We start from the raw sequence: 71,168 nt of genomic DNA on the forward strand, positions 1-71,168 counted from the left end.
TGGGGACTAGGTTGGAGGATGGTCGTCCTCGAGTGTGGGAGGTGGTAACGGAGAAGCAATACGTAGTTCGACGTGAGGGTTAGCTTCGACGTTACCTAGATCGAGGTCCCGAAGCTTACGAAGTAGCTAGGGAGCTCTGGGAGGTTTGGGGAAGAGTAGCTCACCAAGCGGGTAGGCGTTGGGGAGCTTTAGTAATGTTCGAGGGAGCTCGGGGGCTCACTCGGAAGGCTTAGACTTGAAGTAAAAGCGTATATTCGATCGTACAGACGATCAGAGAGACAATAGACAGAAGTAGAGAGAAACAGAGGTAGAGAAACAAAGAGTAAAGAGAAATCCGTATGGTTAGCAGGTACAAAGGGACAGGGACTGGACCTATGCAAAAGGGTGTGTGTTCAAAATATACCAAGCTGGGGATCCTTAGGATGTACGAGTACTTATATAGACAGGAGGAAAGGATCAGGGGAACATTGTGTGAAGTGGACATCTAAAGGGGATGATCTAAGATATATGAGAATAGGCTGATGGGTGCGTGGACGAGTTCCCGGGTCTGTCAAGCGGTGGCGGTTGTGGAGGTATCGGGTTCTCGGATACGGTTTGAGGAGGTTTCGAGATGGCGTCTAGGGAGGGAGGGGAGGTTTCCATGAGGCAAGAGGGAGGTTCGGGGTGTTACTGGGGATACGAAGGGAGGAGTACTGCGTTGTGGCTTGGAGCCAGCGCATGACAGAAATGTACCGTCTTCTTTGCTCAATCCATCTTCATTCCCTCCCTTGCTCTTGGCCGACTCTACAACCCAAAAGTCTCAGTATAGGAATTATAATGTTCAGCCAATGTACTAACTTTTTTCCTCTCATGCAGTTCTTCCAGTTTCTTCTGCAAAATGGCCCGCTGACCTTGTAACTCTTGTCGTTTTTGGTGTTTCGTTGCGAGCAGTACACCGTAGTTTGGTTCAGATCTTGTCTGGGTAGGCTTCCAGGTGAGCTTGGAATCCTCCAATCTTTTGATTGAGGCCACGAGCTTTTGGTCTTCATTCCCGATAAGCTTGAGAGCATTACTAATTTTTGAAATTTCTGCGATATATATTCAGTCCTGCACATTGGAATGACATAGATTTACGGACACGAAACAATGTCCTGAGTAGATATATCCTCCATATTCAAAGCCAGAATCTGGGATATGTTTGCTGGGATCAACATTGAAAGAAAAAAGAGTAGGCAGGTTACTAGGTGTATGTCGATGCTTGGTCAGTTTTTCTCGGTGCAATGTTAAATAATATTTCACATTTATGTCCTGATTTAGGACCAGACCTCCGATCTCTTCTGAGTTCCTTGCGGCCGCTTTCCGGACTCATTGCTCATAGCTTAGATCAGATTATTTGAACCGTCCTTCTTTCTTGTGATCCCGCTTTTCAGCTACATGACCGAGTCCTACTAAAGACCAAACATCGCAAAAACGAGTACAAACGGAAGGGAGAAAAGCGTGCCGCTAAATTTTTCCCTCGCTATGACAGACCGTACACCATTACTGATGTCCATCCACAGTTTTCAGCTTACACGTTGGATTTGCCTCCCTCACTCAACATCTTCCCCACCTTCCATGCGGACGAACTCAAGCTCTACACTGACAATGACCCCGACCTCTTCCCGAACCGCAAATTCCCCAAACCCGGACCCATCGTCACTGCTGACGGTCTATTAGAACTCCAGGTCGACAGAATCCTCGACGAACGTAAAGTGGGCCGCGGTCGTCGTTACCTCGTCCGTTGGAAAGGATACGGACCTGAATTCGACTCCTGGGAACCAGGCCGTTCGCTGCAAGAATGCGAAGCTCTCGACATATGGGAAGGACTGGTGGATGGCTAGTGTCAAGTCCATGCCGTGGGCCTCCATTCCGCCGCTCGGTAGTCCGAAGATCTGCTCTTATTGTAATCTCTTCCTATTGTTCTTTCTCGCTACACATATCCTTTCGTTCTAGTCTCTCATTATTGTCTTTTACTCTTTCGTTCTAGTCTCTCCTTATTGTCTTTTACTCTACCCTGCAGGTACTACTCGTATAGCTCCTAGTAGTTAGTCTGGCGCTCCGCACCGATGCGCCGTTCCGTAGATATAAATACTACCTGTACGCTACTGTAGTTCCTCAGTTTAATTATCAACTTAGATCTCCCTTCTCAACTTGACTCTTCTCTAAGTCTTCAGGCTCAATGCCTTGGAGTACTCCCCATTATAACCTTAGGACTTAGACGTCCTCTGGTTCACTCCTCGTCACCGGCGATACCGCCGCTCCGACCTGGCTGCTACTTAGCTTCTCTCTCTCTACTCTTGCTCTCCGGGGACTAACGGCGTAACGGCGGTGTTGTTAATAACTTCACTACTGTCCCACTCGTCTTCCGCACTTAGACACCTTGTGGCTCTGGCACGGTTACATGGTGTACATGATCTTAACAGCTAGGCCTGGTCTATTTCACCTTCTCACTCTTACGCGCGGCGTCCAAGGGACAAGGCACTGGTTTCTACTTATTCTACCTACACAAAATTTTCTGGTTGGGTGGTTTCTTGTCTCTATGCCTCCCGCTCCACTTCTTCCATGAGCGGGGAGAGTGGAAGCACAACCACGTGCTTCCTACCGTTACCACTACCATGCACGTCCTACGTCATGGGTCTCATCTAGAGTATATATAGTGATACTATACATCCTCAGTACTCACTCTGGTACCACCACCATCATCAATTACTCGTATCCTCCTCATCTTCTCAATCCAAGATCTTCGCCTGTTTACTCGTCGGTCTTAGTGAGTCCTCCTCTTAGTGTTGCTTGCCAGTGTACCTGGCAGGAGAGCTTCGCATTCTTGCAGCGAACGGCCTGGTTCCCAGGAGTCGAATTCAGGTCCGTATCCTTTCCAACGGACGAGGTAACGACGACCGCGGCCCACTTTACGTTCGTCGAGGATTCTGTCGACCTGGAGTTCTAATAGACCGTCAGCAGTGACGATGGGTCCGGGTTTGGGGAATTTGCGGTTCGGGAAGAGGTCGGGGTCATTGTCAGTGTAGAGCTTGAGTTCGTCCGCATGGAAGGTGGGGAAGATGTTGAGTGAGGGAGGCAAATCCAACGTGTAAGCTGAAAACTGTGGATGGACATCAGTAATGGTGTACGGTCCGTCATAGCGAGGGAAAAATTTAGCGGCACGCTTTTCTCCCTTCCGTTTGTACTCGTTTTTGCGATGTTTGGTCTCTAGTAGGACTCGGTCATGTAGCTGAAAAGCGGGATCAGCAGATGGGACGTTCTTCTAAAGTCTCCTCTCGGGACTCTCAAGGTCAGGAACTCACAAAACATCAGGTGTACTATCGAAAGTATGTGCGTCTCTCAAATACAAGTGCATGACCTCATATCTCTAGGAATGCTGATAAACGCAAACGGGAGGCAAGGGAGTGGTACCAAAAACACCGCAGCGCTACTGACAGCGTCGCATCTAATAGGTACTTCCTTGTGTTCTGGGGTTTTTGCTGATCCTAATTTGGTTGCTCGCAGCACCTCTGCACAGCCTACTCAGGCAGCAATGTCAAATACACCAAAAGTTGGCGACGGTCAACACAGTAGACCTGAGGATCAGACTCTTGACAGGTATTACTTTCCTCAGTCTATCCGTACAGGAAATTGAAAAGTTCCAGTTCTACCATGCTGACACCTGGTCAAGGTCTATCACAGGATGGTAACATTACTCCTCATACATCCGATGTTCATGAAAGAGCAAGAGTACAGTAGGAGCTATTTCTATTATTGATGGCATAATTAACGTTACTCCACTCCTTAGCTTTCTGCAAATCCCACAAGACGCATCGAAGTACAAGATTGTATACGCAGGATGCTTGCTCAGACGCACTCCCCTGAATACACTCATTTGTATGAAGAGTTTGCAACTATATGGGAGCATTATCATACTTGGGTGCATAAGTATGGGGGACTTCGTTTCTGGCATAAATTAGATTCAGAGAATCCGCAGGGGCAACAACAGTACGATATGCACTTGGCAGCAGGGGAGAAAATGGCGAATGACCTGACTTACTTCTTTCTCCCACAACTTCCTGAGAAGCAAAGCCATTTTCAGCTCATGTATACTGAAGCTTGTATAATGCTCAAGCATATCGGTGAAAGAGTGACTCGCATGTCCCTCCGGCCAAAGTAGCTACCTTGGTTTATGGGTTTACATTACAGTATATACTCCATTGACTCTCCAATGACAACTGTTGTGATTTTTAGACTTTGGGTGACCTCTTGGCTCCTGTTGGGTGATTTTGTATGGGAGACATTGGCGACCTGTCGTTGGCGACCCATTGGCGACCCATTGGCGACCCATTGGCGACCCATTGGCGACCCATTGGGGACCCGTTGGTGACCCATTGGCGATGTTACTCTTCTTCTTTAGACAGTAGACCACCTTGCTGAACTGTACTTGACCTGTTTGTCTCTTTAATAGGAATGTGTGATTATTTAGCCTTCAGTTAGTATACAAAATGGTCACCAAAGATCACCTGCAACCTACTCAGATGCACAAGGGCCGCGATTTTGCAACCAACCCATAACACCAAAGATTTCTGACATACTTTCCATTTTTACCAAGTCTGCAACATGTTTAATTCTTTACTCACTCTATAGAGTAGGCCTTACACTATTGTAATAGTTTCGAGCTGGTGATTGGATTATCATCCTCAATTGTAGGAGTTGTGGCACTCATTCCCAATGCAGGAGCAGGGGATTTCTCATTTGGCCTGTAGATTTTTTATGAGCGTGCATGTATGCGTACCCTATGATATCACATTCCTAAGTCCTTATATGTAGGCACTTTTTTATTGATGGAAGTGCCTCTGAAGTAACACAAACCAGCAGAAGGCAGAGTCTCACTGGGTGGCAAAATAACAGCCTACATATATGCCATCCTGGCGAGACTGAAAACAACATCTAAGTAATCATTTCTTACTCTCAAACTTACCTATACAGCTGATGGAGCAACGCATATCTAAACTCACCACTGAACAGCTGCCATCTTGGAACCATCAACCGTCAACATTCATTCCATCCACAGCTTAACCAGGTATGCCATTCCTTGGCAATTCTTTGATGCTCCCCCCTTCCCCTCCCAAAACAAGTACATTATACATTTAATTTACTGCTTTTACAGCTGAAATGAAGCCTATTATTCCAACCTCCTGCCCCCTAACAAATGGTGTCTGAACCAATCAAGCCCAAGCATTCTCCTTGGTCCAAACTCAAGCCCAAGCATTCCCCTTGGCTCAATCTTGATCCAGATACGTAGCCTTAGCCAAGTTACAGATCCCCATTGCCCATTGCCCATTTTATAAATTTGTCCAGTCTTCATTATCCTTTGACGATTGCCGTTCCTCTAGGCTCTGATTCAGCATCCTTTGATTCTAAATGCACTTTATCCTCTCCTGCCGCTAATGTGAGCCCTCTTAGTTGCCCCTGGGCCCCCCGAGCCCACACCTCTCACCCTTGGAGGCACCCCCCATCTGAACTCTCAGACCGCAATTGACCGCGATTGCAACATAATCTCAGATTAGATTAGATAATCTCTGGAACCACAATCTTCAGTTGAAAATAATGTCATCGCCCTGATTTGGCTTATCTTGACTCATTTTGGTTTATCAATTCAATCTGTCATCACACTGGAGTTGGTGATGTCTTTATTTCTTCCCCTCATATCGCTCAGAAGTTGACCTTGTGTTGTGACAAAACATTACAAAAGGTATATATTACTAGATTAATTTGGTGATTCAATGTTCACAGTGCGAACTTTCCCAAGCAGCTTTTTCGGATTCCAATTCATTAATCCGATTTTGAGCTAGCAACAACCTGTCTGTAAGTTCAGCAGCCTCCTGGCGATGAGATGTGAGAAGGGAGGTGAAAAGACAATCGGCACTACCATGGAGTTCATCCAGAACAGATGGTCCTTCCAGTCTCAAACGTTGCGATGCAAAGTGTAGAAATGGAATTCTGGCATTTGGGTGCTGGCCTGCAATATATACCCAACAGTTGCTCTCTGATGCCATACGTTCACACTAGTACCCAAATTTATCATTTTTAATCCAGCAATAACCTTGATATGAATGACTTACCGCGGCAATGATATCTGCCATGAGACGACAAAAGCGTTGACCTTGCTCATCAGTTGTTCGGCGTGGTGGTGGCAGGCTCCGTGGTCGCACAAGTTCTACAGATTTATTGAGTCAAAATAATGAAATTAACATCGGAAAATGCCTTGCCAAGAGGAAACTGGCCGTGACCTGCACCCTGCACCCAACCGTGAGTAACATTGTTCTTGGTTATGCGCACTCGAGATTTGTGAGACAGCGGCGAACTCGCCCCTGGCGATGACATGGGTGTAACACTGCTGCTGCGGAGAGCAGAACTGGCAGGGTGATTAAGCACAGTATCGGATTGAAGAGTACTGCGACTAGCAGATCGAAGAACAGGATCCAGCGGAAAGTCAACTTCCTATCAATCAATCAATTCATCGATCACAAAAATTAAAATTTAAACATTCAACCTACACCGAATGGAGCCAGATAAGGATTGGAATGTGACGTGGGCAGTGTAAGAGGAGCTAACGGAGGAGACACCGGGTGCACAGAAGTTGGTTGAGGAAGTCCAAAAATATGATCCGGCTTGTATGGGTTAATAGATGAGAAAGGAATAAATAATGTCTTTAGAAGTGGGAGACCTACCTCAGTAGGGCAGTTATGAGCTGGCGTATGTGGAGATGCTGGCAAAAGAAATCCAAGAATGTTGTCGGAGTGAGTCTAGTAAACAGTGAAAGGCAAGTTGGTGAAATATATAAATAACATACCATAGGAGAATGGCCAACTGGCGGGTTGTTACCAGTAACATCTTGATTGCAGCTGGGGTTCTGCAAGGACTCAATAAAGCTTGGATGGTGAAAGTATAAAGCACGTACTGCTTTGCGCCAAAGAGCACTATGCTTGCACTCTATGGAAGCCTTCAGCGGACGGCCTGGACATATTTTGCAGTAGCGAGGACCTCCTTTGGGCTTCTGAGGAGGAATAGTGATGTCTTTTGCAGTGGTGCCGCCTTTGCTTTTTCGTGGTGAGTGCCGTTTTTTTTTTCCTGAGTCATGTGTCATGGTCAAAGGAGAAAGACGATTGGGCCTGGTTATGTCAGCATTTTCTGAAGATCTGGAAGAGCTCGAGCAGCACTCACATCCCGCCAATTTCCGCCCTAGTTCTAATTTCATGCCCATTTCAAATGAACCCCTGCGTCCTTTACGTCGGAACGCGGACCCGACAGTAAAAGGGAGTGCATATCCCTTCCGTATTGCTCATACTGATGCTGGACTAAGCACAAGTCCAGTAAAGAGAGGAAAGACACGCCGAAGTAAGACCACGCTGAATGGGCGCCAAGGACGAACCACGCTGAATGGCTGCCAGGGACAAAATTCAACCAGAGAAGACTTGCAACCACAGACTGAGGTACCTATAGCTGGTCAAGAATCAGGTCAAGTGGGAATAGAGACTACCAGATATGATCCTGATATTCCAATGTTCGATCCTCCGGAAATCGATCTGGGAGAATGGGATGGTTTTGTGGACACAGACAATCCAGTTGCAAATGATGATGTGGACGAAGAGTACTGCAATGCCGTTGAGTGGAATGTTGTGGGCTTCTTGCCAATAGGTGGAAGTTTGTACATAGTGCAGGGATGGTCAGCGAAAAAAAAAGAAGGAACTGTAAGCATTCAGAAGTCTTATTTTTGCACAATGTACTAAGCTTCTAAAAGCGACACTGGTTCCATTTCGAAGCAGCTCGGCGAGGACAGGAGATAATTGCTGTCTGTATGTGTGGCCAGGGCGATTTCAGCTGTATCCACCAAAGATATTTTCGTAAATGTATCTCACCAAATCAGGAAGGCGAGGAAAATGTGCCAGGTATGTGATTCTGTATACAGCTGGGACACCAGATATAATGAGCATTGAGCAGAACGACTGGCCAGGATAGTTCTTTTTCACCGGGAGTCTGTGAGCAGCGGACAAGTCATACATCGTTTCTCCGTTTCGAAAAATGGAGGCACCACAAGTTTACATGGTCGAGCGATTGTAATTCATGAAGGTCGTGATGATGGTGATGGTCTTTGGCGGTGTTTGAGGGATAGCACACAGTGCATCCATATTGCAGCTGCCAGACGCTACCTGAAGAACGGAATACAGGAGATTGAAAGCGATGAAGAATTAGAGGATATGATGGAAGAGATTGAGGGCATAAACCTAAGTAAGTAATTGGCGTCAAACTAAATACTAGAAATCTCACTATCCCATAGCAGATCAGGCTTCGAGAAAGCAAGATTGCGCTATATCATTTCAGCTTGTATTGCCACCAAAATGGTGCGAGCTTAAGACGGATCAGCTCTTATACCCCCGTCCTCCACCACTCCGACAGGTTCCAGAGACTCTGGGTATGGACAGAGAAGGTGCCTGTGCTTGTCGAGATGGGAGCCGAAGACTGTACGATAAAAACCTTCCAACATTCCTACGGAAGTGTACAGTGTACACACTAAGTAGAGCGGCACATACCAGTATTGAGCTTCAGAGGTGTACATCCTGCAAAAGGCAGTACGTTGGGCCTGAAACACGACATCTCGGATTATTTAATCTCAACAACTCTCTGCTTTTCACTCATGAGCTACTGGACGAGTACACAAGTGCATTCACCTCCTCGGAGACGCCATTCAATGCCTGGGTGCAACAAGTCAGTAGAAGATATCAAGCTGAGGATAACTCCATACCTTTTGTGGGCGTTGATACCTTCCGTGCTGCTTGGTTCGCATATGCTCGATTGATAAACTTTGAAGGAGATAAGCAGTGCCAGCGTTGCGGAGAAGAACCTGAGAATGTCGTATGGGATGGGGTGACTCTTGCCTACGCCAGGAAACAGCTTAGGGCCGGACTTAGACCCCCTACAACAGTGGACAGTGATTCACCTGTCCGTCCACGTACTGTTGCGAAGCGAAAGGAGTGGCTAGAGGACAGTGTTGCTCGTAAACGATTACACCACTGGATTGCCAAAGGTGGTATGAGCTGGGGTAATGATGAGAAGGAACGAGGGCCTGCAGAGGAGAGACAGAGGGAATATCCTGGCATTGTGGAATCTCTGCAGTGCGTGAACAAGCACTTGGCGTTTCTCTTTGAAGAGTATTTAGGAAACAAAGCAATGGAGAGAAATGGAAAGTGGAAACCTCAGAGAGAATACAAAGCTTTTTTTGAGATGGTACGTTCTTTCAAAAGTATAAGAATAGCGGAGCTCACTCTAACCACAATTACAGATTAGCGCAGAGGAATCTGCACTGCAGACTGTGAATGTAACATCACTGAAGGCACTACATGCATTCACAGAGTGTCCGGATAATGACACGATATCAGCATTGCGTTGCATCCCAAGCGTATTCCACATCATCAACAAGAAGCAGGGAAGGTCTGGAAATTCCTGGATTTCGATTATCGGGACCTGTAGATGGATGTATGAGCGTGGATACGAGGTGTTAAAGAGAGTGTTGAATGGTGTAACCAGTCCTATACCGCTACTAGAAACAGCAACAGGAGGTGGTGAAAGTTGGGAAGAGGTACGCACATTATGATGTATCACTCGCCTGAACACTCAATGGAGTATAGTCAGGGTGTTGTTATGGGATGTCCCAAATCCGCAGATGGCCCAAGTACCCAGGGATCCAGAAGGATGGCCAGGCAGATGCAAATGCGGAACGCGGCGGTGCTTGCTCTAAGTATTATGACACATATGGGAAAAAACGGCTGACAGGAGGAATCATGGTGTGCTGGTGTACGCACAGCATAGCCTACGGATTCCATTGTATCCCCGAAAGCGAGGGAAGGAATGATGTGTTTTCTGCGATGATCACCAGGTGGAAGCAAGCACCAAAACGTGTAATATATGACTTCGCCTGTGCACTCGGCCCATACTGTATGACCCGAGAACCTGAGTTCTTCGCGGACACAAAATTCACAATTGATGGGTTTCATGCATACAGGCATTCGCGGTGTTCAACATCCTCTTTTCTGAAAAGCTATATGGAGGTTGATTCCACTCTAGCTAGGATCAACTCCAGTGCTGCAGAATGTGGTAATAGTGGACTAGGAAGAATTTGGAAATCGGTCAGCTACATGGCGCAAGTAAATGCAATTATTTACACTCGGGTTTTCTTGTCAGTTTGGAACTGACTGAAGATTCGAAAGATGAAGGACAGCGAGCAGTTGTAAGGAGAAAGAGGTAGAGGAATTTAGATATGAGAGTAGATGACAATAAATCGTTTATGACAACCACAAACTGATGGTCTGGTGATCTGGCTAAATCTGTCTAAATATGGTAAATCTCCGGTAACTCCGGCATCTCTGCTACTCGTTAAAGAAATCTTGTAAAGTGCGTGAACATGGAGGTATATGGCTGAAGAGAGAAAATTTCTCTGCATGAAAATGTACACAGGTTTGCCGCTGGAGAGAAGTAGAAAAATAGTATTTAACATCGTCTGCATGATATTGTGCCCAGTCTTCATCATTCTTTTCATCGAGCCAGTAATTGAAGTGAATGTCACGAAGGGAATGCTTTTCACCAAGGAACCTACTAAGAGCTTTCTGTCATAAAGTACGCAGCCCCTATCATTTTCCTTTTCTCACCGTCTCGACGCCTTTACTTGTACGATACATCATCCCATCACTGTCAAACCCCCATCGATTACTGATCCATCGATTACTGATCCACCTGACCCATCTTCTCCTTCTATCGGCTTCCGCCACCTTCCTTGTTCCTAAACTGTACAGTATTACATCGTTGTTTCTCGCAGACCGGATTATGTATATATAGCCAACCCTCCACAGCCTGATCCCTTATCTTGACCTCTCTGTCATTATCTGGGACCAGGTATGTGCTTACTTATTATTACCTATGACTACGATACTCAATATATCTCTGTCATTATCTGGGACCAGCCTGCCGCCGTTCTGCTTAGTCGCTCCGCCTTGTTGCCTTGTCCAGTTGCTCCGCCTCACCGTTCTGCTTAGTCGCTCCGCTTTCCCGCTCCGTTAGTCACTCCGCCTCTGCCGCTTCGTGACATTAGGTCAAGATCCATTACTGCACTGACAGCCTACCGATAAGGTTGTCCTTGCAGGGTCTATAGACACCACGTCTTCCCCAGTTCCGCCCGACTCTGAAACACCTGTTGCCAGTATAGACTGCTCCGCACTCCCGCACGCACTTGACCCCAGAGACCAAGCTCACGCCCATAACAACGACGATACTTGGCGTGATTGCCAGTCTCAACCTTGCCCCAACGCCCTTTCGAACTCAATCCGAGAGCCACTCACTGTGAGCAATATAACCTTCCTGCCGATTCCCCAGCCCCGATTGCCTACTCCCATCATGTCGACTCCTATCCCGCCTGCCCCAAACACCTCTGCGGAGGATCTCATGGCTCAGCTCATCAGACAAGTAGCTAACCTTGCTACAGCTATGGAGGAACGCTCATCCTCTAAGTCAAGCATGAACAAACCCGAGGTTTTCAAGGGTAAAGATGGCGCTGAAGCCCGTCGCTTCATGGCTCAGTTCCAGAATTGGGCGTCAGAACAACCGGATCTCGCCAAAAGCCAAGTAAAACTCATCAAGTCCGCCTTGGGCTTCTTCACAGAAAGTGCCGGAGATTGGGCAACTCCCCATCTGCTACATTTCAATGCGGAAAATCCCCCTTTCGGAGGAAATTGGGAGGCGTTTCTGAAGGAATTTAGCCAACGGTTTGAACCAATGGACCCAGGTATGGAAGCCCGTAGCGAGATCAAGAATCTCAGGCAAAGTAAAGGACAGACAGTTGCGGAATTCGCTCAGAAGTTCAAGGATATCGGAGATCGGACTGAAATGTCTGATATTGACTTGCGGGAACGTTTCTTCACTGCATTACTCCCAGAGATCCGACAACACCTCATCACCGTAAACATTGCCCAAGGAATTGCTCCGACTCTGAAGGAGGCAATCAAACGGGCCATATCGGTGGATGTCTACCTGCACGATCCCACCATGACTGGCCGGAACTCTGGATACCCTCCCACGCATACCGCTCATACTACCCCTGCTGACCCCCACGCTATGGACATTGATGCAACCCACACCAGTAATGGGAATACTAGGGAAGCATTCCTAGCTCGCATGCGAGGACGATGCTTCGGCTGCGGTGCCCAAGGTCATGTCAAGCAAAACTGCCCACACCGAGAAACCACCTGCCGCTACTGTGGACGTCGAGGACATCTGGAAGCAGTCTGCCAAGACAAATTCATGGGACTCGGACGAGACCGAGGCCGACGCCAGCAACCTCGACGCCAACAGATATCCGCTACGGGACCCGCGCCATTCTCCCTATTCCCAAACGAATCCGTCCAAATCGCGTCCTCGACCCCAACATCTGCTCCTGCACCCGTAACTGCTACTCCGAGCCCCCCTAACCAGGACTTTTCCAATCAGATTGGTCAAATAAGGGAATTACTTGATCGTGCTAACGCTATGTCCTCCTCGTCCTCTGGCTTTCAACAGGGTTTTTAAAGAGGGTACCCGCTTCGGCTGCACCGAGAGTACCCCGTAATCAGTTTGTTATGTTCGCTACTTCCTCGTATGACTCGCACCCATCATGTACAATATCGTCGATCCGGGAATTAAACTCTACTTCCCCACATTTCCGAATTCATGCGAGACTAAGAGGAAGGAATCACAGTATAACAACTGCAGCCATGGTAGACTGTGGAGCTACCGCCCTGTTTTTAAACCAAGACTTTGTCACCCGGAACCATGTAAGATGTGCACCCCTCCATAAACCAATCGACGTTTTTAATATCGATGGAACACCTAACCGAGCTGGACGGATAACCCATTTTGCACGTCTAGCACTCACAGTGGATAATCAAGAGCGATGGATGGACTTTCTGATCACCAACCTAGGAGGTGAAGACATCATCCTTGGACTCCCCTGGCTACGGAAGGTAAATCCGGAGATTGATTGGGAGAAAGGACGACTTTCAGTAAAGCCTCCTCGAGTAACGATAGAAGAAGTCCCAGACGAGGAGATCTTGTACTCTCATCTAGCCGCCACTCACACAGAAACCCCGATCCTCGAACTCCCGGAACTGGAACCTCCCGCAGAAAACCCCCACATTGAGGTGCCACTAGAAGCGACCCTTGAACCGAGTGAATCAGCAGCGGTGGAAGAACCACCAATACACCGAATTCGAGCCAATCATAAAACTCGCCGGGCATGGGTAAAAGCAGGAATTCTAGAGGAACAGACGGAGGAAGTCTGGTGCGCCGCAGGATTCACTTACTCCCAGCAGCTAGCAGAGGAAGCCAACCGAGACAAACCCGTTAAAACCTTCGAAGAAATGGTCCCTGAGCAGTATCGTGATTTCAAGAAGGTTTTCTCAGAATCCGCCTCCGAACGATTACCTGCCCACCAACCTTGGGACCATGCGATTGATCTCGTACCTGGAGCACCGGCAACCATGCGTACCAAGATTTATCCCATGTCCCTAAACGAGCAGGAGGAGTTGGATCGCTTCCTAGAAGAAAACCTACGGAAAGGCTATATCGTTCCCTCAAAATCACCAATCTCATCACCGGTCTTCTTCGTAAAGAAGAAGGATGGGAAGCTCCGTTTCGTACAAGACTACCGGAAACTGAACGAGTACACTGTGAAGAACCGATACCCTCTCCCATTAGTTGCTGACATCATTAGCCGACTTCAGGGAGCCAAATACTTCACGAAGTTTGATGTCCGCTGGGGTTACAATAACATACGGATTAAGAAGGGGCATGAATGGAAAGGCGCGTTCGCAACAACCCGAGGCTTGTTTGAGCCTAAGGTCATGTTCTTTGGTCTCACAAATTCCCCTGCCACGTTCCAAGCACTTATGAATGCTATATTTGCTGATCTCATTGCAGCCGGCAAGGTGGCAGTCTACCTAGATGACATCCTTATCTTCAGTAACGATCTCGAGGAACACCGACGAATGGTACGGGAAGTATTAACCCGGTTAGAAAAGCACGACCTCTACCTACGACCAGAAAAATGCGAATTTGAACAACAACAGATTGAATACCTCGGACTCATCATCTCAGAAGGGGAGGTGAGAATGGATCCGGTAAAAGTAGCGGCTGTTCGCGACTGGCCAGTCCCTACTAATCTTCGGGAACTACGAGGGTTCTTGGGATTTGCAAACTTCTACCGACGCTTTATCCGGAATTTTGCCAAAATAGCACGACCTCTGAACGACCTGACGAAGAAAGACACCAGCTTTACCTGGACCGACACTCGACAGAAAGCATTTGATACCCTTCGAGAAGCCTTCATCTCCGCACCGATCCTTGCTCTATGGACACCAGACAGGCCTACTCGAATCGAGGTAGACGCATCAGGCTTTGCCACGGGAGGCGCCCTTATGCAGAAGCAAGACGATGGCCAATGGCATCCGGTAGCCTTCAGATCGGCATCCATGCAGCCAGCGGAACGGAACTACGAAATCTACGATCGAGAAATGCTTGCTATCATTGAAGCACTGAAGGATTGGAGGAACTTTCTAGAAGGACTCCCTCAACCATTCGACATCATTACGGACCATTCGAACCTTGAATTCTGGCGCACTGCACAAGATCTCACCCGCCGACAAGCCCGATGGGCCCTCTATCTGTCACGGTTTGACTTTCATATGATCCACCGCCCTGGCAGAGTAAACACCCAAGCTGATGCTCTCTCCCGCATGGCAGTTCATCATGTATCGGACAGCGATGACAACCGACAACAGACAGTCCTTAAACCTGGCCACTTCGTAAAAATTGCAGCTTCGATCCTACAGAACCCCTTAGAGGATCGTATCCGGAAAGCCTCAGAACGGGAGGCACAGGTATTGGAGGGTCTCAAAACAGTCAAAGAGCACGGACTACAGCGCTTGGCCAATGGGATAGCCGAATGGGAAGAAGACAATGGGTTGGTCTACTACCGAGGTCGAGTATACGTACCAGCAAACGACGACCTACGCACTGAGGTACTCCGTCAATGCCACGACCATCCAACTGCAGGACACCCCGGACTACACGGGACGCTTGACTTGGTCAGTACCCATTTCTGGTGGCCTACGTTGCGCTCTTTTGTGGAAAAATATGTTGAGGGATGCGAGGTTTGTGCCCGTAAGAAGATCCAGCGACACCCACGGGCCGTAACTCAACCATTAGATGTACCATCCGGTCTATGGGAAGAGGTAGGGGTTGACCTGATAACACAGCTACCTAACTCCCAAGGCTACGATGCTGTCTTGGTTTGCACAGACCTGTATGGAAAACAAATTCACGCCATTCCTTGCACCAGCTCCATCACAGCCGAAGGCGTTGCCGATATTTACTACCGAGAGATCTTCCGTCTCCATGGTCTTCCTCTTCACTTTAAATCCGACCGCGGACCCCAGTTTGCAGCTAAACTCATGCGATCCCTTCTCGCTAGGCTAGGAATTAAATCAGATCTAACCTCCGGATACCGTCCTCAGTCTAATGGCCAAACCGAACGAGCGAATCAGGAAGTAGAGAAATACATCCGCCTCTATGTAGGACGACGACAAGATGACTGGGCAGAGCACCTTCCCATGGCGGAGTTTGTGATTAACTCACGGACTCATTCTGCGCTAGGCATGTCCCCGTTCGAGCTAACCTACGGCTATCTTCCCCTGTTCAATATCCCAGTGGGCCAACGCAGTGGTATTCCAGCTGTGGATGACCGTATACGGATTCTCCGAGAAGCGCGACAAGATGCCGGAGCTGCCTTACACCTAGGAAAGAAACAACAGAAGGAGGGATACGAACGCGGGAAGCGGAAAGCTCATCAATTTAAAGTTGGAGACCTAGTCTGGCTCAGTGCGGAGGACATTAACCTTCAACTTTCCAGTGAAAAGTTAGGAGATCGACAGCTTGGCCCTTATCGCATTCTGGAGAAAATTGGCCCTTTAGACTACCGCCTCGACCTTCCCCTATCCCTAGATCGCCTCCATCCCGTCTTCCATGTCGATAAACTATACCCCTGGAAAGGTAACTCCATTAATGGCGAAATACCAACACCACCAGAGCCGGTATACTTAGAGGATGAAGACGAACCGGAATACGAAGTAGAGGAGATCTTAGACAGCCGGGTTCGATGGAAGAAGTTGGAATATTTGGTTAAGTGGAAAGGTTACGACGCAGGGCACAACTCTTGGGAACCCGCAGCCAACCTCAGTCGAGCACCAAAAATTGTTCGGGCCTTTCATAAAAAACACCCAACAGCGGCAAAGCCTTGACCATCGAGGGCAATGGTCATAAGGAGGGGGGTAATGTCATAAAGTACGCAGCCCCTATCATTTTCCTTTTCTCACCGTCTCGACGCCTTTACTTGTACGATACATCATCCCATCACTGTCAAACCCCCATCGATTACTGATCCATCGATTACTGATCCACCTGACCCATCTTCTCCTTCTATCGGCTTCCGCCACCTTCCTTGTTCCTAAACTGTACAGTATTACATCGTTGTTTCTCGCAGACCGGATTATGTATATATAGCCAACCCTCCACAGCCTGATCCCTTATCTTGACCTCTCTGTCATTATCTGGGACCAGGTATGTGCTTACTTATTATTACCTATGACTACGATACTCAATATATCTCTGTCATTATCTGGGACCAGCCTGCCGCCGTTCTGCTTAGTCGCTCCGCCTTGTTGCCTTGTCCAGTTGCTCCGCCTCACCGTTCTGCTTAGTCGCTCCGCTTTCCCGCTCCGTTAGTCACTCCGCCTCTGCCGCTTCGTGACACTTTCCACTCAAAAACCTCGTGGCTCTCCAGATCATCATCCAGGGTAGTAGGACCATTATAGAAAAGGTCAAGGGAGAGATGGTGGATCTAATTACATTGCATACTTTGCAATGCATTCAGCAGAGCCTGCGAGGCATATACAACTTCTTTGCGCTTGTTATAAAAAGAAACATCACCATGGTACCCGAATTCGTGGAGGCCAGGGATAGGAGGAAATTGTATGATGTCCAGAGAAGTAGGTCGTTCTGAGTGACAAAAGTTTGGCATAGTTAGTTCATTGCAAGATTTGATGATATATGTACCGTACCGTGGGCATTGATGATGAGCTTTTGAAGGTGCACCATACCACTGAGTATGAGGGCAACATCATGGTCTCCCCACCATTTTGTAATCTCAACAATGAAGGTACACAGTTTTTGAACATCGACCCGGCCAGAAATTACAACTCAGGGAATGTGAGGATAAGTGGCCTGCAAAGATCGTGCGTGTGGCAAAAGCAGCTTCTTTACCAACACAGGGGCGCAGCCCGAAGGAAGTGTCACATCAGGGAGAGCTTGTATGCTATCGTGGTGGATCATAGATCCGTGCACAGCAATACCATCAATACACTTTCCCGGGGAAAGCAAAGCAAGCTGGGGTAGCGAGTGAGCAAGTGGATACCAGGGGACGTGAGCCTGGATGATGTTGACCTGTGGAAATGAAAATTCTGGGCGAAGGAACAGAGCAAGTGTGGTGGGGTGAGATATTTCTAGAATCAGGTGGGTGACATGCTGGCAAATAGAGGGAATTGACAGGATATCGCAGATAAATGCATTGTACTGTGCACGGACTCCGACAATGTGGAAGGCGGAGATATGGAGAATTCGGGGGGAAGAAGTGAGATGGCCCAAACGGGCATACGCCTGCCACTGTCGAAGCTGTTGCTTGCTTTGGGTGATGTCGTCTGTGAGCTTCAAGGTGCGGAAAATGATTTTATCTGCAGCAATCTGCGCATTGGGTGAAACCTTCAAGAATTTCTTGACATCCCCAGGCTCACAAAACTCGAGGATAACATCGAAGATATCAACAGGGAGGTCTTGTATCTTGTCCACCTAACTGCAAGGAGATTGAGTAACACTAGGAAGACAATTGAACTCAGAGGTGGCACCTTGTGAGCTGTAGGATAGAAAACGTATTGTTGAAATATCGAGGACAGTGATAGTCGCAAAGAAATTTGTATTTTTGTTAGAGATAATCGATGGTGCACTGGCTGGTGGCCCGCGCGCAGACAAATGAATACAAATAAAAATGCTTGCAGCAACAAAATACAGTCCCCTGTAACCATACATGTTGGTCATTAGCTGTGGTCATATCCTCGACTGAACATTTGTGTTATTGGGATGAATATCCCCCGAACTTGGATATTGTTTGGCTCAAATATGGCTTATCATAGCACTACCCATGAACAAGAATATAGTGCAGGTGAACCGTAGCCCACCTGAGTGTGGATATCACACACCACTTTTGCTTCCATCTTGCTCGCCTGAACAACAGCTCTTGATCTGAATGTGGTTGAGAGATACCATGTTTGCATTCTGGAAGTAGAATAGTGTTGATCAGGGGAACTGTTGTCTCACTATATAAAACTGGGTTTTATCCTTGAGAAAGAATGCGGCTCACCTGGAAAATGGACGTTAGCTGTAGTTTGTGACAGATCCTCAAGTGAAATCACAGTTCATCCAAACCACATTCACATCCTTGCAAGAGAAAATCCAGATGTAGTACTTAAAAACTGCACTTGTATGTTCACAAATGCAGTAGGCAACAACCATATACACATCCTCAAGAGTGATCATGGTTCAGGAGAACCACGACTGAAAAAAAAATTGAAGGTGGTAGCTGACAACCACATATGCATCCCGAGAGAGACTATGGTGAATGATAACCACCAATCCAAACCTGGTAGCCACAAACTACATCCTTGAGATGTTGTAGGTGGGTACCACAATCAGGTTCTCGAGAGACTGCAGTTCAGGTTAACCATAATTCTCCCAAGCCATACACTTCAAAGAAGGTGGTAGGTGATAACCATTATCACATCCTCGAGAGAATATGGATTAGGTGCACCATAAATGGCCCAAACCACCTTGAGAATTGTGGTAGGTGAGAACGACATATGCTTCCATGGAAAAGACTACGGTTCTGGTGAACAATAACTCTCAGTCTGAATGTGGTAGCCACTGACTACGTATGCATCCACTGGGAGAGACTATGGATAGACTACGATAACTGTCAATCTAAATATGGTAGCCACAAACCACTTACGCATTCTTGAGAAATGTGAACACCACAATCACATAATCAAAAAAAAAAGACTACGGTTCAGGTGAACCATGATACTCCACCCAAAAGTGGTAAATCAACAACCATATGCGCATCCACTATGGTTCTGGTGAAAAATAATTCTCGATCTGAATGTGGTAGTCACGACCCACATTTGCTCACTTAGCGGCCTCAATAAATGTGGTAGGTTACAACCACATCTGGTTAATTCACTGTGGTTTAGACAGAGCACATCGCACTACCGAAATGTAGTCCATATAAACCACAACCAAAGAAAAGGAGCGATGTTACACCTACCAGTACAAAGTTGGCCAGCAGTGACCCACATAGTTGCTGCTTGGATCCTGGTACTTGCTAACCCATTGTAGGGTATTCATCACGGTCGTAGAGTAGGTAGACCAAAATAGTTCATATTGACCATGGGGAAATGAAGATCATTACATAAGCTATATACAGCAGGCTGTATCTATTACTGCAGCAGGCTGTATCCTCATATACAGCCCGCCTTCCAATGCCTACCCCGCACAATTTGTGCTTTGATTGTATTGATATGGGTATATCCAGAATTGGGGGTTTGAATCAAAGTAAATTAAAACTGAAACACCCAGATCCCTATGGAGGGCTAGAACTATGTGCTGGCACAACCACACAGCGTGATTTGCCCTTAAGACCAACAACTGATCCTAAGTTCGAAGAATACCCAACAACTGGATATACTTCTCGCAGTCACAAGGAGCAGAACATGACGTTCCTATACTCACAAGTGCCGGGCCCGAATGGCTGCTAGCGAAGAGGCTTCAGTCTGGCGGGAGTGTGTCTTTCCTTTTTACGAATTAGCACTGCAACGTCGTCCCAAAATCACTTGTATTCCAGATACATCGGATTGCTATTTATACATACAGAATATAGAATCGCACAGTACAATCAATTCAATACAATAAATGTTCGGAACCGCAAGGAAACTTCTACAATTGGTCAGATTCCATTTAATTTGAATCTACATGTCCTTATTTGGTTCATAATGGTTCCAAGATTCTAGTATACCTCCAAACATAGGTAGGTACTCTGATGTTCATTTAATTTAATTGTTTTGGAGAATGACTCGAATTGTGTTCAGCTGTCATTGCTGTTCAACACTTACTTCGATCATTTGTCACCTCATCCGGAGGCAAATCAGCTCTCCTCAATTCTAATCCTATCAATCTGATTTATCTGGATTAAACTAATTGCTTCTCTCTTTCAATAGACACCCATTGTGCCTATATTCTATCAAGGGAGTTATGCATAGTATTCATTTAATTGCATTCTTCAATATTTTCTACATTAGGACTCTTTGACATTCATTTGATATGTCTTCGGAGCCTCACAGTACTTCAATTGTTCTTCTAGTCATTTTCCTCAACCATGCAACCTGATTGGTCTATTAGACTAAATCGCAGTCTTTTAGGTTAATGCATGATCTCGTTCTAGAAGGAGTATTTGATAATTCCTGAGTTCTAGAAAGTCATTTCGAGTCAATCCTTGGTTCATGGTCACTTGAGTAAGTTCTTCCAAACTCCTGCCAGTGTAAGGTCCAATAAGAATATCCTGGGTATGTCATACGTGAATAGTCATCCTTCGGATGTAGTCCGAGTCTGGTATAATCCTGTTTGACAAACAGGTAGACTGCTATCTGAAGGTAGTATTGGGGATGGGTAAACTAACCAACTTGTGGTAGTATGGGTATATGGTCCCTTCAACTTATTAGACTGATTCAGTATTGACTTTGACTGTCAACCTGGGTCTCAATTACAGTCCTCTCGATACAAATCTATACATGAAAATGTCACAATTCACAGCATAGACGTCTAGCCAAAATTTAGGCATGTCATCGGTGCGGAGCGCCAGACTAACTACTAGGAGCTATATGTGTAGTACCTGCAGGGTAGAGAAAAAGACAATAAGGAGAGACTAGAATGAAAGGGTATGTGTAGCGAGAAAGAACAATAAGAATGAGATTACAATAAATGGTAAATCTCGGAATACTGAGTGGTGGAATGGGGCACCGAGGCATGGACTTGACATGGGAGAAGAGACTCAGAGGGGGCCAAACCAAGGAAGAATGTTGGCAGTTTATGAAAAGGCAGTACCTTCTTTTGGAACATCCTTTGTGACAGGAGCTCAGACAAACTGACCCAGCATGGTTGTTGACTCAGCACACTCTCAGGAATTGGCAATAATGATCCAACAGCAGGCTCAAGTCATTGAGACGCTCCAGGAGCAACTCCGTGAGGTAAGGAAAGGGTTCATAACGGAGGGGATACCAACTGGTGGACCATTTTCCAAAACAGGAAACATGGTGGGATTATTCGGGCAAGTGCCCATGGTAATGATAAATGACATAAGGGGGGGTCCCCCTCTGGTAGTTCCCCAGCCAAGAAGCTGGCAAGCTACGGAGCCAATATCCTTTACTAGACATACTCCTATGGGAGTTAGGGAAGGGAACCCCCAGGAAGGACAAACAGTCCCACTACCTGCCACCCCAAGTGCGGATAGGTGCAGGAATGGGGAGCTTGCATGCAAAGAGCAGAGCTAGGGGAGTACGTGAGACCAGAGGGAGGAAGGTACATGTTAGAGGATGGTGGAGTAGTCGCGAGTGGAGGAGGCAAAGGGGGGTTTAATCTCCCTGATAGAGAGCCTCCCCCACACCTCTCAAGTCACTCGAGAGATTGAGAAAGACCTCTGACCCAGGGAGGATGGGGTCAAAGGGGACAGGAAGGAAGGGGCGGGGGAGAGGCCCCCCCTCCACCTCCTCCTCCACCGCCACCCTCAGGGGGACCGGGTGATAACGATTCCAAAAGTTCCAACAAAGGGGAACACACCCAGTCACCCGGGGTAGAAGCAGTGGCAGGGACAATGAGGATAGAGGGGAGCTTCCCACTGGAGCTCCTGAAGTACCTCCAACCTGCTATGACCCTGACCAACCCTGGTACTATGATCCAAGACAAGGTTGGCACTGTAAAGCAGCTCCTAGACCCTCCAATGAAGGACAGAATACATGTGAGAGCAACAAGGAAAAAAATTGAATCACCATCGAGTTGAAACTCAATGTTGGTAAGATCGAGAGCTTTGCAGGTGACAATTGTTCTGCATGGAAGACGTGGGTCCTCAGTTTGGAGAGGATGTTTGGGGTACGTCCTACTATCTATGCTTGAGAAAAGGACAAATGCGCTTTGGCAGCCAGTCACCTCACTGGCGCAGCACTCTGCCACTTCAATACGTTGAATCGGCAACAACTGAGGGGGGAGTATACCTGTCTTGAGGACTGGACAGAATTCAAATGGGAGTTCAGTTCCAAATTCAGACACATTGATGAAGCAGACGAGGCAAGGAGAAGGCTAGCTTGGATGAAGCAGATGCCTGAGGAGAGCTTCATGAATTTTTTCATCCGCTTCAATGAATATGCTCCTCTGACTGGGTTTAATGACAAGGCCCTGGTGACATACCTCAAGAAAGGGGTAGCTCCCTGGCTTCCTTTACAGGTTGTTACTGAAAAGGAAGAACCTCAATCCTACGATGAATGGACTCAAGTGTTCACGAAGCTGGACGGAGCTGTACGTGCGCAAGCGGAGAGTTTGAGGAACCTGTCACAAAGCGGCAGCAGCGGAGTGACTAAGCAGAACAGGGAGGTGGAGCGACTGAGCAGAGTGGTGATGCAGAGCGACTAAGCAGAGTGGAGATGGACTGGTCCCAAGATAATGACAGAGATATATTGAGTATTGTAGTCATAGGTAATAATAAGTAACACATACCTGGTCCCAAGATAATGACAGAGAGGTCAAGATAAGAAACCAGGCTGTGGGGGTTTGGCTATTTATACATAATCTGATCTGCGAGAAATGACAATGTAATACTGTACAGTTTAGGAACAAGGAAGGTGGCGGAAGCCAGTAGAAGGAGAAGGGTAACAGGTAGATCAGTAATCAATGGGATTTGATAGTGATGTAATTGTACAAGTAAAGGTGTCGAAACGGTGGGAACAGGAAAATGATAGGGGCTATGTACTTCATGACAGAACCTCCATGGTGAAAAAACACTGCAAGGATGGCTGAGTCGCTTTCCCAGGTTGGAGCTAGCACCCGAAGCCCCTTATAAGTCCCCCTTGCATATGGAACGGGATACAGCTGACGTCTTGACCTCCAATCCAAAACCAGCTATGACAGGGAGGTTCCAAAACAGGTCCAACTGGAAAGAGGGACAACAAAGGGCTTCTACAGCTTGGGGGGATGAGGAAAACTACGAGAACTAAAATCTAGGAGAAGAGGAAGACTGCTGCCACTGCAGGGATGGAGAATGGAGGAGGAAATGGTCTCCCAAAGAAAGAGCAGAGAAGTGGAGAAGACAAAGACAAGAGCTCTGTATGTGTTGTGGACGAAAGGAGCACTGAGCAAAGGACTGTCCTAACCCAGAATCACTGGAATGTCCAGTGGAGGATCAAGGAAGCTCAGAGAGAGCTTCCAAGGCCGATTCAACTCGAGGAAGAGGGACAGCCAACCAAGGGGGAGGTCGTAAGGATGATTCAACTAGTCCTCTAGAACGAATTTGTGCCGGAATCATAGTGGAGGAAAGGGAGGGAATGGACGACATCTGGAACATTCACATCCTGGACTCACCAAAAGAAGGTGAGCAAGAACTGTTGGACGAGGCGGGAAATGGGAAGGGGGCTTCGAGATATGCATTCACCTACACGCTTTCCATTCTCCGACCCCGACGAAGACAAAGAGTATGCCATACTAGTGGATAGTGGAGCAACTAGATGCTTCATAGACAAAACCGTCGCTATGTGACACCTTGAAAACTTGTTTTACTTAGCGAACAGCATTCCTTTGGAGCTGTTCAATAGGCAATCTACCTCCGCAGATTGAGAACTCAGGTTTACACTGACCAGATCAGCTTTGCGGACGGAACAGTAACTCCCTGAAGCTTCTCTTAAAGCTCCAAGGATGAAGGCAAAGATAGAGGAAGTAAAGGACGAGGAGTACTGTCATGAAGTACGTAGCCCCTATCATTTTCCTTTTCTCACCGTTTTGACTCCTTTACTTGTACGATTACATCACTATCAAATCCCATCAATTACTGATCCACCTATTACCCTTCTCCTTCTACTAAACTGTACAGTATTACATCGTCATTTCTCGCAGATCAGATTATGTATAAATAGCCCAACCCCCACAGCCTGGTCCCTTATCTTGACCTCTCTGTCATTATCTTGGGACCAGTCCGTCTCTGCTCTGCTTAGTTGCTCCGCATTATCACTTCTGCTCAGTCACTCTGCATTACCGCTCTGCCTCCCTGCTTTAGTCACTCTACCGCTGCCACTTTGTGACAGCAGGCTCCCTTGGGCTCCTGCAAAGTTGGCACGAGAACCATCCAAGGAAGTGGCAGCCGTCGCAGAAGCATTGGGCTTCTCTTGAAAGGGATGCACGGGAGGATGAGGAGGAGGTTTTGAAGGACAGACGGGGGGAATAGGCAATGAAAGACACGGAGTGACAGGGAGGAGAGGGAGGGAAGAACGGAAGAGCAGGAGCTAATGATATAATGGCAAACCTATGAAACATGATGAGCACTACAACACTACAGCCTTACGATTTCTTCCTCAAATTCTCCTGATTTTCAGCATTTTTTTTTCTTATTTTTACATTTCCACAAGAGTTCAGACTTAGCGGAAGTGACGGAATCCAAAACAAATATATTACAGCAAAGAGACAACAAAGATAGGGGGCTACACTACGTCGGACTCTGTAATCTCCTGCTTAACTGTCGCTGCCCCACCTGTCCGAGCAAGAAACTCTTCCTGCAACTCGTACAGGTCCTCGGCATCATCTATAGTTAGATCAACGACTTTGTGAGAGATGTCAAGAACACAAGGGGAGGAAGGGATGGGGGAAGGAGAATGAGGAGAGGTGGGCAACAAGGATCCTGGTAAGAACAAGGGGGTCCTCCGTGGCACAGGGATACTTGCACCTAGCATGGAACGAGCATCATCTGTGACCAAGGAGGTAATTGCCGGCAGGAGAGCATTGGAACTGGGAGTTTCTACCAGGGGCGGGACATGATCTGGGGAAGCAGGGTAACCTAAAACCTCACAAATATAGGCCTCAATCATACCCTCCCACATCAACATTACAGAGTCCATCATGGGAACAGCGGGGATATGACCGGAAGTGGGACTTTGAGGAAGGGGTATGGGATGGCCAAAGGAAAAGGGTCAACAGTGTAAGGAAGGTTCTAGGGAACCAGAACGAGCATCAACATAACCTGCGTGTTGGGAAGCAGTAAGCAACACCTTGTTGGAGGAAAAGCGAGAGTGGGCAAACATGTCCTGATACAGCCCATCAACATGATCAGCAGCATTGGAATAGTAATACAACAAGCTACTAATCAACTGGAGGTGTAACTCGCCATGGGTAAGTTGACCTTGGGACAAGTACTTCAGAGCCAGTTCAACAACAGGTCTCATCTGCTCCGGAGGATGGGGAGACTACGCGACAGGAGTGTGATGACCAACTCAATGAGACCTCCCACGTACACATTGTTATGGTGAAGGAGGTTAGCAGGGTCAGCGGAATGCAACCAATGAGCAAAGATGGCCATATGACGCAACATTGCCGTGGAAGCAGTCAACTTATCCTGCAAGGAGGAAAGCAAAGGTAGGTCCACCTCATACAACCCCTCATCCTCAGGGTACTTCCGGATAAGCTCCTCTGCGACATGAGCCTGTGTCCAATAACGATGGACAGATTCTTCGAGCTCCTCCAGACAGTCCCATAGACGTATAGCATGCGCATTAGCAGCGTCCAACTCCTCGTGGGCCTCATAAGACCACTTCTGTTCCTTGTCAACCTGCTTGCAAAGTTCTGAAAGTTCCTGCTTCTGCCTTATGGCCACTCCCCTACAGGAGTCTACCTCTGACACTGCAAGGTGAAATTGTGTAAGCACATCCTGAAGTCAAGGAATTACAAGTCAGTAGGAAAGAAAAGGGGAGGAGAAAAACAACAACCACCTCCAAGGGAACTTTTGGCAATTCAGCCTCAATAGCCCTAAACTGAGCTAGAACACGGCTATACTCCAAACAATCTGCAGCGACGACTCGCCTCTAGGTCCTTGTTACGATTGTCTAAAGAAGGAGGGAGGTGGGTGTCAAAGTGTTGGTATGAAAAGCCTCCAGAAGCTTGCGGAGGTCTGCTACTTCAGCCTGTAGAGCTTTGTTTTCAGCTTTTAAAGCAGCAGTTGTAAGACCTGGGTCAGAATAGGTCTTAGGGTAGGTTTTGGTATATGGAGTTTATGTTGTAGTGTGCTAGGAGCAGGCTGGAGCTCGAAGGGAGCTACAGGAACCGCGACCGAGGACAGGAATGACCTAGTAGTGGATGGGACAGAGAGATGTGACCCTTGAGGAGGTCCCTATACAGTCCAGAGAGGTCCAGAGAGGTCCCTAAGGCATAGGTAGGGAAGGTAGAAGTATGGTACCTAGTAGTATTGCGTAGTAGGAGTTGTACTTGCTAGAACATCAATGTAGGATCAAATAGGTTGTATCGGAAGTGGGTCTTGAGTGTCTAAGCTCCTGAGAAGATATATGCCCGGGAGGGGAGGTCCCGGGAACTGGGGCTTGGAGGCGGACATCCTCGAGTGTTGGAGGTTGTAACGGAGAAGCAGCACATAGTTTGACGTAGGGGGTAGCTTCAACGTTACCTAGATTGAGGTCCCAGAGCTTGTGGAGCAATTGGGGAGCTCGAGGAGGTTTTGGGGAGGTTAGCTCACCACGGCATTAGGCGTTCAAAGGGACAGGGACTGGACTTATGCAAAAGGGTGTGTGTTCAAAATATACCAAGCTGGGAATCTTTAGGACATAAGGGTACTTATATAGACAACATGAAAGGGTCAGGGGAGCATTGTGTGAAGTGAGCATTTAATGGGGATGATCTAGAATACATGAGGACAGTCTGATGGATGTGTGGGCGAGTTCCTGGGTCTGTCAGGTGGTAGGTGGTTGAGGAGGTATTGAGTTCAGGTGGCGGTTTTGAGGATAGAGGTGGCGTCAGGATGTTCTCAAGAGGGGAAGGGGAGGTTTCCAAGAGAGGAAGGAGGTTCGGGGATGTTGCTTGAGTGAAAAGAAGGGAGTTACCGCGTCGTGGTTTAGTGCCAGTGCATGACAGCAGTGGCTTGAGCTCGAGGGTAGGAGTGGAGAACCTCTCGGGAACGCTGGGATACAGGCATAAGACACAGGTTCAGATCAGGAAACAAGAACAAAGGGGACTCACCTGAGAAAGAGGAGGGGTTTTTATGGTCACTGCTGACCAATGTTCCGGCACCACTGGTGGAACAAACTGATTAGACAAACCAGGCAAATTAGACCGCTTGCAGGTCAGGAGATTCAAGGAATGACCCTGAGATGATGGAAGAGGAACTCAATTGCTTCCTGATTCCTCTGACAGAGGAGGAGAATACACAATCTCATTGATGGGACCACCAAACAAAGCGGCCAGATCAGGAGTATCCATGAGGGGGGGCGAAGAACCAACACCACTCTACGATAATCTGGGACCTCAGCATCCCGACTTCCCCATATAGGATGTTTATGCTTGTGGTCATGGACCTCTGGAACTACATCAAGCTCTGAAACTTCTCCAACGGGACACTTACACCAAGAGGAACCTCCCTCCTCCTGCCGGACACCCCTTTTTCTCTTCTTCACCAGCACGCAAGGAGTTGCCATGACAGAAGGACTTGGGGGAGGCAAGGAACTGGTGGCTGGAGGTCCGGGGAGCTGGGGCTGCTTTCAAAGGAAGTCACCAAGCTCCAAACGATCCAGTTCCTGTTGATCTTGCTCATCCAACGCATTCAGTGCAATGTTCCTCCACTGCTCGGAAGGAAGAGTGAAATGGGTACACTGACCCGGATTGCCATGCACCTCCAAAAACCTACGAGCAAACACTAAGTCGCGGGAACACTTACGCGAAAAATATCGAAAGTGCGCAAACTGACCCAGGACGCAGGGTTTTTTATTGTCACAATTACTGCAACAAGCAAGATAGGGAACAACGGAACAATTGGCCTCCTTCTTGCCTCTAACATAAAAAGAACAAGGAAGCTCAGCAGCCGCGAGTAATGGCCAGAGGGGATCATTGATGATGTATCTAGCCAACGAAACACCTATGCCAAAAACAGAGTGGAACAAGGCTAGTTGACCTAGAGGGGGCTCTTCAATGGTGCTAGCCAGTTCATTAATAGCCACATTGATTGTCATTTCAGCGGAATTGGGATGGGGCAGAGGAAACACTGGTGGTGAAACGGGGATAGGAGCTCTGGTAATGGTACTGGGAGGGGTGTGTGAGGCCCTAGCATAGAGGGCCTGCTCTGGTCTTACCCAGACTGGGCCTAAGTAAATGCTGTAGCCACCTAGGCCGTACAAGGAAGTATGGGAAGTGCCGGTACTGGTGAGGGGAGCCTAACCAGAGGTAGATGTAGGAGGTTGAGAGGTGTTCGGAGAGTTGAGACAGAGAAGGGAAACAGATAAAGAGGAAATATATGACAGGTGAGACATGTCAGGCCCTGTTAGCAAGTACTAGTAAACTGTACTAACAGGGACCATATATGATACATGTGACAGCCATGTGGCATATTACATAGTGGTTGTCGAGCTCCATGTGCCTCTGCGCACAGAACTCGACAAGTCCTATGCGAAAAGCAGCGCGTCGGACTGAGGACAGGGCGTACAGAACAGCCTCAGCGGTAATCCCTCAAAAAGGGTACCGTTGGTTTGTTTTGAGGGTGCTTTCATTTTGTTTCAGCATAAATTTTAACTACATGTACACTGTATCTTCTCCTACTTAGGGAGGAGGTTGACCAAAGGAATAGACAGATTTTTATCCCCCATCTTTCTGAGTCTAAGAACTCAGTCTACCTCCCGTAACCCTGAAATTTGAGCAGTCCTTCAGAGCAAAGTGAACCTCCCGTCGTACTCGAGACGAATCCGATTCGTGTGACGGATTAGATCTCGTTTCATATGGTGAAAGCAGACAAGGGGAGCTCTGGGTATACAGTGGGGAGATATAGGAAGGTAATGAGGAGTAATATGATAGGTAAGGAAGCAAAATCAGGCAAGGCATGACAGGGTGAAGCTAATAGTAATTGAGTTTAACTCAGATAATGATGGCAAGGATCTGGAAAAACACCAGAAAACGAACTTATGAATGGGAAAAGGTTGAGTCACGTGGAAAGCACATGACAGCAAAAAGGACCCTCCTTGGAGGCTTGGAGGAGTAGACAGGGGGGTAATGTCATGCCTCACCCCAAATCGCATAGCCCACAAGCTCCTTAACATAGTTCCCAACCTCCCCAGTCTCCTTTTCTGGACCCCCAATATCCCTCCCAACATCCCTTTAGACCTCCTTACTGCTAGAACAACCTCCACAATCAATAACTTCCCTCAATTCAACTGAACAATGTTACTACAGAGCTCTAGAACCATGTACATACATCCATCATTCCATCCTCATGTGCTTAGAAACTGTCAAGTCCATGCCTCGGGCCTCCATCCCGCCGCTCGGTATTCCGAAGATCTGTCCTTTATTGTAATCTCTTCTTATTGTTCTTTCTCGCTACACATACCCTTTCGTTCTAGTCTCTCCTTATTGTCTTTTACTTTACCCTGCAGGTACTACTCGTATAGCTCCTAGTAGTTAGTCTGGCGCTCTGCACCAATGCGCCGATCCGTAGATATAAATACTGCCTATATGCTACTGTAGTTCCTCAGTTTAATTATCAACTTAGATCAACTTAGATTCCCTCCTTAACTCTGTGCTCCTCTAAGTCTTCAGGCTCATCGCCTTGAAGTACTCTCTACTATAACCTTAGGACTTAGACGTCCTTCGGTTCGCTCCTCGTCATTGGCGATACTGCCGCTCCGACTTGGCTGCTACTTAGCTCCTCTCTCTATACTCTCGATCTCGGGGGACTAATGGCGTAACAGCGGTGTTGTTAATAACTTCACTACTGTCCCACTTGTCTTCCGCACTTAGACACCTTGTGGCCCTGGCACGGTTTCACCGTGTACATGATCTTAACAGAAACCCCATTAAGTGCCTGTTTCATACTATGTCCCTTTGTTAACTTCCCTATATGTATTCAAACAGTCCCGTAGCATCCAGAAGCCCAGCTTGGTATATTTTGAACACACGCCCTTTTGCATAGGTCCAGTCCCTGTCCCTTTGTACCTGCTAACTATACGGATTTCTCTTACTCCCTGTTTCACTATCTCTGTTTCCCTACTTCTATCTTCATCTCTATGATCATCTAAACGATCCAATACACGCTTTTACCTCACGTCTAAGCAACCTGAGTGAGTCTTCAACCTCCCTTGACCAATACTAAAGCTCCCCAATGTCTATCGTTTTGGTGAGCCAACCTCCCCAAGTGCTCCACAAGCTCAGGGACTTTGATCTCAGTAACGTCAAACTATGTACCGCTTCTCCACTACTTCCCCCATTGCTTGAGGATGTCCGCTGTTACCTCCACTTCCCAGGACCTCCCTCCCAGGCTTACATTCCATCGGGAGCTCTCATGTTTGGAACTCCGCCGTTACGCCATTAGTCCCTGGAGATTATAGAAGGGAGGAGCTTAGTAGCAGCCAAGTCGGAGCGGCGATATCGCCAATGACGAGGAGCGAACCAAAGAACGTTTAAGTCCTAAGGTAGACTAGAACGTACTTCAAGGCGTTGAGCCTGAAAACTTAGAGAAGGGCTAAGTTGGGAAGGGAGATCTAAATTAATAATTAAACTGAGGAACTACAGTAGCGTACAGGCAGTATTTATATCTACGGATTGGCGCATCGGTGCAAAGCGCCAGACTAACTACTAGGAGCTATACAAGTAGTACCTGCAGGGTAAAGTAAAGGACAATAAGGAGTGACTAGAATGAAAGGGTATGTGTAGCGAGAAAGAACAATAAGGATGAGATTACAATAAAGGTGGATCTTCGGAATACCGAGCGGCGGAATGGGGCCCCGAGGCATGGACTTGACATCCACCATCTAAGGTTTTCTTGAGTGTGACACCTGGTAACACCTGTTACTAGAAGCAGTTGCTGACAGTGTCCGTCAGGGTACGTGTTTGAATATGAATGGTTTCTTGTTGAACTGAATGAGTTGTGCAGCGGAGAATTGTGCTCAATCCAAAATTCAACAACTTGAAGCAATTCAGGATGAACTCGAATCTTTGAAACAGCAATATAATGAACTCAATGATGAGTTTACTGAGCTAACTCTGCGGTCTCTAATGGAGCCTCGAGACCAGCACTGGCCCTAAGAGGTTGTACAGGAAGTTATCAAGAAAATAGTATTTGACCCAAACCAATACTGCGAGGATAGGATACGAGAAAGAGACCCAAAGTGTTATGACAGAAGGAAGAAAATTACAGAGATGATGGAGAGTGGGTCGATGCCAGGACTTCAATTTCCCAGAGTGTTTTGGACCTGGCTCTGACTCCAATAGCAGCAAAGCCTATATGTAAAGAAAATCTAATTGTTATTCATTATCCTTAGAATCTGTGGTGTTGTTGTTGTCATCATCATCACCGATGTCTCCATTCCCAGCATCTTTATCTTTATTGGTGACTACCCAGGACTTCAGGACTGGTGGAAACCAAACATCTCCCCACTTTGGCTGAGGTCCCTGATTGATACCCTTCTTCTTATTTTTGTCCCACACCCCACAATCTTCCTTCCATTGAACCTTGTTAGCTTTATTCTGCTTGTCTCAATCTTGTTGTAGCTTCTCCCAGGTTACTTTCATTGCAGCTCTGTCCTCCTTATTTGCCTGTTTCTCATTTGCAGCTGATTATTTTTCTAGTGCCACTTTTGTAAACTCCTCAACATGCTGGACAAACTCTCATGAAATTAAGAGTCGAGGTTGTCCATCTCCCATGAGTTTGCCTTTCGCGGTACGTTTCCAACTCTCCTCTTGTGCTGCTAGCTGTTCCCTGAGCCTATTGCAATATGCAGTATTCAAAACCATGCTTGATTGCATGATGATTGTCTGCTCCTTTAGGATTGAATATTTCTTCGTGAGTATATGCAATGCTTTCTGGAGCTTTTCCTCGAAGATGGTGGATGGTGGCTGGGATAAAAGGTAATTCAATGCTGATGGAATGCTTCCTTTTTTAGGAGAAAATACAAAGCTGCTGTACTCTGGCAGCAGTGCTGCGTCTGCCATAATAGGGGATGAATGTACAATGAAGGAGGTAGAGGTGTTCTGTAGTTCCATAATGCCTTTGCGCAAGGGAGTTTCATACAAATCATATAACTTGTTCAAACCAGGAGTGGCTGAAGGAGGAACCAAGGAGTTTGAATTGGTATGCCAATGATGTGAGGGAGCGCAGTGAGGTCACAAAAGGCTTGCTCTGTGATGGCAATACAATGGTGTCCTAAGTGTGGGTGAGGCAAAATACCAACACCACTGGAACCAGTGTACCTAGAGGATGAAGATGAACTGGAATATGAAGTGGAGGATATCCTGGACAGCTGAGTACGGTGGAAGAAGCTGGAATACTTAGTGAAGTGGAAGGGTTATGACACAGGGCACAATTCTTGGGAACCTGCACCCAACCTCAGCCGAGCTGTCATGCCCTGGCTACAACCAGGCCAGTCCCAGTACCAGCCACACGCTCCCACACTTCCTATCTATTCCTGTACCTCCTCTGTCAGCGACTGGTTCTAGTAACAGGTGTCACCAGGTGTCACACCCAAGAAAACCTTAGGTGGTGGAATGATAAAGGAGGCAACTGAGCAATCGGAATCTCAATCCGTTTAAGGGTTCGAGGCCTGGGCTTGTTAGGATACTTCTTGTGGAAGTCCTGAACAGCTTCTTTGGCATTCATCATATTAGCTGCAGACTCCCACATCATTTCATGTGGTCTGTAACCTTTCCATCTCACCTTGTACTGGATGCCATTCCAATACTTGCGTGTGTCCACAACCTCTTCTACTTCATACTCTTCTTCTTCTCCAACTACTTCTGGAGGTGGCTTGGTATTTTGGGGTTGTGTTGGGAACTGGGGTCCATGGTATGGGGATAAATGTGTTTTATTGAAGACATTATGGATTCTTTTCCATGTGCGAGGGATGTCTAGTTTGTATGAGCTGGGTCCAATCTTTTCAAGAACTTTAAACAGTCCAAATTGTTTATCACCTAATTTCTTCATTGGGCAATCTGTTGTCATGTTGGTTCCTTCAAGCCAAACTTTATCTCCAGCCTTATACTCTATTGCCTCATTCCGGTGTTTGTCATATTGGCGCTTCATGTCCTCAGTGGCCTTTCTCAGTGCCAACCCTACTTCTTCCCTGATCTGTTTCATACTATTGGCAAACTCCTGGTCTGTTGGGGTTTGTGACGTCATCTTTGGCGTGGTTCCTTTGTATGGGTGTCTGCCATTGTCTGTGTAGAAGGGTGAGACTTTTGTAGCTGAATGCACCTGATCATTGTATGCAAACTCCATCATAGGAAGCCACTTGTGCCAATTGCTCTGATGATGATTCACAAAAAGGCGGATGTAATGTTCAATCTCTTGATTTATCCATTCCGTCTGGCCATTGGTTTGAGGATGGTATGCAGTTGTATAGTTTTCGATTCCCAGTAACTTGTACAGTTCCTTCATGAAGTGGGCGTGGTACTGAGGGCCTCGATTGTGGACAATCTTCCAGGGCATTCCATGGATCGGGAATACTTTGTCACAATAGACATGTGCCATTCCTTCAGATGTTATTGTAGTATGCGTGGCAAAGAGCTGTAACCTCTTCGTGAAGTGATCAACAAACACGCTGATGGCATTATACCCTCCAGACTCCGGTAACTCGCCAATCATATCTGTTCCTATGATTTCCCAAGGCTCAGATGGTACGTCATGTGGATGCAATGGTCCTACAGGTCCCGCACGACGTGCCTTTGTGGCCCGACACCCCCCACAGCCCTCCACGTAGACCCTGACGCCCCGACTGATCCCTGGCCACCAGTAGTTGCGTGTAATCAACTTGATAGTCTTATAGCGGCCTGGGTGTCCTGCTGTCTGGGCGTCATGATGTACCTGTATGATTCGTCCTCTGAGCTCTTTGTCCTTGGGGACACAGATACGTCCTTGCCAAACTGCTAGTCCATCCTCAGTTTCAAGCCATTCCTTGTCTTTAGACTCGAGGGCAACCTGTACTAACTTGTCTTGCTGGTTTTTCTTTCTTCAGATGAGATTAAGCAGATCGTCTTTGGGGGCAGATGTCTGATCCGTTATTTGAGAAATGAAAAATTCCGGTTTTAGTAGTGTGATGTTGATATTGTCATTCTCCCCTCTCTCAAGGCCTGACATCCATGACAGGGCATCGGCTTTTCCCATTGATTTCCCAGGCTTATGGAAGAGTTTAATATGGTATTCAGGGATTTCGACTACCCATCTGGCTTGTCGTTGGTTCAGCTTCTGAGGTTTCCGGAAGTACTGGAGATTCTGGTGATCTGTGAAGACCTCAACAGGTTCTTTTGCACCCAGCAGGTACTGTCTCCAGTCTGACAGAGAATCCATGATGGCCATCATCTCTTTGTCGTAAATTTCATAGTGCCGTTCAACCTCGTTGAGTAATCTGGACCTGAAGGCTACTGGTCTCCACTTTCTGTTAACGTTTTGTGATAAGACGGCACCATTTGCGTAATCGGAAGAATCAGCTTCTCTTGGGATAATGAGAGTGACATCTTCGATGATCCAGTCTTTCAGTTGATCAAACACATCCTGTTCAAGAGATGTCCATTCCCAAGTTGCATTCCCTGTGAGCTGTGTTAGCAGTTTGGTAATTTAACTGAAATCTCAGATGAACCAGCGGAAGAAGTTGCAAAACCCTAAAAATGATTGTAGTTCACATTTTTTCTCTGGTGGCTGCCAGGTCTGGACTGCTTTAACCGTTTTCGGGTCCATCCGGATTTGTCCATTGCCTACAATGATTCCAAGATATTCGACCTCCCTAGCCTCAAAGGTACACTTTTCAGGTTTCAAGTACAGTTTGTTGGCTTTTAGGATGTCAAGAACCTTTCTGACAATGACTCGGTGTTCCTCAATATTGTCCGTGAAGATAAGGATATCATCCATGTAGACAATGATGTGTCCTTGATCAATTAATTCTCGAAGGATGTGATCCATAAATGCTTGAAACATGGCAGGTGAGTTTGTAAGTCCAAAGAACATAACTGTAGGCTTGAACAAGCCTCTGTTTGTCCGGAATGCTGCTTTCCATTTGTCTCCTTCTTTGATCCAGATGTTATTGAATCCCCATCAGACATCCATCTTGGTGAAGATTTTGGAATTCTTCAGCTTATCAATGAGTTTCTGTATTAATGGGAGTGGGTATCAATTTTTGACAGTCATGTCGTTTAGTTTTTGATAATCCTGTACAGGCCATAGTGTTCCATCTTTCTTTTTGACAAAGAAGAAAGGTGAAGCCATGGGTGAACGTGATGGCCGTATTCGTCCCGATCTAAGGTTTTTAGTGGTTCGCAACTTTGGCTCACGTCCTCGGGTACCTTGGATGAATCTCTTACAACTTTGAGATTGGTAACTGCTTCAGTTGCGGTTGCATGACTTAGATTCCATATAGCCAATACTGTTTCTTCCAATGCTTCTCTGACACGACTTTCAGGCATCCAGGCTCTAAGGACTCCTATAGCCATGGGGAGTTTGTCCATTTGTAACCGCTGCACCACCTATTCAGGTGTGTTTGGTTCATATCTCACAGGTTTTTCCTCAGTTTGGGTCGTCATTGTAGACAGGTTATTTTTATTGGATGTACCAGTACTACCAAATTCAAAACTAAATTGACTGTCTACATATGACGATGATAAAAAGTCCGATACTGATTCTGAGATTGGCCCCGGCAGACCTGCATCTACTGCTGGGGCAGGACAAAGCCCAATTCCTTGGCCATAACCTCCTGATCCTCCTGTGTCATCCGGCTCCACATGCCTCTGACAAACTGCAGTTTTGGTGCTTTCTCTGGACAGAACTTCGCAATGTGGCCTTGCTTGCCACAATGGAAGCATTCTCTGTTGCAACGCGCAGTTCATCTTGATTAGCCTGATGACATAGGGGGCATCCTTGACATATCCAGCGTCTCACATGATGACTTCAAATTCCTTCAAGAAATCCTCTGCCCTCTCATTGCGGCGGTCAGCACCCCGCGTTCAACCATCTCGGTGCAGATGGGAAAGTCCTTCCCTCCGAAAGGGGAAGAAGGATGAAAAACAATCTTTGTCTCTTCTGTGGTGGTAAGCATCAAATTGCTGACTGCAATAAGCGAAAGGCCTGAGAGTCAAAGGGTCCTGCTGCTGAAGTTGAAGAAACCCCCGAAGCAATGCCGATTGTTGTGGAAGAGGAATCAGAAAACTAATCTGCAGCTCTTGTTCCCTGGTATGAAACAGGAGCTGCGTTGATCAGGTTCGTACCTCACCTGGGGAGTTATATCTTAATGCGTCCACTCTTTCTTGTTTTGAACAATCTCTTGTAATATCATTAACTACTGAGTTTCCATTATCCAATTTGGCCGCGCCAGCCGAACCTATCTCTGCTCTTCTTAAATTTCCTACTCTTGTTGATTCTGGTTCTACTGACTCTTTTATTGATACTCGTTACATTTCACAAAATTCTATTCTGACTACCAAGATCTCTCCTGTTAATATTTGTCTTTTTGATGGGTCATTATCTTCTAGACCCATTACCGATATGGTGAACATCGCTGTTCGGTTTCCTTCTGGTGAGCTGCTTCTATCGCCCTTCTATGTTACACATTTAGATTCATCTTGTAAAGCAGTATTAGGTTACAGTTTCTTATCCTGCTACAATCCGTTGATTGACTGGGCATCTCGAAACATTATGTTCCGTAACACTTCACACTTTGATTCTCCACAGACGTCTGTGCCTTTTGCCACCAACATTGTTGATGCAAAGGTTGCTGTTCCGTTACCGGAACCTTTGCTGTCGGTTTCACCGACAATTCTGGAAACCCCTCCTGGGGATTCATTTTGCTCTCGCTCTCAGTCAAAACGGGCCAAGTGTCAAGTCCATGCCTCGGGCCTCCATCCCGCCACTCGGTATTCCGAAGATCTGTTCTTTATTGTAATCTCTTCTTATTGTTCTTTCTCGCTACACATACCCTTTCGTTCTAGTCTCTCCTTATTGTCTTTTACTCTACCCTGCAGGTACTACATGTATGGCTCCTAGTAGTTAGTCTGGCGCTCTGCACCAATGCGCCGCTCTATAGATATAAATACTGCCTGTACGCTACTATAGTTCCTCAGTTTAATTATCAACTTAGATCTCCCTTCTCAACTCAGCCCTTCTCTAAGTCTTCAGGCTCAACGCCTTGAAGTACGTTCTACTCTACCTCAGGACTTGAACATTCTTTGGTTCGCTCCTCGTCGTTGGTGATACCGCCGCTCCGACTTGGCTGCTACTTAGCTTCTCTCTTCTATACTCCCGATCTCCGGGGACTAACGGCATAACGGCAGTGTTGTTAATAACTTCACTACTGTCCCATTTGACCTCCGCCCTTAGACACCTTGTGGCCCTGGCACGGTTACATGGTGTACATGATCTTAACACCAAGCCCCTTTTGTCCAAATTCCCCTTTGAACCCATCTATTCTTATCCTACAGTCTCTCAATTTGCTGCTCAACTGGCAACTCCCTAGGTCGACATTGCACTGGTCAGTGCCGCAGTCTTTAATAGGGCTTGCAAGGATGCTGGTATAGAACCTATTCTTCTTCATGCTATTCACTCAGAGGTCACGGCCTGCGCTGCTGACCGCTCCTCCATTGCTCCTACTGTCCCTCCACTACATTATTCTATTCCAGAAGAGTATGCCAAGTTTGCAGACATCTCCAACGAGATTGCTGCAGACTCATTGCCTGAACACAGACCCTACAACCTGAAGATTGACTTGGAAGCAGGCGCTTCGCCGACTCTTGGTTGAATTTATCCTTTATCTGAAAAGGAGTTAGTCGCCCTTAAAGACTTTATTGACAAACAGCTGGCTACTGGTGCCATCACCCCATCTTCCTCACCTTATAGCGCTCCGGTACTCTTCATTCCTATAAGACCTGGGTCAAAATTGGTCTTAGGGTAGGTTTTGGTATAATGAGTTTATGCTGTAGTGTGCTAGGAGCAGGCTGGAGCTCAAAGGGAGCTGCAGGGACTGCGACCGAGGACAGGAATAACCTAGTAGTGGCTGGGATTGAGAGATATGGCCCTTAAAGGGGTTCCTAGAAGGTCCGGGGAGGTCCCTAAGGTGTAAGGAGGGAAGGTAGAAGTAACGGGAACCTAGTAGGCGTAAAAGTGTTGCGTAGTAGGAGTTGTACTCGCTAGGATGTTAACGTAAGATTGAGTAGGTTGTAGTTGATGTGGGTCTCAAACGTATGAACTCCTGATAAGGTATACACCCAGGAAGTGGGGGTTAGTGGCGGATGTCCTCAAGTGATGGAGGTTGTAACGGAGAAGCGGTATGTAGTTCAACGTAAGGGGTAGCTTCGACGTTACCTAAATCGAGGTCCCAGAGCTTGTGGAGCAGTTGGGGAGCTCGAGAAGGTTTGGGGAAGGTTAGCTCACCAAGGCAGTAGGCATTGGGGAGCTTTAGTATTGTTCGAGGGAGCTCGGGAACTCACTTGAATTGCTTAGGCATGAAGTAAAAGTGTATATTAGATCTTATAGAGGATGGTAGAGACAACAGATGAGAGTAGAGGAACTGAGATAGAGAAACAGAGAGTAAAGAGAAATCTGTATGGTTAGCAGGTACAAAGGGACAGGGACTGGACCTATACAAAAGGGTGTGTGTTCAAAATATACCAAGCTGGGGTCCCAGACTATACAGGAGACTGTTTAAATAGGTATGGAGAAGTTAACAAGGGAGCATTGGGGAATCTAGTATGTGTGAGGTAAATGATTGAGATTAGGACTAAATGGGGGTTGTTGCGGCAGATGGGTTCTATGAAAGGATGTATCATGGGAATCTGGGTTGCATTGTTGAGGCTGGGTTGAGGCGGCGAAGCTTATGGAGGAGGTGCCCAGGAGGTCCTGCAGTGAATGAGGCAGTCCCATGGGGAGCTAGAACAAGGAGGGGGGTTCTTCGAGGTCAGGTGGGGGTATGGTAGGTTGGTCAGGGCATGACAGTTCCCAAGAAGGACGGGAAACTTCAGCTTTGTGTGGATTTCTGCGGTCTCAACCGCATTACCAAGAAGGATCGCTATCTCCTGCCGTTGATCTCAGACTTCCTCAATGCTCCAAAACGAGCTAAAATCTACACCAAATTGGACCTTGCTCACACTTACCATCCAGTCAGAATTGCAGAAGGTGACGAATGGAAAACCACCTTTCAGACCCGATACGGCTCCTACGAATGGAAGGTTATGCCTTTCGGCCTTACCAATGTACCTGCTGCTTTCCAATGTTTTGTTAACGACATCTTCACTGACATGCTAAATGTCTGTGTTATCGTCTATCTCGACAACATTCTGATCTACTCCAACATGCCGCAGGAACACTGAGAACACGTCAAGGAAGTTCTTTGATTTACGCCAATCCTGACAAGTACAAGTTCAATATGGATATCATTGAGTATTTGGGTTACATTCTTTCTCCTGACAGATTGACTATGTCCAAAGAGAAAGTACAGACCATCCTGGAATGGCCTGTTCCTAGGAAGGTTAAGGACATTCAGTCCTTTTTGGGTTTTGCAAACTTCTATTGTTGTTTTATTTATAATTATAGTGATATCGTTGTGCCAATGACTTGGCTTACCCAGATGGACGCTCCCTGGATCTGGGACAATGATTGTCAAGAGGCTTTTGAAAACCTCGAAATTGCTTTTACTTTTGCACCTATTCTTGCTCACTGGGAACCCAATTGTCCTATTATCGTGGAAATCAATGCTTCCGGCTACGCCATTGCAGCGATTCTCTCCATCCAGACTGTTGACAGTGAAATTCATCCTCTAGCCTTCCTCTCCAGAACTCTTCACGCTGCGGAGCTCAACTACGACACTCACGACAAGGAGCTCCTTGCCATCTTCGAAGCCTTCAAAGCTTGGCACCACTATCTGGAAGGTTCGGGTGATCCAGTGGACGTCGTCACCGATCACAAAAATCTTGAGTATTTTTCTACTACCAAGATTCTCACCTGCCGACAGGTCTGTTGGTCAGAGTATCTTCACTAATTCAACATGGTAATTCACTTCCAACCGGGGAAGCTCAGTGGAAAACCCAATTCAATAACTAGATGCTGGGATGTCTATCCCAAAGAGGGGGATATCGGCTACATGCAAGTCAATCCTCACAACTTCTGACCTATCTTCACTAACGAGCAACTGACCACTTCTCTTCAAGCTACCTTCTTAGAAGGGCCAATGCTCCGAGCTTCCATTGTCATGGACATCAAAGCTTTGCATTAAGCTATCATTCTTGCTCTGCCAAAGGACCCGAGCTCCGTCGTTGATTTGGAACTTGCAAAAGATCCTTCCAATGGATGTTGGAGCGATGGGTTATTGTGCCTTGATGACTGTATTTACGTTCCGAATCACGGTGATTTTTGCCTTCAAGTTCTCTGCTACTTTCATGATCATCCACTCTCAGGCCATTTTGGCCAGAACCAAACTCTAGAGGCAGTACATTGTCAATACACCTGGCCCAAGGTCAGAGACTTTGTTCGTGACTACGTTACTTCCTCCACCATCTGTGGACACAATAAGCCTTGACGCCATTGGCCTTACGGCTTGTTGAAACTTTTGCTGGTTCCGGTCCGACCATGGGATTCGGTCTCCATGGACTTCAATGAGCAACTGCCAATGTCAAATGGTTACACAGCTATTCTAGTTGTCGTGGATCGTTCATCCAAGCAAGCAATCTTTATTCCAACTTTCAACACTATTACTTCTCCACAACTAGCTGAGCTCTTTGTTATTCATGTCTTCTCTAAGCATGATGTTCCTAATCATGTCACTTCTAATTGTGGTTCCAAACTTGTTTTGGCATTTTTCCGGGCTCTCAGCAAAGCGCTCTCCATGGAACTTCATTATACCTCTGGATATCATCTGGAAGCTGATGGGCAGACCGAGCGTGTCAATCAGACTCTCAAACAGTACATCAGGATCTACTGCTCTTATCAGCAAAATGACTGGTCGCACTTACTTCCAATTGCCGAGTTTGCGTATAACAATGCTCCTAATGCTTCCACTGGTATTACTCCATTTTTCACTAACAAAGGATACCACCCTGACATCACTGTTCGGCCCGAGGTCGACATGAAGTCTGATCTAGCCAGAGACTTCATCGTTAATTTTGATGAACTCCATGTCTTCCTTCGAAAGGAAATCCTTCTAGCTCAATCTCGTTACAAGGAACAAGCTGACAGAAAAAGAATCTCGCACCCCGAGTTCCCGATTGGCTCTGAAGTATTTGTTCTGGCTAAGCATATTCAATCTACTCGTACTGAAAAATTCTCTGAAAAATATCTTGGTCTTTTCAAGGTCATCAGTTGACCTGGTACTTTGTCTCATGAGCTCAAGCTCCCGGACTATCTTTGTCGGATTCACCCGGTTTTCCACGTCTCACAGCTGGAGCCGGTTACGCCGAACCCATTCCTGAATCGTACTCAATCTCCTCCACCTCCAATTGAAGTTGATGGTGAAGAAGAGTACAATGTTGCCAAAATCTTATACTCCAAGCTGGATAGAAGGTATAAACGTTGTCCTCTGCGTTATTACATTTGGTGGGCCGGTTACGGAGGTACCGACAATGAATTCTCTTGGGTTGCTGCTGATGTATTACATGCTGATGAACTGGTACCCACTTTTCACGATTGATACCCTCAAAAGCCTGGACCTTGATCATAAAAAACATTTCATTCCTTTTCCTGAACTTCCGTTCTCTGCTGAAGTTTACTTCGTTGCATCGGGAGGGTAAACACAATGATAGCAAATTGAGTGTTTATCATCTCCCTTATATTGCTTACTTTCTTCTTATTAACTTGGTTCATTTACTTATTTTTCACTTACACCTAAACTACTTATACTTCAATCTAACCATTTCTTCCGCTGCTCCGTGGGCCGTTTGCTTCCAGTTTCAAGAGGCGATAATATTTTTTATATACAAAAACAAAAAAAATTATATAATAAGAACAACAAGAAGGAAAGAAGGAGGCCAAAGGGCCATTGTCCGATGTCCGCTACTCTACTTTCTCTCTCTCCTTCCCTTTCTCAGATCGCGCCTCTGTCGGCACCAGTGCATCTCCCTCCTCTTCTCCTTCTCCTTCCTTCTCTTCCCCTTGCTCCTCTTCTTCTTCTTGTCACGAAGCGGCAGAGGCGGAGTGACTAACGGAGCGGGAAAGCGGAGCGACTAAGCAGAACGGTGAGGCGGAGCAACTGGACAAGGCAACAAGGCGGAGCGACTAAGCAGAACGGCAGCAGGCTGGTCCCAGATAATGACAGAGATATATTGAGTATCGTAGTCATAGGTAATAATAAGTAAGCACATACCTGGTCCCAGATAATGACAGAGAGGTCAAGATAAGGGACCAGGCTGTGGAGGGTTGGCTATATATACATAATCCGGTCTGCGAGAAACAACGATGTAATACTGTACAGTTTAGGAACAAGGAAGGTGGCGGAAGCCAATAGAAGGAGAAGATGGGTCAGGTGGATCAGTAATCGATGGGGGTTTGACAGTGATGGGATGATGTATCGTACAAGTAAAGGCGTCGAGACGGTGAGAAAAGGAAAATGATAGGGGCTGCGTACTTTATGACACTTCTCTCCCCTTCTCCTCTTCTTTTTCTTCATCACTGTTCTCCATAATCCTCCTCCACTTCAAGTTCCTTGGCCTCTTGGATACAATCCCCGAAGGCCCCGGTATTGCCGATACCGCACCCGTCGAGGCCAGCGTGGTGTTAATGGTTATCAGCCAAGAGTGGTTCTCATCCTGCCTGCATGGGAGTTGTCATACATATTGATGAGACCTTGAGGCCGACTCCCTCAAGGCCCAATTGTCGGCAAGGACCTGCGCCATCTGGCTTTCGAGCATGGCCAGCCGCTTGGACTTACCCCTCCTTCCCTCTTCACAGCATATGGATGACCTGAGCACGAATATCGTACTTTTGAGTTGTGGCAGGACTTACATATTACGCTACTCCGCTTGCCAGCCTGCTTCAGGCAAGGGATCTTCTTCACCTTGCATCATTCACAGGGCTCCCGGTCTTCATTGCCATCATCGTCATCATTGCTGTCATCGCCGTCGTCAGGGTCTTCACCAACGGGCTGGGAAGAAATAAGTCAGTGAGAAGCATATCGGTAAAGAAATAAAAATGTACCTGGGCCTTGGCCTTACCCTTTCCCTTATTTTTCACCTTTAAAATCTCCACTATTGGCCTCCTCGGGGAAGCAGAAGTCTCTCCTGTGGAGGTCCCCCTTTGACTTCTGGCTGTTGCAGCCTCCGCCAACTTCCTCCCCCTCTCAACGACCTCGTTCTCCTGCTCTTGAGCCCGAATGGCCTGATTGCAAGCATCTTGGGCTGCTTGGCGTCTTGCCGCCGCTACCTTCCTGGCAGCTGCCTCCTCTGCTACCTTCTTCTTAGCAGTCTCCGCCGCCTTCTGTGCCTTCACCCTTTTGACTCTCGCTAGAGCCTCCCTCATAATAATATCCTCTTTGTTGTCGACAGGGGCGCTGGGACTTGGTGAATTGGTGGGGCAGGACGAAGTGCTTGCAGTAGGTTGGTTAATGGTGCTGATGGTAGTTTAGCTAGTCGTCATCCTGAGGGACTTTGAAGTTTTGGAGAAGTTATGCCCATAGCGGTAAAACCCTGGCCTTCTTATAGGAAAAAAATGGCACACGGACCAGCTAAAATTTTCCTTCAAATTGTGTTTGGTTTACAGTGACAGAAAACTTTTTCCTTGACTAATAATTATTGATGGGATCAATTTTGGTCTTTTTGGTCTTATGGTCTTATTGGCTTTTGAGGGCTCAAGCCTAAGAGGGGGATACTGTCAAGTCCATGCCTCAGTGCCCTATTCCGCCGCTTGGTATTCCGAGATCTACCATTTATTGTAATCTCATTCCTATTGTTCTTTCTCGCTACACATACCCTTTCATTCTAGTCCCTCCTTATTGTCTTTTTCTCTATCCTGCAGGTACTACACGTATAGCTCCTAGTAGTTAGTCTGGCGCTCCGCACCAATGTGCCGATCCATAGATATAAATACTGCCTGTACGGTACTGTAGTTCCTCAGTTTAATTATCAACTTAGATTATCCTCTTAACGTCCTCGACTTGAGACTTCCCCTGTACTCTTGTCACTCTCTAGTCTTCAGGCTCATCGCCTTGAAGTACTTCTTACTCTGGCCTTAGGACTTATAAGTTCTTTGGTTTGCTCCTTGTCACCAGTGATACCACTGCTCCAACTTGGCTGCTATTGACTTTCTCCTTCTCTACTCTCAATCTCTGGCAACTAGCGGCATAACGGCGGTGTTGTTAATAACTTCACTACTGTCCTATTTGACCCTCCGCCCTTAGACACCTTGTGGCCTCTGGCACAGTTACACAGTGTACATGATCTTAAAACTTTCTCTACTCTTGTCTCTTGTCTCTACAGTTGTCTATACGATCCAAATACATGCTTTTACTTCATGTCTAAGCAGCCCGAGTGAGTCTTTGAGCTCCCTCAACCAATACTAAAGCTTCCCCAATATTTATCATTTTGGTGAGCCAACCTCCCCCAAACCTCCTTGAGCTCCCCAACTGCTCTACAAGCTCTGGGACCCTGACCTAGGTAACATTGAGGCTATCCCTTACGTTAAACTACATGTCGCTTCTTCGTTAATACCTCCACCACTCAAGGACATCAACCGCTACCCCCACTTCTCGGGACCTCCTTCCGGGCTTATACTCGATTGGGAACTCTCACGTTCGAAACCCACATCAACTACGATCTACAATAATCCTACATTGACGTTCATAGCTAGTACAACCCATACTACACAACACTCTTACATCTACTGGTTCCTGTTACTTCTACCTTCCTCCGTTAATGTCCTAGGGACCTCTCTGAACCTTCTAGGAACCCCTTCAAGGGTCACATTTCACAGCTGGAACTACTACAGTGATCTTGGAGTCCTTGAGACAAAACATCAAGTTTTGCTTGCAATTTTCCTTAATGTAACAATGTTTCAAATCTGAGTATCTAGAAACAAAGTATTGGAATCGACTTTTTTCGAAGTTCAAGGAGGGATAACCATTACTATAGAATTAAATAATGTTTATGGTTTTTGGACTGCCTCATCGTGCTTTTTCTTGATACTCTTCCACTCATTCTCAGCTGTCTCTTTTGCTACCTTGTTCAAAGCTTTTCTGCTTTTTCGTTCCTTCCTTTCTGCATCCTCTTTTGCCTTACTTGCCTTCTCCGTCTGTTGGAATTCAAGGATCCTTGTATCTGTCCATAGTCGGCCCATTCCCTCATTGGGCAATACTTTGTTATCAGGTTTTTCTGCCCTCTTCTTTTCTTTTGCATGGAGAGCACGGTTCATCTTTGAGAGGGTCATATCCTGTAACACCATCTGAGCTGCGGAAGTTTCTTCTCATTCTCCATATGCTGGAATATAATCCTTCGCATGTTCTAGGGAATTGGAAAGCTTTCAGTTCTCTTCCACAAGCTGTGAGTGAGAGTCGTATAGTGGTGCTCCTGGTCATATCAAATTCCAGTCTGGTTCCATTAAATTCAGTGGCACTTTTTCACGCATTCAAGGGAAAGGTGTACTTGATGTGTAGGGGTTTTTTGAAACTAGGAAGGATCCGGAGGATGTGGATGCTAGCGAACTTGACAGGATGTGCATTCGCTTAGATGGTGTATCCTGAGGCTCAGGTGTTAACTGTCTTCGGAATGGAGGGGATGTGGGTGCTAGCCTTACACGTGAGGTCGATGCCATTGGTTGTGAAGGACTAAGGGGAGGAATCATTCAAGAGGAAGAAGCAACTGATTGCGGAGCATGTGCATGTGTAGGTGAGGTAGCAAACAATGTGGGCGCATAGGTACAGAAGCTTTTCATCACAGCTCTCACTGGGCTTGTTTGTGTGAGCGAGAATGACCCTTTTATTGACATTGTTTCTGCAGGCTTTATCTGCTCCGGTGTGATCACACCTGGATGAAATGGGAACACGCCTGTCACACAAAAGGCCACCTTCGCAGATTCCGGCATAAATGCAATGTTGAATGCCCGGCCAAAGACGAGTGGGAAGTCATCCTTCTAAACCTCAGACTGGTTTTCATCTTCAAAGCTTGATATTGAAGCCTTCAACTCAGCCTTCATCTTTGCAAAGCAAACAACATCCAATCCTTGCAACGCATGGGTGCAGTGTAGTGGGTATCCAAGAATAGCAATATTCCATGCCAAAGCAAATTCAATTACCTTGGGAGTAAAATATGAGCTATGGCCATCCATCAAGAGAACATGCTTCTCGCCACCAGCCTTGTCGCGCATTGCAGGATCAAACTCAGTTTGTATCCATTTACACATAATCTCGCTGTCTGTCCATCCATCCTCTGATACTGTGAACCTATCGAAAACATCTAGATCAATTAAGGCATCAATAAAAGCAAAAGGCTTCATGTACGTTGCATTTGCAACATTATCCTTGGTCTACCTTGTGTACAATTTCTGACCCTTATAAATTACTGTTGGTCTGAGTGTTGTACCATCAGCGCAGATGGTGACTACTGATGTTATGTCCACCCGATTTGCACCCCCCTGTCGGTGCTGAGTTTTGGTACCTCGTGCACTGGCGACACATTTTTTTGCTACATTGCCTCTAGGAGTAGATAATTTGTCCATTCCATGTGCGTTCTTGGGTTTCACTCCTGCATCTACAATCTCCTCTTTCACTAATTCAAACCAGTTGTCAACTGCCGCAGGATTCAAACCCTGTGCCCTCTGTGTGTCCAGTGGTTTACTTCAATGCATGGAGATCTCATGGTGTCGATGCAGAAACTTGTAGATCCAGGTAGAGCCAACTCTGCTATAAGCTGGTCCATGGTGCTTCTGAAGAATGGCATTTGCATAAGATTTAATTTGTGAATGAGTTGGTGGTAAACCTCGCTCAGCCAAGCATAACACCCAGTCAGCTAGGGCTTCTTCCTCAGCAGAAGTCAGCTTCTGCTTGGTTGAATTGAACTCCTGAATTGTCACGAAGCGGCAGAGGCGGAGTGACTAACGGAGCGGGAAAGCGGAGCGACTAAGCAGAACGGCGAGGCGGAGCAACTGAACAGGGCAACAAGGCGGAGCGACTAAGCAGAACGGCGGCAGGCTGGTCCCAGATAATGACAGAGAGGTCAAGATAAGGGACCAGGCTGTGGAGGGTTGGCTATATATACATAATCCGGTCTGCAAGAAACAACGATGTAATACTGTACAGTTTAGGAACAAGGAAGGTGGCGGAAGCCAGTAGAAGGAGAAGATGGGTCAGGTGAATCAGTAATCGATGGGGGTTTGACAGTGATGGGATGATGTATCGTACAAGTAAAGGCGTTGAGACGGTGAGAAAAGGAAAATGATAGGGGCTGCGTACTTTATGACATTACCCCCCTCCTTATGACCATTGTCCTCGATGGTCAAGGTTTTGCCGCCGTTGGGTGTTTTTTATGAAAGGCCCGAACAATTTTTGGTGCTCGACTGAGGTTGGCTGCGGGTTCCCAAGAGTTGTGCCCTGCGTCGCAACCTTTCCACTTAACCAAATATTCCAACTTCTTCCATCGAACCCGGCTGTCTAAGATCTCCTCTACTTCGTATTCCGGTTCGTCTTCATCCTCTAAGTATACCGGCTCTGGTGGTGTTGGTATTTCGCCATTAATGGAGTTACCTTTCCAGGGGTATAGTTTATCAACATGGAAGACGGGATGGAGGCGATCTAGGGATAGGGGAAGGTCAAGGCGGTAGTCTAAAGGGCCAATTTTCTCCAGAATGCGATAAGGGCCAAGCTGTCGATCTCCTAACTTTTCACTGGAAAGCTGAAGGTTAATGTCCTCTGCACTGAGCCAGACTAGGTCTCCAACTTTAAATTGATGAGCTTTCCGCTTCCTGCATTCATATCCTTCCTTCTGTTGTTTCTTTCCTAGGTGTAAGGCAGCCCCGGCATCTTGTCGTGCTTCTCGGAGGATCCGTATACGGTCATCTACAGCTGGAATACCGCTGCGTTGGCCCACTGGGATATTGAACAGGGGAAGATAGCCGTAGGTTAGCTCGAACGGGGACATGCCTAGAGCAGAATGAGTCCGTGAGTTAATCACAAACTCCGCCATGGGAAGGTGCTCTGCCCAGTCATCTTGTCGTTGTCCCACATAGAGGTGGATGTATTTCTCTACTTCCTGATTTGCTCGTTCGGTTTGGCCATTGGACTGAGGACGGTATCCGGAGGTTAGATCTGATTTAATTCCTAGCCTAGCAAGAAGGGATCGCATGAGTTTAGCTGCAAACTGGGGTCCGCGGTCGGATTTAAAGTGAAGAGGAAGACCATGGAGGCGGAAGATCTCTCGATAGTAAATATCGGCAATGCCTTCGGCTGTGATGGAGCTGGTGCAAGGAATAGCATGGATTTGTTTTCCATACAGGTCTGTGCAGACCAAGACAGCATCGTAGCCTTGGGAGTTAGGTAGCTGTGTTATCAGGTCGACCCCTACCTCTTCCCATAGACCGGATGGTACCTCTAATGGTTGAGTTACGGCCCGTGGGTGTTGTTGGATCTTCTTACGGGCACAAACCTCGCATCCCTCAACGTATTTCTCCACAAAAGAGCGCAGCATTGGCCACCAGAAATGGGTACTGACCAAGTCAAGTGTCCCGTGTAGTCCGGGGTGTCCTGCAGTTGGATGGTCGTGGCATTGACGGAGTACCTCAGTGCGTAGGTCGTCGTTTGCTGGTACGTATACTCGACCTCGGTAGTAGACCAACCCATTGTCCTCTTCCCATTCGGCTATCCCATTGGCCAAGCGCTGTAGTCCGTGCTCTTTGACTGTTTTGAGACCCTCCAATACCTGTGCTTCCCGTTCTGAGGCTTTCCGGATACGATCCTCTAAGGGGTTCTGTAGGATCGAAGCTGCAATTTTTACGAAGTGGCCGGGTTTAAGGACTGTCTGTTGCCGGTTATCATCGCTGTCCGATACATGATGAACTGCCATGCGGGAGAGAGCATCAGCTTGGGTGTTTACTCTGCCAGGGCGGTGGATCATATGAAAGTCAAACCGTGACAGATAGAGGGCCCATCGGGCTTGTCGGCGGGTGAGGTCTTGTGCAGTGCGCCAGAATTCGAGGTTCGAATGGTCCGTAATGATGTCAAATGGTTGAGGGAGTCCTTCTAGAAAGTTCCTCCAATCCTTCAGTGCTTCAATGATAGCAAGCATCTCTCGATCATAAATTTCGTAGTTCCGTTCTGCTGGCTGCATGGATGCCGATCTGAAGGCTACCGGATGCCATTGGCCGTCGTCTTGCTTCTGCATAAGGGCACCTCCCGTGGCAAAGCCTGATGCATCTACCTCAATTCGAGTAGGCCTGTCTGGTGTCCATAGAGCAAGGATCGGTGCGGAGATGAAGGCTTCTCGAAGGGTGTCAAATGCATTCTGTCGAGTGTCGGTCCAGGTAAAGCTGGTGTCTTTCTTCGTCAGGTCGTTCAAAGGTTGTGCTATTTTGGCGAAGTTCCGGATAAAGCGTCAGTAGAAGTTTGCAAATCCCAAGAACCCTCGTAGTTCCCGAAGATTAGTAGGAACTGGCCAGTCGCGAACAGCCGCTACTTTTACCGGATCCATTCTCACCTCCCCTTCTGAGATGATGAGTCCGAGGTATTCAATCTGTTGCTGTTCAAATTCGCATTTTTCGGGTCGTAGGTAGAGGTCTTGCTTTTCTAACCGAGTTAATACTTCCCGTACCATTTGTCGGTGTTCCTCGAGATCGTTACTGAAGATAAGGATGTCATCTAGGTAGTGTAAGACCTGGGTCAAAATAGGTCTTAGGGTAGGTTTTGGTATATGGAGGTTTATGTTGTAGCGTGCTAGGAGCAGGCTGGAGCTTGAAGGGAGCTACGAGAACCGCAACCGAGGACGGGAATGACCTAGTAGTGGCTGGAACGACGGGATGGTGACCCTTGAGGGGTTCCTAGGAGGTCCAGGGAGGTCCCTAAGGCGTAGGGAGGTTAAGGAAGGGTGCGGGACCGTACGATATTGCGTAGTAGGAGTTGTACTCGCTAGAACGTCAATATAGGATCGAGTAGGTCGTATGTATAGGTGGGTCTCGAGGTTGTAAGCTCCCGAGAAGGGACGTGCCAGGGAGGGTAGGTCCCTGGGGGCTAGGCTTGAGGATGGACGTCCTCGAGTGTGGAAGGTGGTAACGGAGAAGCAGTACGTAGTTCGACGTGAGGGGTAGCTTCGACGTTACCTAGATCGAGGTCCTGAAGCCTATAGAATAGCTAGGGAGCTCGAGGAGGTTTGGGGAGGTTAGCTCGCCAAGGCGGTAGGCGTTGGGGAGCTTTAGTATTGTTCGAGGGAGCTCGGGAACTCACTCGGATTGCTTAGACGTGAAGTAAAAGCGTGTATTGGATCGTATAGACGATCACAGAGACGATAGACAAGAGTTGAGAGAAACAGAGGTAATGAAACAGAGAGTAAAGAGAAATCCGTATGGTTAGCAGGTACAAAGGGACAGGGACTGGACCTATGCAAAAGGGTGTGTGTTCAAAATATACCAAGCTGGGGCTTCAGGACATTGCGGCGTTACTTAAATAGGTACGGGAAGTGAACAAGAGAACATCTGGAGGCATGAGGTAGCTAATCGGAGGGAGGGAGGTAATCGAGATTAATACTTAAAGGGGTTATCGGCTAGAGGGCTTTCGTACGCGTGTCGGGGTGAAGGACGTTTGGGTAGTGGCGTCAGAAATACTTGGGGAGGTGTCTGGTGGTACTTGGGGAGGTGCGGAGGACATACAGGAGGTGGGTAGGACGTATGGCAACGTGTGGTGGTTACTGGGACTGGTCTGGTTGTAGCCAGGGCATGACATTACCCCCCCCTGTAACCCCTTCGCGCCCTCGCGATGGGTAGGCGCGTTTTTCTGGGCAGTCACCTGACATTCACGTGGTACCCGAAAATTTTCTTGTTGAAGTCCTTCAGATCCTTGCTTCTCCCTTTCTTCCACCACCTCAGTTTTTACGAGTCAAACTCTTCTAACTGTGATGTCTCCCACCCCTACTCGACCTTTTTCACGCACACCATCTCCGTTGTTACCCCCTCTTACCGCTTTGGGAGAGGTACCTTCCCCGGCTCCTGAATCCGATGGGGAGGTCGAGGCTGATCAGCTAGCTTTTACGATCGAGTCGCCGTCTCGTCCCCAGCTTCAGCTGTTCGAAACGGTCTTCAATACTGGCAAATCGCTGTCGGCCTACTGCCAGGATGACCCTTTATGGCCTATTTTAGCGGAGGTAGCATCTCCCTGTACCAATTGTCTGAAGACCCCAGGGAAATGTAAGGTGTTGCCAAGCTCCCCTCGGTGTACGAACTGCTCGTCCAAGAAGACTTGCAGTCTGGGGAAGATCCTCCGGTACAGATATTTTGCCCGTCGCTGTAATCAAGATCTTGCCTACAGCCGAAGATTCTTAGAGCTCCACGGAACTCCTGCGCATAAATCGACTTGGGGTATTCCATTGACTGCCTGGCGCGAATACGACTCTGCGCTTCATGCGCGTACCTCCTCCACCTCCATCCTTCTCGAGCTGAATATGTTGGACGAGCAGGACGCGGTCGATGCTGATCAGCAAGAGTTGCAGTAATTTCTTACCTTGCAGCGGGACGAAGCAGCTGTTGCAGCTAAACGCAAGCGCAATCGTTCCCCTATGCCTGTGGCTGGTCCCTCCAGCAAGAAGATTTGGTCGGATGCTCCCAAAAAGCGTTCTCGTTGTAAGTCCCCTGCAGTAGAGGTGAATGTAGAGCCTTTCCGTCGCGTTCGGTCGGTGGTTCCGCCTGTTCGCTCGGTGGCTCCTATCTCCCTTCCTGTTCCCCCTCCTGCCTCCCCTTCCTTAATGGGGGTACTCAACAGGGATCTGCCGATGCAGGGTCCCAGTGATTTGGTTCGATTGGCGGATGCGGCGGAAGTCCATCCTGGTTTGGTTCAGCAAGCCGGTTCTTCCTCCCCTGCTCGAACACCCATAAAAGGTACAGGGCAGGATCTTCTCTCCTCGACCATGCCTCCCATTCTCCGTCCTGCCCTGGTACCCCGCAATCTCGCTTCGCACCCTTATCGTGCTGAGAATCAGCGTCTTGCCGCTCGGGTTCGTTTGCTGGAGACTCAGCTTGCTGATTCACAGCGGGAGAATTCCTCCCTGACCTCTGCTCTTCGGGATACCTCGCATGCTCTCGAATCTCGACAACGGGAGGTGGAGCAATTGAGGTCGTCCAGTCAGGAGTTCCTCCAGCGCCAGGAGGAGTATTGTCACATCATCGACCAGTTTAATACCCTGGATAGGGCTCTTTTGGGACCGTCTGACCAGGTAAGTTGTAGGGATGCAGTCCTCACTCTATCGTTTGTCTAACCTTCCCATTACAGAGTCTTCTAGAGCGTTTCCAAAAAGTGGAGGAAGAACTTCGTATCACCAAGAAGGATCGGGATGACGCAACGGGGAAGCTTTCCACTTCCTCCCGTAGGATTTCCGAGTTGACGACTGCTCTGCTGTATCAACACGGTATTACGGATGAGGGCAATGCCCTTTCGACTCGCCAACGTGCTCGTTTGGAGGAGCTTCAGGAGGAGGTCCATCGCACTCGTGGTCGTGCTGCTTTCGTCGAGCGTATGATTAAAGAGTATCCCGATGAGGGCTATTACGAGGTGGTCCTCCCTCCTCTCTCACAACTCAAAGGGGACCTCGTCAAGGTTCGGGCGGACCTTCGTCGTGTTGCTACTCTCGCCCACCGCCTCTATCGCTCTGATCCTGCCACCGTACTTCACCATCACAACCGTTACATTGGTGTGATCATTGAAGCGGTCGTTGCCTTCCTTCGTCGTGCTCTGGAAACCGAGGATCCCGACGTTATGGAGCACAACATCCGGCTGGCCTTGGATTATATGCAAACGGCGCGTGGTGTTCATGGGGACCTCCACATACGGTCCATTAGCAGCATCCAGTGGTTCTTTAACAATGCTGTCGACCAAGACGAGGGCCTTTACACCCTGATGTTGGAGAACTCCCGTTTTGACAGTGATCGTCCGTTTTTGACTGCTGCTCAACACGCCGGATTCACTAGCCCCCCTCCCGACTCATTGGAACCTCCCCTTCACCGCCGTATGTTGTCTTTGTCAACGGCTCTCCCTCACCGAGGGGGTGCTGGACGGTGGGACGATCTAGTTCCTGCGATCCCCAGTGACGACCAGTTGACGCAGGACTGGGAGCAATTAATGTTGCAGTACATGCACCACATCACCGATACCCCGCTGCCTGTTCCTGATCCCCCAGTCCCCATGTCGTCAACGGGGCCAGTTCCCGAGTCGTCGGGCGAGGCAAACGTCGAGCAGTCCCTTGAAGCGCCGATTGTCCAGGTGTCCCCTCCTTCTGGTGGTTCCCATCCTCCAGTCCCTCTGTTCCTGTCGGAGCAGGAGTCGCCGACCTCCCCTTCTCCTCCTCCTCGTTCCCCAGTTCTGCCCCTCCTTTTTGGGTCCGTCGCCAGCCTATCCATCGATCTAACTGGCGATGATGACGAGTTGTATGAGACGGAGGAGGCTTATGCCAGTAGGATTGATGTGGCGATGGAAGGTACCGAGTTGGCGGTGGGTCAGGGAATCGTCAAGGAGGAGTCGTTGTAGTATCCCTTTTGTAGTTTTAGTCCCATTCCCCTTTTTGTACTTCTGTTAAATATTATGCTTGCTTGATCTTTTGTTTTTGTTGAGTAATCAAAACCTTCGTCGTATTGTGTGAAAACCAATGAGATTAAAATCATGATGCATTCAGCTCGTGTGAACCTTCCGATGCACGTATTGTTAGTTAGTCGTGAATGTGGGGTTGTCGTCCCCATTGTGTCCTCATTATTCTCATGTCCCCCCTCTACTCCCTTCTACCTTCCCGGTCCCTCCTCCTCATCTTCCCGTGCTTCCCGTTCCAAGGAAGCCCATTGCAGACGCGATGGCTGGCGTTTCCTTGGGTGGTGTTTGTGCCAGCTACGTAGGAGCTCGATCGAGCCCACCATACCTTCCCATCCTACCCAGGAGTTGAACTCTTCATTATACCCCTCCCATTTTACGAGGTATTCCACTTCCTCCGGTCGTCCCTTCTTGGGTTTGGAGTCAAGGATGTCCTCGACAAAATGCTCCGTCTCTCCTTTTACGAAGATTGGGGGAGGCGGGGAGGTCTGGCGTTTGAATTTGTCGTGGAAGTGAGGTTTAAGCCTGTCAACATGGAACACATTGTGAATCTTGTGGAGGTCCCCAGGGAGGTCCAGTCGGTAGGCGTGACTTCCTACTTTCAACAAGATTGTATAGGGACCTGTCCACTTGTGGTCTAGCTTCTTCATAGGTCGTCTAGTCCTGACGTTCTCCATATTTAGCCAGACTTGATCACCCTCCTTCCAGTCCGGGGCCTCCTGGCATTTTTGGTTCGCGTACTTCTCATAGGCCTTGTTAGCTACCCCGATTCGTTCCTGGAGGTACGCATGTAGCTCCTTGAGGTTGGACGCGTACTCATTGACCTCCGCTCCCTGCACCTGCTCCAGTGTAATGGACAACTTTGGATGATAACCCTTGTTGGCGAAGAATGGTGAGACTGTCAAGTCCATGCCACGGGCCTCCATTCCGCCGCTCGGTATTCCGAAGATCTGCTCCTTATTGTAATCTCACTCTTATTGTTCTTTCTCGCTACACATACCCTTTCGTTCTAGTCTCTCCTTATTGTCTTTTACTCTACCCTGCAGGTATTACTCGTATAGCTCCTAGTAGTTAGTCTGGCGCTCCGCACCGCTGCGCCGTTCCGTAGATATAAATACTGCCTGTACGCTACTGTAGTTCCTCAGTTTAATTATCGACTTAGATCAACTTAGATCTCCCTTCTCAGCTTAACTCTTCTCTAAGTCTTCAGGCTCAACGCCTCGAAGTACGTTCTCCTCAACCTTAGGACTTTAACGTTCTCTGGTTCGCTCCTCGTCATCGGCGATACCGCCGCTCCGACCTGGCTGCTACTTAGCTCCTCTCTCTCTACTCTCACTCTCCGGGGACTAACGGCGTAACGGCGGTGTTGTTAATAACTTCACTACTGTCCACCTCGTCTTCCGCACTTAGACACCTTGTGACTTTGGCACGGTTACACGGTGTACATGATCTTAACAGGAGGTTAGCTCACCAAGGCGGTAGGCGTTGGGGAGCTTTAGTATTGTTCAAGGGAGCTCGGGAACTCACTCGGATTGCTTAGACGTAAAGTAAAAGCGTGTATTGGGTCGTATAGACGATCACAGAGACGATAGACCAGAGTTGAGAGAAACAGAGTTAATGAAACAGAGAGTAAAGAGAAATCCGTATGGTTAGCAGGTACAAAGGAACGGGGACTGGACCTATGTAAAGGGTGTGTGTTCAAAATATACCAAGCTGGGGCTTGGGGACGTTATGGAGCTACTTAAATAGGTATGGGAAGTAAACAAAGGAACATCAGAGCCTAGGGGACATGAGGCAGGTAATTGAGGGAGACAGGTGATCAAGATTTGTACTTAATGTGGCTGGTGCTAGGAGTTTCGTACACGTGTCGGGATGGTTGTCAGGACTGTCTTGGGGAGGTGCGTATTACCAGTGGTACTGTCTTGGGGAGGTGCGTACTACCTTGGGGATGTCTTGAGGAGGTGTAAGGAAGTGTGTGGGCTGGTGCTGGGGTTGGTCTGGTTGTGGTCAGGGTATGACAGCTACACCGAGCAAGATGGGGAACAATTGAACAAGTACCTTTCTTTTTACCACGAACGCAAGTGGAACACGGCAAACCAGCAGCAGCTGGGATAGACCACAACGGATCATCCACGATAGAGCACGCAAGCGACACCCCTACTCCAAAAACGGACTTGAACAGCGATAGCTGCCCAAGGGAAGGTTCCTCCACATTACTTACAATTGTCACAAAGTGGCAGAGGCGTAGTGACTAGCGGAGCAGGAAAGCGGAGTGACTGAGCAAGGCAATGAGGCGGAGCGACTAAGCAGGTCAGTGAGGCGGAGCAACTAAGCGGAGCGGAGGCAAACTGGTCCCAGATAATGACAGAGATATATTGAGTATCGTAGTCATAGGTAGTAGTAAGTAAGCACATACCTGGTCCCAGATAATGACAGAGAGGTCAAGATAAGGGACCAGGCTGTGGAGGGTTGGCTATATATACATAATCCGGTCTGTGAGAAACAACGATGTAATACTGTACAGTTCAGGGGCAAGGAAGGTGGCGGAAGCCGGTAGAAAGAGAAGATGGGTCAGGTGGATCAGTAATCAATGGGGGTTTGACAGTGATGGGATGATGTATCATACAAGTAAAAGCGTCGAGACGGTGAGAAAAGGAAAATGATAGGGGCTGCGTACTTTATGACAACAATCTAGCCTCATGGGTTCCGCAACTCATGCCATCCCCATTGGATGCTCGTTTATTACAATGTCTCTTTATCCAATCATCCCACCTATATAAGTATCCTCGGTAACATAAACATCCCCAGCTTGGTATATTTTGAACACACACCCTTTACATAAGTCCAGTCCCTGTCCCTTTGTACCTGCTACCTATACGGAATTCTCTTTACTCTCTGTTTCTTTATCTCTGTTTCTCTCAACTCTTGTCCATTGTCTCTACGATTGTCTATACAATCCAATACACGCTTTTACCTCATGTCTGGGCAATCCAAGTGAGTCTCCGAGCTCCCTCAAACAATACTAAAGCTCCCCAACGTCTAACGCCATGGTGAGCCAACCTCCCCAAACCTCCTCGAGCTCCCCAAGTGCTCCACACGCTCTGGGATCTTGATCTAGGTAACGTCGAAGCTACCCCTTACATTGAACTACATGCCACTTCTCCGTTACCACCTCCAACACTCGAGGACGTCCTCCCCTAGGCCCCAGTTCCCGGGACCTCCCCTCCCGGGCGTATACCTTCTCAGGAGCTTATACACTTGAGACCAATTCTCTCTACGACCTATTCGATCCCACGTTGACGTTCTAGTGAGTACAACTCCTTCTACGCAACGACGCTACTAGGTTCTGTACATTACATCCTCTATCTACGCCTTAGGGACCTCCCTGGACCTTACAGGAACCCCTCCAAGGGTCACATCTCTCTATCCCAACCACTACTAGGTCATTCCTGTCCTCGGTCGCAGTTTCCGTAGCTCCCTTTGAGCTCCAGCCTGCTCCTAGCATGCTACAATGTAAACTCCTCATACCAAAACCTACCCTAAGACCTATTCTGACCCAGGTCTTACAGGAATGTTGTACCCGTAATTGCACAAAGTTGTAAGTGTCAAACTCCACTTGAGATAAAGTTTCTCAATGTCCATGGCATGGATTTGAGAATTAAGGAGCTTATCCTGAATGCAAAGACATGCATTACAATCGGGAGCAGCTTGATACACTGCTTTGAGAATCTGTCATGCCCTAAATCTCTTGCCGTGGTCATCAATCATGGGTGGAAGGTGGTTTCGAGCCTCATCTGATAATCATGCAGTTAGAATCAAGGATGTCCATCCATCATTCTTATCCCATTTAAGTTGCGTTTCAAGTTCCTTCCTCATTGGATTTGACGAAATGGTAGGTTGTAGTAAAGGTGTATTCCATTTGGTCCTAGAAATTCCTGGTAGAGGTTCATTGCATATATGTTCAAGTACAAAACCGTTGGCAACTGCCTGCCATATGCCCTCATTCCATTTGACCCAAGATTTCCAATCTTTTAAGTAATCAGTATCTTTAATTGCTGCGAGGAAAGTCACATGGATTGACGAATATTCGATTTTGAATCTGGGTGTCGTGGAGCGGGGTTGGTCAGGAGGCTAAAAGTGTTGATAGATTGGGTATGGAGCATAATACATGGGATAGGGATGATCCTCAGGTGCTCTGGGTGGATTGACCCATTGTGGAGGTGAATGTAGTACGTCTGAATGATTTGGTAACAAAGTTTGTGAGGGAATTCTGACATGATTACCAGTGCACTTTGAATTTCAGGAATGAGGTAAGCGGATGCAGATATATGATTAAGATCCATGATACAATGAGGATGAGATGGCGTCCAGTTGAGATTTGGGTGAACATTCATATGTGAGCCAAGGCGGGATGGAAGACAAACTGAAGCAGGCAGGACCAAGACAGGTGATTGTATGTAATGTATCGGTGAAAAGGAAGGAGAGCCAAGAGCAGTAGAAGAGTCATTCATAAAAGTATTGATGATTGTACCGGAGCAGTGGGAAGAGGACAATAATGAAACATGTTTTGAGATGCAAAATTCTGAGTCAAGTTATGGAAAGTGGGAACAATATGGTGGTGCCAAGTTTCAGAAACAGATTGTGGAACTGTATGTACAGAAGGGAATGATGGAAGCAATGGTACAGTACTGTGATTGATTGGAGAATTGATAGAATTATGAGACTGGATGGAATGAGAAGGTGATAAAATCATTTGTCTCGGTCCCATATCCATCAATGACATGGCATGAGAATTGATGCACATATATGCAGGTGAACGTTGGGCAGGATGGACTGGAATAGAAACTGGTGTTTGGTAAGGAATCAATTGAGCCCAAGATGGATCTCAATGAACTGGTGCTGTGAGATCCATATGGGATCCAAAGTTGTCCATATGCATCCATGGCAGTAATTTCTCAGAGATTGATCTCATTAAGTGGGAACAAATGTGTCAGTCCAATTTGTTGAGCTGTTATTGGAGTATGATTGTGAATTTGGTTTGAAACCATTCAACGTATAAAGAAAAGACCTAGGGAAAAACCCATAGCCTCTTAGAGGTCGAGTATCTATATGAAGAGCAAAAGAAGAAATCCTCAGTGTTGAACTGACGAGGATCAGGACAGCTGCATTATACCCATACGAAGAGTGAAAAAAGAAATCTATCTAGCTAATGAGCCTCTGAATAGGTATGATAATGGGGAAAAACTTACCCTCAGTGTCGAACCAACAAGAATCAGAAAAGCTGAGGGTAAATAGTGTGTAAATGGCGAATTAAATAATATGTGCCATGTGTAAGTGGAATGAATTGGCTCAAAAAGGAAAGTACTTTCAACAGATGCTAAATTAGGTGCATACATACTTGCCGAAGCAGAGACACTCAATTAGTAATTGATTATTAAGATGACTGAGGCCTATTTCATATTTGAGCAGACTTGTTTTTTATATATTACTATTATATACTCTATGTAATACTTGTAAACATTCTGTGTGGGTTTATAACAGCAATGGAGTCATATAAATGAGGTAGTTGATGATACTTCAACTTGCTGGTTCATTTGTTTGTCATTGACATTGAAGGGGAATGGTCACCAAAAATGAATCATAACATAATCACAAAGACAGACCAGAACACCACAAGCAAGGTTTGTGTCCCCATGAGGGCAACTAGTATTACCTTGCTTCCTGGGTCCTTTTCCACCCTGTCTTTGTCTTTGTCAAGCGCCTGTGCATCTTTTTCACATATTAAGTGCCTTTCTAACATTTCTTTCCTGAAGTGACTCTCTATACTCATCTTCGTTTTCCTTGTTATTTTGTGTCTCTTCCTATATACTTGCTCCATAATTTCCGCTTTGACCTTCATTTCCTTCCTTCTATTTGGACTTCTTCTAATTCCATGTACAACTTTTTTAACATTCTGAAATATGCATGGCAAATTTTGGTTATGAATGGGTTGTCCACTGTCAGGAGGTGAGCACCAGAGTTTTCCATCAACTGGTGCAGACTCTCCTGCCCAATGTGAACTTTGAGTTGCTGACAGTGGCTAGCATTGGCTGTTTTGATCCTGTCAATTTGTCTGCAGTGTATGCACTAGTATGCACTGTCGACAATACCTTTGTTCCTTTTATATCAGTTTGTTTTTCTTCAATTCATTATTGTTTTCTCTTTGCTATAATAATGGGCCCTAAACAAGCATCTACAAGACATGCATCTTCTTAGAGGTCGAGTATCCTGTACGAAGAGCGAAACAAAGCAAATCCTCAGTGTGGAACCAATAAGGTGTTAACAGCTGAGATTTATACCTGTACGAAGAGCAAAGCGAAGCAAATCTAACCAGCTAGTAAGCATCAATGAGTATAGGTATAAATATAAAATAACTTACCCTCAGTGTGGAACCAATAAGGTGTTAACAGCTGAGGGTGATGAATGTGTGAAAAAGACTATAAGTATGTTGAATCACATGCATCCGGAATGAATTGGCAACAAGAGGGGAGCTATCTCCCAACACATCTGTAGCAATCAATGTCAATAATAAGCTTGCTATCTATTATCTATACAATGTTCCACCATTTAGAAAAAAATGCCCTGTTATACTTGTCCAAAGAGGAAACAAGGCAGGTACATAAAGCTGTAGTGCAAGTGTTCGTCGTATGTCTAAACAGTAGTATTGCTTTGTAGATTGTCCAAAACTGGGAGCCTGTCCCGTACATCTGTAGTAAATATATATGAACTATTGATACGTATTGTCATGCATGAGGCTGTGACGTGTATGTGAAACCTCAGCTAGTAAGTAGGTAGCATGTAAGTAATTTAGAGAACAATAAGAAGTGAAAATGATTGAAGGAAACAAAGGAAATGTCAGTCGTAACCTGAATGGCGACGTTGCATATGATGGTGGGCTCGACGTCTAGTCCGTCTGCTCCCTCTACAAAGCCAAGTGCCAAGTTCAAATAAGAGTCCTTATTGCTTACAGTGTTTAGAGATTCATACTGGGTTGATTGCCCCCTGATTGCACCAACATGCCAAAGTTCTAATGCCATGTTGCCATGGCTGGCAAGTCAAAGTTTGCATGGGGGGTCTGCACCAGCTGATTTCATGGAAAACTCCAGTGCCAGTTGTCAAGACCATGCCTTGGCTCTCGGTACTCCGAGATTTATGGTTTATTGTAATCTCTTCATTATTGTTCTTTCTTGCTACATATTCCCTTTCTCTCTAGCTTACTTTTATTGTCTTATTCTCTGCCCGGCAGGTACTATATGTACAGCCCCTAGTAGCTGGTCTGGCACTCTGCCCTAATATGCTGATTAGCTGGTATAAATACTCCTGTACTGTACTTTAGCTCCTCAATTTTATTATTATCCTAGATCACCTTAGATCATCACTCTCTATCCTCTGAAGTCTTAAGGCTTAACCCTTGAGTCCTCTCTACTGTCATGCCCTAACCTATTTCCCTTACAATTCCTGACTACAGTTCCTAACCCCAGAGGACCTCCCTCGTGATCCTTCATTGCAATCTTCCCTTATACCTCCCCAATCCCTCACATCACCCTCACCCTTTGAAACTCACAGTATGCAAGACTCAGGACCTCTCCATAGCATGTACATGACACCCTATCTCCATTAGAACTTCATTAGTAGCTAGTCTCAATCACCTACCTTGTCTACCTTACATGTACCAGATCCCTGATGCTCCCTTATTAACCTCTCTGTACCTATTTAAGCAGTCCTGTAGTGTCCCAAATGGGAGCTTGGTATATTTTGATCACATGTTAAGATCATGCAACCCGTGTAACCGTGCCAAAGCTACAAGGTGCCTAAGTGCGGAAGACGAATGGGACAGTAGTGAAGTTATTAACAACACCGCCGTTACGCCGTTAGTCCCCGGAGAGCGAGAGTAGAGAGAGAGGAGCTAAGTAGCAGCCAGGTCGGAGCGGCGGTATCGCCGGTGACGAGGAGCGAACCAGAGGATGTATAAGTCCTAAGGTAGGGTAGAGAGTACTTCAAGGCAGTGAGCCTGAAGACTTAGAGGAGCACAGAGTAAAGGAGGGAATCTAAGTTGATAATTAAACTGAGGAACTACAGTAGCGTACAGGCAGTATTTATATCTACGGAACGGCGCATCGGTGCGGAGCGCTAGACTAACTACTAGGAGCTATACGAGTAGTACCTGCAGGGTAGAGTAAAAGACAATAAGGAGAGACTAGAACGAAAGAGTAAAAGACAATAATGAGAGACTAGTACGAAAGGATATGTGTAGCGAGAAAGAACAATAGGAAGAGATTACAATAGGAGCAGATCTTCGGAGTACCGAGCGGCGGAATGGAGGCCCGCGGCATGGACTTGACAGTATCCCCCTCTTAGGCTTGAGCCCTCGAAAGCCATTAATACCGGTAGCTGGTTAGTCACCAAGGAAAAATTTTAAAGGCCGTCAGGATCGGGGATTTGGCCTATCAGTCAGCAGGAAAATTTTCGAAAGCCGTTAGTACCGGGAATTGGCGTTAGTCATCAGTGAAATTTTCGGTTCACCGTACATCAAGTACAATTCGAAGGAAAATTTTCGCTGGTCCGTGCGCAGTTTTGCCGTATAAAAGGTCCAGGGTTTTGCCGCGAAGGCCCTAACTTTTTCAAAAACTCTAAGTCCACCAGGATGTCGACAAGCCGTACTACCACCACCACCCACAACTCTGCTGGCCCTTCGCGGTCACGACCCGCCGCTCCTCCGCCCCCCGCTACTCCCGTTGGTCAGGAAAATGAGGACCTGGGGGACGACGAGGACGAAATCCTGAGGAGGGCGCATGAGAGGGTTCGACGTATCAGGGAGCAGAAGGCCGCAGCGGCGGCGAAGAAAAAGGCCGACGAGGAAGCGGCTAAGACGATGGCGGAGGAGAGTCGGAAGAAGAAGGTGGCCGCGGCGCGGGAGAAAACGGGGAAAAGGAATAAAATGATTTTGTATAATCAAGGTCCAGGTTTCGTAGGGTATCGAGCGTGAAATGCGGGTACCAGTTCATCAGCATGTAGTTCATCAGCAGCAACCCAGGAGAATTCATCATCGGTACCTTCATAACCGGCCCACCGAATATAGTAACGTAGAGGACAACGTTTATACCTTCTGTCCAACTTAGAGTCCAGGATTTCGGCAACGTTGTACTCCTCTTCACCATCAACTTCAATTGGAGGTGGAGGAGATTGAGTACGATTCGGGAATGGATTCGGCGTAACCGGCTCCAGCTGTGAGACGTGGAAAACCGGGTGAATTCGGCGAAGATAATCTGGGAGCTTGAGCTCGTAAGACAAAGTACCAGGTCGACTGATGACCTTGAAAGGACCAAGATATTTTTCTGAGAATTTTTCAGTAGGGCGAGTAGAACGAATGTGCTTAGCAAGAACAAATACTTCGGAACCGATCGGGAATTCCGGGTGCGAGATTCTTTTCCTGTCAGCTTGTTCCTTGTATCGAGATTGGGCTAAAAGGATTTCCTCTCGAAGGAAGACGTGGAGTTCATCGAGATTGACGACGAAGTCTCTAGCTAGATCAGACTTCATATCGACCTCGGGCCGAACGGTGATATTTGGGTGGTATCCTTTGTTAGCGAAGAATGGAGTAATACCAGTGGAAGCATTGGGAGCGTTGTTATAGGCGAACTCGGCGATCGGGAGTAAAGGCGACCAGTCATCTTGTTGGTAGGAACAGTAGATCCTGATGTACTGCTCGAGAGTCTGATTGACACGCTCAGTTTGCCCGTCGGCTTCCGGATGATATCCAGAGGTATAGTGAAGTTCCATGGAGAGCGCTTTACCGAGAGCCCGGAAGAACGCCGAAACAAATTCGGAACCACGATCGGAAGTAACATGATTAGGAACACCATGCTTAGAGAAAACGTGAATAACAAAAAGCTCAGCTAGTTGTTCGGAAGTAATGGTGTCGTGAGTTGGAATAAATATAGCTTGTTTGGAAGATCGATCCACGACGACTAGGATAGCTGTATAGCCATTCGACAATGGCAGTTGCTCAATGAAGTCCATGGAGATAGAATCCCATGGGCGGACCGGAACCGGCAGGGGTTTCAACAAGCCGTAAGGCCGGTGACGGCGGGGCTTATTGCGACCACAGATAGTGCAGGAGGTAACGTAGTCACGAACAAAGTCTCTGACCTTGGGCCAGGTGTATTGACGACGTACAGCTTCCAGAGTGCGGTTCTGGCCGAAATGGCCGGAAAGTGGATGATCATGGAAATAGCGAAGTACTTGAAGGCGAAGATCGCCGTGATTAGGAACATAAATACGGTCGTCAAGGCGTAGTAGCTTGTCGCTACCTAAGCTCCAACGTTCATTGGAAGGATCTTTTGCAAGTTCCAAACCAGCAACGGAGCTCGGATCGGCGGGAAGGGCGAGAATGATAGCTTGGTGTAAAGCTTCGATATCCATGATAATCGAGGCTCGTAAGGCTGGGCCTTCCAGGAAGGTAGCTCGAAGAGACGCAGTGAGTTGTTCGTTAGTAAAGATAGGACGAAAGTTATGAGGGTTCACTTGGGCGTAGCCGATATCCCCCTCTTTAGGGTAGACGTCCCAGCGTCTAGTTATTGAATCAGGTTTCTCGCCGAGTTTCCCCGGTCGGAAGCGAATGACCATATTAAATTGATGTAAGAATTCTGACCATCGGACCTGTCGGCGAGTAAGAACCTTGGTAGTAGAGAAATACTCAAGATTCTTGTGATCGGTGACGACGTCCACCGGATCACCCGAACCTTCCAGATAATGACGCCAAGCTTTAAAGGCCTCGAAGATGGCCAGTAGCTCTTTGTCGTGGGTATCGTAGTTGAGTTCCGCCGCATGAAGCGTTCTGGAAAGGAAGGCTAGAGGATGAATTTCACCGTCAGCATATTGGATGGAAAGAATAGCCGCAATGGCGTAATCGGAAGCGTCGGTCTCCACGATAAGTGGGCGATTCGGCTCCCAATGAGCCAGTATCGGCGCAGAAGTGAAAGCAGTTTTGAGATTTTCGAAGGCCTCTTGACAGCTGCTGTCCCAGATCCAGGAAGCGCCTTTTCGGGTAAGCCGAGTCATCGGCACAACGATATCACTGTAATTATAAATAAAACGACGATAGAAGTTTGCAAAACCCAGGAAGGACTGAATGTCCTTAACCTTCCTCGGAACCGGCCACTCTAGAACGGTCTGAACTTTCTCCTTGGACATAGTCAATCCGTCGGGAGAAAGAATGTAACCCAAATACTCAACAGTATTCATATTGAATTCGCACTTCTCGGGGTTGGCGTAAAGCCGATGTTTCCGTAACCGCCGAAGAACCTCCTTAACGTGTTCTCGGTGTTCTTCTGGCGTATCAGAGTAGATTAGAATATCGTCAAGATAGACGATGACACAGACATCGAGCATGTCAGAGAAGATGTCATTAACAAACCGCTGGAAAGCCGCAGGGGCGTTCGTAAGGCCGAACGGCATGACCTTCCATTCGTAAGAGCCGTAACGGGTCCGAAAGGTGGTCTTCCATTCATCACCTTCAGCGATTCTGACCAGATGATAAGCGTGAGCGAGATCCAATTTGGTATATATTTTAGCTCTTTTCGGAGCGTCGAGAAGGTCTGAAATGAGTGGGAGTGGGTAACGATCCTTTTTGGTGATACGATTGAGTCCACGGAAGTCGACGCAAAGGCGAAGTTTGCCGTCCTTCTTCGGGACAAAAAGGACCGGAGCGCCGTGAGGAGAGGATGATGGGGTGATGGCACCAGTAGCCAGCTGTTTGTCAATAAAGTCTTTAAGGGCGACTAGCTCCTTTTCAGACAAAGGGTAAATACGGCCGAGAGGCGGCGAAGCGCCCTCTTCCAAGTCAATCTTTAGGTCGTAAGGTCTGTGTTCAGGAAGTGAATCTGCAGCAATCTCGTCGAAGACGTCTGCAAATTCTGCGTACTCTTCTGGGATAGAAGGATGGAGTGGAGGGACAGTAGGAGTGGTGGAAGAGCGGTCGGCGGCGCGGGCCGCGACCTCTGAGTGGATAGCACGAAGTAAGATGGGTTCCATACCAGCATCCTTGCAAGCCCTGTTAAAGACTGCAGCACTGACAAGTGCAATGTCGACCTCGGGAGTTTCCAGTTGAGCAGCGAATTGAGAGACCGTAGGATAAGAATAGATGGGTTCAAAAGGGAATTTGGACGAAAGGGGCTTGGCCCGTAAAGTCCGAGAGCGGGAGCGAGAGCGAGAGCGAGGTGAGTCCCCAGGAGGGGTCTCCAGAATTGTCGGTGAAACCGACGGCGAAAGTTCCGGTAGCGGAACAGCGACCTTTGCAACAACGGGGTTGATGGCAGAAGGCACAGACGTCTGTGGAGAATCAGGATGTGAAGTGTTACGGAACGTAATGTTTCGAGATGCCCAGTCAATCAACGGATTGTAGCGGGATAAGAAACTGTAACCTAGTACTGCTTTACAAGATGAATCTAAATGTGTAACATAAAAGGGTAATAGAAGCAGCTCGCCAGAAGGGAACCGAGCGGCGATATTCGCCATATCGGTAATGGGTTTAGAAGATAATGAACCATCAAAGAGACGAAGATTAACAGGAGAGATTTTGGTCGTAGGAATGGAATTTTGAGAAACATAACGAGTATCGATGAAAGAGTCAGTAGAACCAGAATCAACAAGAGTAGGAAATTTAAGAAGAGCAGAGATAGGTTCGGCCGGCGCGGCCGAATCGGACAAAGGAAATTCAGTAGTCAATGATATTACAAGAGATCGTTCAATGGAAGAAAGAGCGGACGCGTTGAGATATAACTCCCCAGGTGAGGTACGAACCTGATCAACGCAGCTCCCGTTTCGTACCGGGGAACAAGAGCTGCGGACTAGTTTTCCGATTCCTCTTCAACAACCTCTACGGTTGCTTCGGGGGTTTCTTCAACCTCGGCAGCACGGCCCTTCGATTCTCGGGCCTTTCGCTTGTTGCAGTCAGCAATCTGATGCTTACCACCGCAGAAGAGACAAAGGTTGTTCTTCATCCTTCTTTCCTTCTCGGAGGGAAGGACTTTCCCATCTGCACCAAGATGGTTGAACGCGGGGCGCGGACCGCCGGATTGGCCGGAATTCGAAGAATTCTGGGGCTTACCATTGTTGTTAGGCTTACCACCAGAGAAGGGTTTGGGCTTCGGCGTGAACGGCGCCGAAGAACCAGAAGGCTGAGAGTTGTTTTGCTGGTTAGTAGAACCAGTCTTAAAGTCCGAGGAACCCTTCTTCGGGTTCCGAGCAACAAAAGGCTTACCAGCCTCACGCTTTCTAGTTTCCTCGCGTTTCCAATAACGATTGTCAATACGAAGAACTTCTTGACGATAATCGGCAAGCGTCGCCGGCTCGGGCAAACGCGCCATTTCGTCCTTGATGCGCTCAGCTAAGCCTCGTCCATAGGCCCATTTTAGGGCAGCAGAATCCCAGTTGGTACTAGCAGCCAGGGTGTTGAACCGGATGTTGTATTTCCGGATGTTCTCGGTTTCCTTCATCTTTAGATTACCGAGAGAATCTTCGGCCTCGCCTTGGGCGTCGTAAACGCGAAATTGTCCTGAAGCTCCTTTACAAGGGCTTTGAAGGAGGACGTCCAGGCCGGCAGCGAGTCGAGATCCGGGTCGAGGATATCAGGGACAAACCATTCTTTGGCTGACCCACTGAGATAGGAAAGGGTGTAGTTCACCTTCCTTTGGTCGGTGAAGTACTTTGGACGGTCATTAAAGACCAGGGCGAGATTGACGAAGAACGTCTTGAGTTTACGGGGATCCGAACCGTCGAATACCTCTGGCTCCTTGACCTTGCTCTTGGATTCAGAGCTGTCAGAAGGGCGGCCGAGAGCGGCGAGGACGGTGCCAAGGGTCTCAATGGAACCCTTGAACCCCGAGAGGAGTTCCAACATAGCACGTTGCTCGTTGGGGATGTCAGGAGATATGGGAGAACGAGGTCCACCAGGTCCACCAGGACCGCCAGGACCGCCGGGACCTCCAGGACCACCAGGTCCACTGGGGTCACCAGGTTCACCACGCGGTAAACCGCCGGAATCGTCATCCAGATCGTCGTTGTTATTGTCGGCACCCGGATCGTCGGGGTCGACAGGAGGGTCTTGATCATCGTGATCACCGGTGTCCAAATCGAAGTGAGGAGGTGGGTCACGAGGAGATTCAGAAGCAGCGCGACGTTGGGGTTGTTTACCCGTACGGCGGGCTATGGCTTGGAGGATTGGAGAGTCAATACGAGTAGTTGAACGGCCCCGAGCCGGAGCGACCACGGGGGGTTGTCCACGGCGAGGGGTCAGGACTTGGACAGGTTGTCCGTCACCAGTGTACAATGTACTGTACTCGAATTGTTGTTCCTCTTCCATGGCTTCAGGAAGAGTCGACGTAGTTGGGACTGTAGCTGGACCGAAACCGCGATTACGGCGACGTGGTTGACCGATAGCAGAGATAGAGTCGGAGAATGGGGCAAATGATTGGGCTGTAGTGAAGAAAGTATTTTCTTCGGAGTTAGCTCTAGATTGAGCTCGAGTTTTCGGAGGCATAAAAAATGATATGTCAGTACGACGTTAACGGATTGAGTTTAATTATACTGTTAAGATCATGCAACCCGTGTAACCGTGCCAAAGCTACAAGGTGCCTAAGTGCGGAAGACGAATGGGACAGTAGTGAAGTTATTAACAACACCGCCGTTACGCCGTTAGTCCCCGGAGAGCGAGAGTAGAGAGAGAGGAGCTAAGTAGCAGCCAGGTCGGAGCGGCGGTATCGCCGGTGACGAGGAGCGAACCAGAGGATGTATAAGTCCTAAGGTAGGGTAGAGAGTACTTCAAGGCAGTGAGCCTGAAGACTTAGAGGAGCACAGAGTAAAGGAGGGAATCTAAGTTGATAATTAAACTGAGGAACTACAGTAGCGTACAGGCAGTATTTATATCTACGGAACGGCGCATCGGTGCGGAGCGCTAGACTAACTACTAGGAGCTATACGAGTAGTACCTGCAGGGTAGAGTAAAAGACAATAAGGAGAGACTAGAACGAAAGAGTAAAAGACAATAATGAGAGACTAGTACGAAAGGATATGTGTAGCGAGAAAGAACAATAGGAAGAGATTACAATAGGAGCAGATCTTCGGAGTACCGAGCGGCGGAATGGAGGCCCGCGGCATGGACTTGACATCACACACCTTTTACATAGGTTCAGTCTCTGTCCCTTTGTACCTGCTACCTATATGGAATTTCCTTTACTCTCTGTTTCTTTACTCTCAGTCTCTCCATCTCTGCATCTTGTCTCTGTTAAGATCATGTACACCGTGAAACCGTGCCAGGGCCACAAGGTGTCTAAGTGCGGAAGATGAGTGGGACAGTAGTGAAGTTATTAACAACACTGCCGTTACGCCGTTAGTCCCCGGAGATCGAGAGTAGAGAAGGGAGGAACTGAGGAGCAGCCAAGTCAGAGCGGCGGTATCGCCGATGACGAGGAGCGGACCAGAGGACATTCAAGTCCTAAGGTCGAGTAGAACGTGCTTCAAGGCATTGAGCCTGAAGACTTAGAGAAGAGCTAAGTGAGAAGGGAGATCTAAGTTGATAATTAAACTGAGGAACTACAGTAGCGTACAGGCAGTATTTATATCTACGGAACGGCGCAGCGGTGTGGAGCGCCAGACTAACTACTAGGAGCTATACGAGTAGTACCTGCAGGGTAAAGTAAAAGACAATAAGGAAGGACTAGAACGAAAGGGTATGTGTAGCGAGAAAGAACAATAAGAGTAAGATTACAATAAGAGTGGATCTTCGGAGTACCGAGCGGTGGAATGGAGGTCCGAGGCATGGACTTGACAGTCTCTACAATTGTATACACAATCCAATACACACTTCTACATCACTTTTAAGCATCTCAGGTGAGTCCCAACCTCCCTCAACAATTCTAAAAGGTCCCCGTCTACCATTTTGGTGAGCCTGTCAAGTCTATGCCTCAGGGCCCTATTCCGCCGCTCGGTATTCCAAAGATCTACCCTTTATTGTAATCTCCTTCTTATTGTTCTTTCTCGCTACACATACCCTTTCATCCTAGTCTCTCCTTATTATCTTTTACTCTACCCTGCAGGAACTACACGTATAGCTCCTAGTAGTTAGTCTAGTGCTCCGCACCGATGCACTGATCCATAGATATAAATACTGCCTGTACGCTACTGTAGTTCCTCAGTTTAATTATCAACTTAGATTCCCTCCTCAACTTAGCTCTCCTCTAAGTCTTAATGCTCGTTGCCTTGAAGTACGTTCTACTCCAAACCTTAGGACTTATAAGTTCTTTGGTTCGCTCCTCGTTGTCGGCAATACTGCCGCTCCGACTTGGCTGCTACTGGCTTCTCTCTTCTATACTCTCGATCTCCAGGGACTAACGGCGTAACGGCGGTATTGTCAATAACTTCACCACTGTCCCATTCGACCTTCCGCCCTTAGACACCTTGTAGCCTCTGGCACGGTTACACGGTGTACATGATCTGAACAGAGCCAACCTCCCCGATGAATCCTTAAGTTCCCTACTTGCTCCACAAGTCCTGGAACCTTAATACCAAGTAACGTCAAAGCTCTATATGACCACCACCTGCGTATTGCTTCTCTGTTACCACCCCTGCAGCCCAGGAATGCCAGTCACTACCCCTTCTTGTCCTGCGACCTCCTGCCTGGGCTCACATTCCCATTAGGAGCTCCCACTCCTACAGATTGTATCTCTTACGAGCTTTAACAGTCCTACATTGATGGTCCTAGCTCCTACCACTCACACTACACAACTCCATTCTACGTTTCTCAGTTTCTGGGTTCGTCAATCCCTGCCTATTATTGTCCTAGGGACCTCCTCAAGGGTCACACTGTGTACACCGTGAAGCCATGCCAGAGGCCACAAGGTGTCTAAGTGCGGAGGGTCAAATGGGACAGTAGTGAAGTTATTA

General features: G+C 47.4%; 8 protein-coding genes across 8 annotated transcripts; 2 read left to right on the forward strand and 6 right to left on the reverse strand.

Annotated features, from left to right (window-relative positions):
- Window positions 1–5,810: 5,810 nt before the first annotated feature.
- Window positions 5,811–6,065, reverse strand: C8R40DRAFT_1026982 (uncharacterized protein; the record flags this gene model as incomplete). The annotated part of the gene is made up of 1 exon (XM_046223094.1): window positions 5,811–6,065. A coding segment is annotated over one exon (255 nt), but the record flags the coding sequence as incomplete, so codon positions are not given.
- A 1,500-nt stretch (window positions 6,066–7,565) lies between these two features.
- On the forward strand, window positions 7,566–9,348 carry C8R40DRAFT_1063683 (uncharacterized protein; the record flags this gene model as incomplete). Its single annotated transcript, XM_046225541.1, has 4 exons — window positions 7,566–7,754; window positions 7,805–7,952; window positions 8,005–8,292; window positions 8,366–9,348. 4 exons carry the CDS (start codon window positions 7,566–7,568, stop codon window positions 9,346–9,348), a joined length of 1,608 nt encoding a protein of 535 aa, XP_046078868.1.
- Window positions 9,349–9,707: 359 nt separating this feature from the next.
- C8R40DRAFT_1063694 (uncharacterized protein) lies at window positions 9,708–10,253 on the forward strand (the record flags this gene model as incomplete). Its single annotated transcript, XM_046225542.1, has 1 exon — window positions 9,708–10,253. One exon carries the CDS (start codon window positions 9,708–9,710, stop codon window positions 10,251–10,253), a length of 546 nt encoding a protein of 181 aa, XP_046078869.1.
- A 7,087-nt stretch (window positions 10,254–17,340) lies between these two features.
- Window positions 17,341–18,467, reverse strand: C8R40DRAFT_1178630 (uncharacterized protein; the record flags this gene model as incomplete). Its single annotated transcript, XM_046232897.1, has 2 exons — window positions 17,341–17,985; window positions 18,372–18,467. 2 exons carry the CDS (start codon window positions 18,465–18,467, stop codon window positions 17,341–17,343), a joined length of 741 nt encoding a protein of 246 aa, XP_046078870.1.
- A 6,054-nt stretch (window positions 18,468–24,521) lies between these two features.
- C8R40DRAFT_1178632 (uncharacterized protein) lies at window positions 24,522–25,391 on the reverse strand (the record flags this gene model as incomplete). The annotated part of the gene is made up of 2 exons (XM_046232898.1): window positions 24,522–24,782; window positions 25,014–25,391. 2 exons carry the CDS (start codon window positions 25,389–25,391, stop codon window positions 24,522–24,524), a joined length of 639 nt encoding a protein of 212 aa, XP_046078871.1.
- Window positions 25,392–27,388: 1,997 nt separating this feature from the next.
- Window positions 27,389–27,968, reverse strand: C8R40DRAFT_1075346 (uncharacterized protein; the record flags this gene model as incomplete). The annotated part of the gene is made up of 3 exons (XM_046226849.1): window positions 27,389–27,454; window positions 27,514–27,579; window positions 27,771–27,968. 3 exons carry the CDS (start codon window positions 27,966–27,968, stop codon window positions 27,389–27,391), a joined length of 330 nt encoding a protein of 109 aa, XP_046078872.1.
- Window positions 27,969–32,148: 4,180 nt separating this feature from the next.
- On the reverse strand, window positions 32,149–32,364 carry C8R40DRAFT_1021440 (uncharacterized protein; the record flags this gene model as incomplete). Its single annotated transcript, XM_046223014.1, has 1 exon — window positions 32,149–32,364. A coding segment is annotated over one exon (216 nt), but the record flags the coding sequence as incomplete, so codon positions are not given.
- A 14,367-nt stretch (window positions 32,365–46,731) lies between these two features.
- On the reverse strand, window positions 46,732–47,149 carry C8R40DRAFT_1137261 (uncharacterized protein). Its single transcript, XM_046229426.1, has 2 exons — window positions 46,880–47,149; window positions 46,732–46,802 (listed from the first exon to the last, which is right to left on the reverse strand). The coding sequence occupies exon 1, from the start codon at window positions 47,135–47,137 to the stop codon at window positions 46,946–46,948; it is 192 nt and encodes a 63-aa protein (XP_046078874.1). The 5' UTR covers window positions 47,138–47,149; the 3' UTR covers window positions 46,732–46,802; window positions 46,880–46,945.
- Between the last annotated feature and the right edge of the window lie 24,019 nt (window positions 47,150–71,168).

The sequence above is a fragment of the Lentinula edodes genome, assembly GCF_021015755.1.
Source record: "Lentinula edodes strain Le(Bin) 0899 ss11 chromosome Unknown C8R40scaffold_89, whole genome shotgun sequence".
Lineage (NCBI taxonomy): Eukaryota > Fungi > Basidiomycota > Agaricomycetes > Agaricales > Omphalotaceae > Lentinula > Lentinula edodes.

Excerpts from the sequence above, each read along its gene's own strand:
- C8R40DRAFT_1137261 (XM_046229426.1), bottom strand. The coding sequence starts at position 47,137 with ATGGACAAATTATCTACTCCTAGAGGCAATGTAGCAAAAAAATGTGTC.